Genomic DNA, 71,757 nt, shown 5'->3' with positions numbered 1-71,757 from the left:
GCAAGAGCGCGAGAGCTCGGGGATGCCGCTGAGGCGAGAGCATGACAGCTCGGCGGTGCCGCTGAGGCGAGAGCGTGAGAGCTCGTGGATGCCGCTGAGGCATGAGCGCAGAGCTCGGTGTTGCCATGAGGCATTAATGGGTAGCTCGAAGGTGATGCCCTGAGGCATGAGCGTGACCGTTGCTAATTATGCTGGGCTGTATGTACAAGTCCCCGAAGTCCCCAGTCAAGGAGGGTGTTCTTGCGGGTTGATACCAAAGCGTAGCTTTGTGCTGTATATCAAGCATAATTAGTGTTAATGTCTAAAAGTTCGGCGGTAGCTGAACCTTTGTTAACGCTGATCCGGTGGGCAGACCGATACTTGTGGTGCTCTCAAAGCCTCCGCTACTTGTCAAGTAAAATACAAAGGGCGTCAGAGGAAGACCGCGCTGGGCGGTCTTCAACTCTCCGATGCCTAAGTTAGTCAATGTATTTATGTTGACAAAGTAACAGTAGGTAAGTATTGAATGCGTAATTAATGAGGAGAGAGGAGAGAACCTTTTATAGGTGAGGAAGAGGAGGTTCTTCTCTTTGTTTTCAATGTGGGACTGAAGTGTTTCAGTTCCCAACTCTGGGAGCTACTGATGCCATTTTTGCACGGCGCGTGGCGGCGCGTCGGCGGTGATCTGGGGGTGATCCGACGCTGAGGTTGTAGCCCGCCTGGCGGTGTACCTGTATGTCATTCCTTTGGTTGGAATTAGTACCTTTAGCGGTACAATGAGCGTGGCCCATTATAGCTAATTATGCTTGCGAATGTACATGCATGTACAAGTCCCCCAAGTCCCTAGTCAAGGAGGGCAATCTTGGTTGGGGAGTTGTTCGGCGGTTTGAAGCGTTTTCTTCCGCTAGACTTGCAAGAGTATAATTAGCGTCAGTGCGTTGTCAACCATGGATTTTAGTGAGCAAATGCTTTATACCCTTTCGGGTGGGCCTCTGCTAGGCCCCCCAGGGAGTCCCCCACTCCCCGGCCAAGGTAGACCTCCGGATGGTCGGCGGATTGTTTGTTGAAGGGGAGCTGCGCGGAGCAGAGGGTGTTGGGTAGCGAGCCCAATCTTTAGTACCCAAGTGACGGGGGTCAACGTGCCTGATCAGGGCCGTCGTAGACTGTTGACAAGTCCTCGTGTAACGTCCCGAACCCAAATTCACCGGTTTACTAGTCATTTGGACAGTAAACGGTAATTTGTTTTACTTTTACTCTTTTTCAGCAACTTTAGTGGCCCTAAAAGTTGACTTTTTGTTCGGGTCAAAATTTGGGAAAATGTTCTTCATGGAAGTCGTAGAGGACGTTAAACCGAGCGCGTGCATATGTGGTACGTAAAAATCGGAGTTCGTATGCGAAAGTTACAAGTGAAATAGTAAAGTTACTGTTCATTGGTAGAAAGTATAAATTTGAAAATTTACTGTTGCTGGGTAATTTCTTTTCTCTCTCCCCTTCCCCGCGTTTTCTCTCTTCTCCCCGAACTGTCGCTCTTTCTCCCTCTCGCCTGCAACTCCGGCCTTCTTCCTCCTCCGGCCACCTGACGACGAAAAGCAAGTATCTTTGGACTCGTCTCCGCTCCCTCTAGGTGCCTGTGGTGGTGTTTTGCGGTGGCTCGGCCCAATGAGCTCGGATTTGAGCTGTGAAGTTCACTGTAGCAATCCGGAAGTTTCGTCGATCTCCGGCGATTTCGGCCACCTCCGGTCACCATCTTGCCGTCGAAGTTTGGGTTTTCCACGGAGATCATTTTGCCCCTAGCCTCGAACCACGATTTGAAGTGTAGAGGCCGAATCGACAACCTAGGGTTCTTGAGTTTTCTGGGCTATCTTCACCGGCCGAATTCGACCGTTTCCAGGTAAAATTGGGATGTGTTGTAGTTGAGAAAAGTGTTTGAAATGTTGAGATGATGGTGCTGCCAAAGTTTGGTGGCCATCAGAGCTGGTGGCGGTGGCGGCGGCGCCGCCACTGTGGGCGGCGGCTGCAGCATGTAGGGAAGTGTTTTGATTCTAGTTTTTAGTCCATTAAATTGTATATATGTTGTAGAGCTTGTATGGGAAGTTTGGTGAATTTTGGAGAAGCTTGGAATTAATTATGAATTTTTGAAGTTTAGGGTTTCGATTATCGAATTACGAGAATCCGACCGTCGGATATCTCTCGGTTCTGCTTTGGAACCTTTAAATTAACGAATTGGTATTAGTGGTATAATTTGGGCTGAATCCGAGGAGAATGGGAGATGTAATTTATGAGGAATTGAGTTTAGGAATTATATTAAATTGTTGAATAATTATTCACGGAATATAATCGTGTACAGGATGTCGTACCGAGCCCTGGCTCGATGAAGGAACTCGTATACGTGATCGTCGGAATAGTACTGTGAGTGGACTTTTGTTTTTAAGTAAATGATGCATGCATTTATTTTGAAATTATTGGTTTATTTAATTATCGTTTTATTTATCGAACATGATATTTTGTCTTGGATTATAATTTGACATTGATTTTTCATGAGTTTCGGATATGAACTTATTATGCTCGGATTTGGATTTATGAGTTGTTTTTTGAGAATATGAATTGATTTTCAGAAATTGATTATAATTATTATTTGAAATTCTGATATTGTGATTTTCAATGAATTCTTTTCCGAGGTGATTTCCGGAATTTCATATTTATTTTTTCATTCACCGATTTGAGATCTCTGAAAGATTTTCGAAATGAGATTTCGATGGAATTATTTCTTGTTTGTTTATCGACTTTCGGTTTTGGCATTGGGAATGCCTCGATGATGATTTTGGAATTGGTTTTGTTTCGAATCATGATGATACTCTTGGCGTGTGGGACACGTCGTTGGAAATTCATTTGCGAGAGTTGGGGAAGCCTTATGTATTTATGGATTTACTTGGTTTTCGGTTATGTTTCCCTGTGCCATACTGAGGGGTGATTTTATCATGCTAGCATTGATTTTCCGCCTTTGTGGCGCGGTGATGGGATCACCGTAGCCCTTCCGCCTTTGTGGCGCAGGTTACTGTCTCTGTGACAGTAATTCTGTAGCCCAGTATCTTATCGCTACACTTAGTGGCGTAAGGGTATATTACGGGAGTTATGGGAGTTCTTTAGCCTGGGAGGCTATCACCCAAGCCTGAGTGGCTTATTCGTATGGCTATCATCTTCCCCTACTCATTATATTATTGCTGGGCTAGCGGGGTCTAGTCCGATTCCCTTAACCAGCGGGGCTGGTCTTATTTTCTTGAGTATCAGAGTTCTTTCCTCTTTGCTTGGTTGTGGCTAGCGGGGCTAGTCGGTTTTCTTGAGCTGAACTAAAGTTGTGTTTCTTTAAATTGTTGCATGCATCGGGATTTTTAAAGAAATAAATGTGGGAAAGTATAAAATACATTTGGTTTTAAATTGTTTATTTTTGTCCACTCACGCTAACGTTTTTATGTACTTTCCCCTGGGCCCTTCGGTTTCAAATGCCCAGTGTGCAGGAGAAATTAGTTGAGGTCGGGCGTACATGGAGTCGAGGCATAGTCAACAGTATGGCTTCCGCGAGTGCCTTGAATTAGGTTTTCCTCATTTACCTTTCTATTAGAATTGCTCTGATTACCTGCGGAATTAAGGTTATTAAGTTGAGATTTGTGTGTTGTGAATTTGGTTGATGTTGTTTGGGGGAGCAGGGTGGCTCCAAGAGAATAAGGATGGGTGATTTAGAAGTGTAAATTCTCTTTCTACAGGTATTTGGGTTGTCCACTTTAGGGGAAGTTCTGCCTAATTTTTGGCAAAATTTCTTCTACGGTGGGCCCCGCAGGTCCACTTCGGATTTCAGGGTGAAATTCGGGGCGGGTCCTGTCACCCCGTGTCCCGTAGGGACGGTCTGACCGTAACGCCGCGTGGCGGTCGTTGTCAGAGTGAGGCGTGGCCTCGGGATCCGCCGCTGGCGGATATCCCCCCGCTGACTGCAGCAGGAAGCAGCGTCCAGTAGACGTGCCTGGCAGTATTTTATTGAGCGATATTGCGCTGAACAAAGCACGCAGCTGGCAAGATGACAAGGGGATTTCGCTAGAGGTGTGTAGCGGAAGACGCCCCGCTTGCAGGATGAACCAGCGGGGTTCCGCTCAGCGGAGACTTCGTCACTTGGAAGATGACAAGGGAGAAGTTCCGCTGGCGGGGTTCCGCTCAGCGGAGACTTCGGACGGTTGGTGAATTCATCCCTAGTGGTTACTTCCACCAGACGCTTCGTCTGGTGGTGGTTGACACGTGTCCAACCCGTAGAGGGTTAGCGTGCGGAGGCTTGTCTCCTAAGTCTGGTCGTCTTCTCGCCATTAATGCTAGTAATTATGGATTTCGTAACCGAGGCGACGTCTCGGTTAATCCGGAGAGTAAGTGGAGAACTATGACACGTGTACGACTGGTGTGTGATGTCGTTTTTGAGCGGACGACTTAGAACGCGTTGATGTTGACATAAAAGGGGGGGAACTTTAGCGAGATTTGACACTTTGTGAAAACTTCAAACCTGAGTCGTCGTCTTCAAGCTCTGCGATTTGCGAAGAGAGTTTCGGGGGACGAAATTTGTTGAGTCATCGGATCTTGGGGACAAGGCCTCTACCTGTGAAGACAAGCGCCTTCAATCACACCAAAGATTTCGCCTTTGAGGTTGGTGCTCTGAATCCCTGTTCCATTGAATTTCTGTGTTTGCTTCTGTCAGTTTCTGGGTTTGTTGATTTTGGGGTGTTCTGTTCTGGTTTGGCGTGTTCTGAGTGTGTAAAGTGGGTTTTGGGGATGGTTTTTGGTATTTTTGACACGGTTGGGATTTCGGGATTTACTAGATGGTTGAATCTGGGTTAAGTGTTTGGGATGACTAACGTCATAGAGATTTCGAGCAGTGAGGATTCCGAGTCTGACGTGTCGTTCAGCGCGGCGGACAAAATATTTATTGACTCGTTGCGTCTGTCTGCCCATGCAGGAACCTCACTGCCAGAACCGCTACAGACCATACCTTGGGAAGTAGTCATGGGTCGTGCTTCACGTCCAGAGAGCTCTAGGGCGGGTGAGGCCGATGCGGCCAAAGCTAGGCGCGATGAGCGGTTGGCAAGCAACAGCGCTGCCAGCGGCTCCGCTGGGGAAGAAGAAACAGCAGGGGAGGACGCTAAGTCAGCGTGGTTCCTCCAGGATGGCACCGCCGTTGACGAGGCAGGAGGGCGGATGAATGCCGCCGCCGTCACTCGGGTGAAGCGGATGTTCCAACTGCCGGGTTCGGTGAAGCTGCGCCCGCCGACAGCGGATGAGAAGGCGTCGATTCTCCCAGAGGGGTTTGCCGCCGTGCATGAGGCGATATTCCGCCAAGGAGTGACACTCCCGCTGGTGCCAAATCTTCAAATCCTGGTGTGCGAATTTGGCCTTGCCTTCGGTCAAATTTGCCCCAACATGTGGCGGTTGATACTTGCGCTAAACTCTCTGTGGCGGTTGTCCAAATGTGAGGGGCCTACTGTGGCGGAGGTGCTGCACTTCTACGAGCTGGTCTATGTGAAGCGCCAGGGTTGCAGAGGGCAAGTGAACTTGAGCCGCCGCCAGGGAGCGCCCAAGCTAATCGAGAATCTAAGGGATTCAATGTCCTACTGGCGGGGGACCTTCTGCGTCGCCACAGAGGGGTGGGAGTATCAGGCTGGGTCGAACGAGGAAGGGCCGACGTTTAGGATTAAGTCGGAGTTCCAACCCATCCGAGGTTGGTAACCGGTTTCCGCTGAACGTAGTTGGCGGGTTCTTGTAGATGCAGACTTGTATTTTTACTAACGACTATTGTGTTTGTGCAGCGGGACTGCGGTATAACCTAACGCTCGAAGAAGAGTGTCGCGTAGCACAGATCAGAGGTTGCTGGCGGAACCGTAACTTGCTGGACTTCCGACTTCTGACCGGTTGGGAGTTGCTGGTCTATCAGCGGCTAACTCGCTCCGTTGGTAAGAAATCTCCGCCATACTATTTTTTTTTGTAATAAGTAGCCCAGGCTGACTGGTTTTTTTTTTTATTTAGAACATCCGCCGAGTAACAAAGCGAGTCGCGACGCCTTCGAAAAAGCGATGGATCGTGCGGAGGTTGACAACTTCCTGGAGTCGATGTATGTCGAGGGTCTGGCGGCCCAGAAGACGCTGGTGAACCCCGAGACACTAACGCTGAGCCAGTTCGAGGTTCCTGTGGTGCTGCCAATGCCGCACCACTCCCATATTGGTGACGACGGCCTGCCTGTCGTCTAGGCGGGGGCCTCCGTGGGCGGCGGGAAAAAGGGGGCCGCAACAGCGGCTTCGCAAAAGGAGAGGGTACCCGCCAACAGGCGTGGTCCCCATAAAGAAATGACGGTGCAGCCGGCGGAGACTGTCAACGCACCCAGGGAGGAGCCGCCGGCGAGGGTGACGAGGGCCGCTGCCGGGAACCCAAGGGCGCTGGAGAGGAAGCGCCGGCAGATTGACTCTCCCGACGAGGAAGAGGGGGAGGATGTGGAGACAGTCGGGGTCCGTCAGCAGAAGAAGGCCCGTCAAGCTCCGTCGAAAACTGTCGTGGTGGAGGGGGAGGCGCCCGCCGCCAGTGACTTGGACTCATTTGCCGCGTATGCGGAGTTTTTGACGGATGGTGAGCGGGAGTTCCTCTTCCATCTCTGCGAACGGCTAGGGTTCGGCGGCCTAGCGGGGATCTCGCGCCCCACGGCGGTTGACCAGTCGCCCTACAGCTCAGCGTTTGGTCAAATATCAGCAGGGCTGCACGACATGTTCGAGGCGGCAAAGAAGCAGCCTCTGGTCGAAGGGGAGCTTAGGGAGGAAATCCAAAGTCTCCAGAGGGAGCTGGCGGAGGCGAGGGAGAAGCTGGCGGAGGTGGAGCGTCGTCTGGCAAAGGCGGAGTGTGACTTCGCGGACGCCCGCGGCAAGCTGACGGTGGCCATCGAGCGGGACTTGGAGAGGAATGAACGCGTCTCCAAGTTGGAGCAGGACATCGCCCTGCTGCAGGAGCGGATAGCCGCTAAGGATAAGAAGCTCATTATCGTGCAGTGGGAGTCCGCCGCCAGGATAACGGAGGTGAAACGGCTAGAGGGTCAGGTTGCCCGCCTGAGGGTTGAAGGGGATACTGCCGCGGCCGCCGCTGTTGAGGCATTCAAACAGTCCGCGGAGTATAGGAAAGCTCTGACCGAGTCGACGAAGGCTGGGGCCTTGGCGAACGTAGAGCTGCTGCAGCGGAAGGGCGTCATCGACTTCGCAAAAGCGTCCCAGCCCGATGTGCCACCGGCGAAGAGTGCCCCGCCGGAGAAGAATGTCGTGACTGCCCCAGCGGGAGGTGCTCGCTCAGGCAGTGGAAAAAGTGGCGCACGCCCAGCGGAAGGGTCCCAGCAGACTCCTCCTCCTACCCAGTCGGAGGTGTCACGTGCTGGCTTCCTGGCGGCACACACCCGGGCGGACGGCACGATAGAAACTCCAAGTCCCACAGCCCGAGGGTCTGATCAAACGAGCCGCGCCATTGCGTCGCCGCATGCTGAAGCAGAAGATGCCGAGGGCAACCCCTGAAGCTGGAACCTCTACTATGTTCTCTTTTTCTTTTTCTTTTGTAGCCGCTGAGGCATAACAATTTGTAACAAGTATTTTGCAATGGAATGAAGTTTTGAATTTGTGTTTGTTATGATGTGTTTGTACCGCTAGTACTTTGACTTAGAGTTTTCTTTGGTCAATTAATGAAACATTAAAGGAATTAAGATTGGTCCAAGTGCACCACGTAGCGGACGTGGTCCGCTGACGATTGCTGGCGTTGCCAGTTGCCCTCGGTGCTGGACTTGGGAACAATGGTTTGAATAATTCCTCGTTTCATTGATAGCTGATTGATCAGCGTGTACAAAAGTGGGGTAGTACCCGTTGGGTAGCTTCCCTTAGCTAAATATTGAACAAAAATTTAGCTAAGTCAAGATACTCCTGGGTAGCGGCATGGCTATTTGTAGTAATACCGAAGGTGTTCGGTATTCCAAGGGTGGGTCGACGTGACGCCATCCTTGCCCATTAAGTAGAAGGTGCCTGGGCTTACGACTTCCACAATTTTGTATGGACCTTCCCAAGTTGGGCGGAGTTTTGTTGGCGGTGGAATGACTTCCTTCATTACCCAGTCCCCCAGTTGGAGGTTCCGAGCCTTGACTCTGGCGTTGTAGAAACGCGATACCCGCTGCTTGTTTTGTAAGTTGTGCAAGTGGGCCTTTTGTCATTTTTCTTCTAGGAGGTCCCTGTCCAGGTTGATGTCGTCGCTGTTGGTCTCTGGGCAGTAGCCTTCGACCCTAGCGGTAGGCTGAGTGACCTCAATAGGTAGGACAGCCTCTGTTCCGAACATCATACAAAAGGGTGTTTCGCCGGTGGCGGCGGTTGGAGTTGTCCGGATGGCCCATAGAACTTCTGGAAGCTTCTCCGCCCACAAACCCTTGGCGTCGTCGAGTTTCTTTTTTAGCAACTTCTTGATTATCTTGTTTGCTGCTTCAACCTGGCCATTGGTTTGGGGATGGGTGACAGATGCAAAACTCAGCTTGGTGCCCAAGTTGGCAATAAAGGAGATGAGTTCCTTGTTGTTGAACTGCGTGCCGTTGTCTGTAATGATTGTATGTGGGACACCATAGCGGTAGTAGATGTTCTTCCAGAGGAAGTGAATTACCTTGGCGGTAGTTATTGCCGTCAGTGGCTCCGCCTCTATCCACTTGCTGTTGTAGTCGATGGCAACAATGATGTACTTGAACTGGCCCTTAGCGGTTTGGAACTTTCCCATCAAATCGAGGCCCCACGTGGAGTGAATCCATGGGCCGATGATGATTGACAGCGGTTCTGCCGGTGCATGTGGGAGATCTGCAAACTGTTGGCATTTGTGGCAAGACCTCGAAATCCGCCGGGCGTCATCACCAAGTGTGGGCTAGAAGTAGCCTTGTCGCATTGTGCGATTGGCCAAGGATCTGGCGCCCGAGTGGTTTCCACATTCTCCGCCATGGATCTCAGCTAGAACAACTCTTCCCTCCTCCGGGGTTAGACAACGGAGGTTGGGATAGGTGAATCCCTGGCGGTAAAGCTTGCCATTCTGGATGTTGTAGCGGGTTGCTCTCCGCTTGAGTTGTCGCGCTTGGACCTTGTCTTCTGGAAATGTCCCGCTGCGCTTGTATGCGATAATCTCATCCATCCAGCTGGGACTGACCTCAATGCTGAAGATCTCCGCCAGGGTTTTTGTGATACTTGGTCTGTCAAGGCTTTCCACCCTTGTGTCCGCTGGACTTTGATGTGGTTGGCCGGTTGCCAGTCTCGCCAGTAAATCAGCCTTGGCGTTCTTTTCCCTGAGGATTTGTGTGATGGTGTGAAATTTGAACTTTTTAAGCAGCGTTTTGACGTACCCCAAATATGCCGCTAACTGCTGGTCCTTGACTTGGAAGCTGTCGTTGACCTGGTTAACGACTAATTGAGAGTCGTTGAATATGTTGACGCTGTCAGCACCCGAGTCGATGGCAAGGAGTAGGCCGGCAATGAGTGCTTCGTACTCCGCCATATTGTTTGAAGCTTTGAAGTTGAATTTCAACGCGCATTCCGCGTTCAGTCCCCCGGGTCCTGTTAAGATGACTCCAGCGCCACTGGCCTTGGCGCTAGCGGAGCCGTCCACATGCAGGTTCCAATCCGAGTGTGGGGGAGTTGCCTCCTCAGCGGTTACCATTTCTGTTCCGGGCCCTGTCTCGGTACCGGGCTCTAGCTGACGCTCGGTGAGTTCAGCGATGAAGTCCGCCACTGCCTGGCCCTTCATGGCGGTTTTGGGCTTGTAATCAATATCGAACTCACTGAGCTCAATGGCCCACCTGCTGAGGCGCCTCGAGTGTTCAGGGTTCTGCATCACTTGCCTCAGCGATTGATTTGTTAACACATGGATTATGTGAGCCTGAAAGTATTGGCGGAGGCGCCTGGCGGCAACTATGAGTGCAAGGGCTAGTTGCTCCAAGGGAGGATACCTTGTTTCTGCTCCGTTCATGCCTCTGCCGGGGTAGAACACTGGGAGCTCGTCTTGGCCCTCCCGCCGGACAATGGCGCAGCTTACCGCCGATACCGAGACCGCTAGGTAGATGAACAGTGTCTCTCCTTGCACAGGGACAGAAAGGAGAGGGACTGCCGCTAGGTACTCCTTCAGGCCCTGGAACGGCGCCTGACACTCTGGGTTCCAGTTGATGACTTTCTTGTGAGTCGTTTTGAGGAGTTTGAAGAATGGTGCACACCTATCGGTAAGTCTGGAGATGAATCGAGAAAGGGCGGTTAACTTGCCCTGGAGGCATTGGACGTCCACCTTATACTCGGGGTCCGCCAGGTTAAGGATGGCATGTACCTTGTCCGGGTTAGCCTCGATGCCTCGCTCGCTGACGATGTAACCCAGAAATTTGCTGGCGGTGACTCCAAAGAAACATTTTTCTGGGTTGAGGCGCATACCATAGGCCAGGAGAATGGTTACTATGATCTTGAGGTTTGCCACATGTCTGCTGGCCTTTATGCTCTTAACTAGCATGTCGTCCACGTAGACCTCGATGATTTTTCCCAGATGCTCTGCGAACATGGCGTTCATCAACCGCTGATAAGTTGCACCGGCGTTCTTCAGACCGAAAGGCATGACATTGTAGCAGTAGAGGCCTTTGTCGGTGGTGAAGGTGGTGCACTCCTGGTCGCCGGGGTGCATCTTGATCTGATTATATCCGGAGAAAGCGTCCATCATGCTGAGGAGCTCGTGTCCGGCGGTTGCATCGACCAGTTGATCAATGCGGGGTAGTGGGAAGCTATCCTTTGGGCATGCCTTGTTGAGATTTTTGAAGTCGACACACATCCTCCACTTTCCGCTGGGCTTCTTGACCATGACCAAGTTAGAAATCCATTGGGGGTAGATGACTTGGCGGATGAATCCAATGCCCTGGAGCTTGGCAACTTCCTCTCCAATTGCCCAGTATTTTTCCTCATCAAAGGCCCTCCGCTTCTGTTTGATGGGATAAAAGGAGGGTTTGATGGTCAACTTGTGAGTGATAATTTCAGGAGAGATACCTGGCATGTCAGCGTAGGACCAGGCAAAGACGGCGGCGTTATCACGCAGGAATTGAGTGAGCTCCGCCGCTACTTCTGGGTCTAGCTGGGCGCCTATGCGGACCGTCCGCTCAGGGTGCTCGTCCGAGATGCAGACAACTTTCAACGACGTCTCCGGGTTGACCGGTTCCTTCTTTACATACTTCTTCTCCTCATCTCTAGGATCCTCAAAGATGCTTGGTGGCGGTGCCTGATTACCCACCGTCAGGATTTCATGGCGGCGTGCTGACCGCGCTATGGTCGTTGAATAACATTCTCGTGCTAACTGCTGGCTTCCCCGCACACAGCCCGTGCCGTTGGGCGTGGGGAACTTCATTAGAAGCATGTAGCCGGCGATGATGCACTTGAGCTTGTTGAGTGCCGGTCGTCCAATGATGGCGTTATAAGAACTGAAGCAATCGACAATTATGAATTCCGTATGTACCTCAGCCATACGTGGACTAGTGCCAATAACCAGCCGCATGTAGTCTGACCCCAGCGGTTGCGTGACGTCCCCGGAGAAGCTGAGCAGTGGCTCGTGATCCTGAAGTAGTTTTTTGTTCCGCTTGAGATGGTCGTAGCAACCGCTGAAGATGACGTTGACAGCGGACCAGCTATCCACCAAGATTCTCCCCACCGAAAATCTGCCAAGAATGGCGTCGACCAAGAATGGGTCGTCATGGGGTAAATGCACTCCGCGCTCCTCCTCCTCTGAGAAAGTAATAGGTTCCCATCCTGATTTTGGGAGCTTGGCGGACCTCTCGTAGCGGATGTTGCAGACCTCCTTTGGATGATTAGCGCGTGCATAGCGCTTCCTTGCCCTGTGGGACATGCTAGTGATTGGGGCACCGCCGTCGATGGTGTTGATACGGCCCAAAGTCTCAATATTGGCGATCACAGGTGGCGGTTGGCGCACCTTGAACTGCTCCAACTTGCCGTCACGGTATAAGGTCTCAATGGCCGTTTTGAGAGCATTGCAACTGTTGGTATTGTGGTCGCTGTCCTCGTGGTATTTGCACCACTTGCCGGTGTTCCTAGGTTTGCCCGTTTTTGGGTACTTTGGAGGGGTGGCGGTGGGATCTGATCCTTGCACTGATTGTAGATGTCTTCATACGAGGCCGTGAGGACCGTGAACACTGCATACCGCTGCGAGGACTCCGCCTGCTTGTTGCGGTTATCCCCATGGGTTGGGCGGTTGCCCTTGTTGTAATGCTGGTCCCTCTGCCGCTTGTTCTGGTGGTGGCCCTGCTGCCACTCCCTCTTCTTGTCAATTGGCGGTGCTGAAGGGGTCTTGTTAGCGGTTTCCTAATGACTGGAGGATGGCTGTGTTGACTTTGTTGGAGTTGCTGGTGGTGGCGGTGGGGTTTCTCCATATGTGAGGAATTCCGCCTGGGCGTGGATGACCGCCTCACTCATGACGTGGTCATATGCTGCATTAGGATGATTGTAGTTGAGGTGATAGAGGAATGGCCCTTTGAGGAGTCCCTGCTTGAAGGCCGCCAATGCCATTGTTTTGTCTAGGTCACAGCACTGAGATGCTGCCGCCCGCCACCTTGTGACGAAGGCCTTCAGTGATTCGTCCGCCCCTTGCTTGACGCCAAACAGCTGACTTGTGTTGTGATGCCCGGCGGACAATAGGATGAACCGAGAGAGGAAGGCGTGTGATAGTGCATGGAATGAGTCAATGGACCCTGGCGGACACTCGAAAAACCAGCTCATTGCTTCCCCGTCCAATGTTTCGCTGAACAAGTGGCACAGGGTGGCGTCGTCAAATCCCTTGTTGTTGGTAACTTTCTTAAAGGTGTCCATGTGGACGACGGGATCAGACATTCCGCCATAATGCGACATCTTTGGGGTTTTTGCATACGCTGGTCTGATAGCTTGCAGAATCGCAGCGGTGAAGGGCCCAGGTCTGGAAGCGAAAAGTGGATTCTGAGTTGGCGCTGGGGCGCCCGACTCCGCCCGGATCAACCTCTGCTCCAGTTGTTGCATCCTTTCCAATATCTGGGCGGTTGCATCGCCAGCGAAATCAGCCTGAATATTCCGCTGGACCTGGCGCAGGCGGATTGCCTTCAGTCCTCGCCCTAGCTTCCGAGCGGTTGGTGTGCGGCAGTGATTCCGCCTCCTGCTCTAACATTAGCTGGGGAATGGGCAGTGGTCCCATCCCCAAAAGTTCAGGTGGGTCCAGCGGTACCTGTATCTGTATGACCGGCCCCGGTACCAATGTGCCAGTGCCGGGTCGACTATGCCTGGTGCTACGTGACCGTTCGCTTTGCGCTGGATTGGCGGTAGCTTCCAGCGTCCTCTTCAGTTCATCAAAACGTGACATCAGCGTAGCCAACTGTCTTTGTGCCTCAGCCTTCTACTTGCGCTCCTCCTCACGTTCTCTGTTTGCCTTATGAAGATCCGCCAATGTCAGCTCCTACATAGTGATGAGATCTTGGCCCGGCGGGTGGCTGCTGCTTGGATTTGCCTCGACGCCGGGGTTGGCCGGGGTTGTGAATAGTGCGCGGTTAACGCCTACCGCTGGGTCGGAGGGTTGGGGGATGGCGGAATGGTCTGCCTGCTCTTCAGCGTTTCCCCCGCTACCGTTAGTCATGTGATTGTGGTGGGATGACTTTTTGTTCAAGGCTATTCCCACAGACGGCGCCAAGGTTAATGTCTAAAAGTTCGGCGGTAGCTGAACCTTTGTTAACGCTGATCTGGTGGGCGGACCGATACTTGTGGTGCTCTCAAAGCCTCCGCTACCTGTCAAGTAAAATACAAAGGGCGTCAGAGGGAGACCGCGCTGGGCGGTCTTCAACTCTCCGATGCCTAAGTTAGTCAATGTATTTATGTTGACAAAGTAACAGTAGGTAAGTATTGAATGCGTAATTAATGAGGAGAGAGGAGAGAACCTTTTATAGGTGAGGAATAGGAGGTTCTTCTCTTTGTTTTCGATGTGGGACTAAAGTGCTTCAGTTCCCAGCTCTGGGAGCTACTGATGCCATTTTGGCACGGCGCGTGGCGGCGCGTCGGCGGTGATCTGGGGGTGATCCGACGCTGAGGTTGTAGCCCGCCTGGCGGTGTACCTGTATGTCATTCCTTTGGTTGGAATTAGTACCTTTAGCGGTACAATGAGCGTGGCCCATTATAGCTAATTATGCTTGCGAATGTACATGCATGTACAATTAGTGCGAGTGCGTCGTCCATCTAGAATTGGTCGGAGCGAACGCTTTTGCCCTTTCGGGTGGGCCCTTGCTAGGCCCTCCGAGGAGTCCCCCACTCCTAGCTATAGACCTCCGGATGGTCGGAAAATTGTTTGATGAGGGGAGCTGCGTTTAAGCAGTGGGCATTTGGTAGCGAACCTAATCTTAGATACCCAAGCGTCGGGGTTAACTACCGGATCAATGGCTGCCGTGGGCTGTGTTAACTGGTCCCTTTACTTTTTTGTCGAAGGAGAAAAGCTTGACTGCAATGCCGCGTAGCGGTCATTGTCATTATGAGGCGTTGCCTTACCGCTTGGCGGTTGGTCGTAGACCATAGACTCGTAACGTTTGTATTTGTAATAATATTTTGTTTGACTGTCCCATGTTTATTTAATTGAGTTGCAATTAAAGTAGAAGCATGACATATGTGTATACCATGTACTTGTACTAAAGTTGCTAATAACACTTTTGCATTGTTGTAAACATGCTTAAGGATCATGTAGACATGTAAATGCATATCAAGTGTGACATATTGTAGGCATGCTAAGGATCATTGAGATATAAAGCATGGCATAGGATATCTTATGCCGATTTGGAGGCTAGCGGAGTTGGCCGAGCATGACGGTCCATTGCTTGTAGCGGATAAAGTACTCCGATAATGTCCGTCAACTCGTAGTTGCGGTTGAATGCTCAATAGAAATAGTTGAATTTCCTTGAAACAAAATAGATGATTAATATGTGGATTTGTAAAATCAACATCAATAATTTGCATATGTACTTTGATAAGAATGTAAGCAAAGTGGTTGTTGACAACAAACGGCATACTTGATTGTGTGCCACCAATGTGAAATTCAATATGGCAATGAAATGTTAAAGAAATATTTTCGATAGGCCCTGGAGCCTATATATGATACAATGTAATGCAAGCATTGAATGCGAATTCTGGGCTTTTGAGATAGTCATTAATCAAGACAAGCTCTGCACTGATGCTTAATTGTAATTATTATAGAATAGTTGGCACAAGCAAATAAGTGAAGTGCGAAGTAGCCTTATGTGTGAGTTGATCGATGAATATGCTCAATTAAGTAACATGGCAGAGAGACCATGCAAGTGGCATAGCAATTCAAATCAGTTACATGTGTGCTGTAGCTCTTGCATAAGTAAACAAGTACACGGTTTCGTGTCGTGAGTTTGGAGCATAGCAGATCACATGAATGATTAAACCCATGACAAGTGTATTTCATGTTTGCAGCAACATTTGAATATTTAAGGTAAGCAATTAAGCAATGTCATGTTGACAAGTTTATTTTGGCACACTTTGATGACCGTGCCCAGTACAACGTACATACCAAATAAGCTGAAGAAGCATTAAGCATGCCCTTATAATTGTCTTATGCAAGATTTAATTTGTAATGATAATTGGGACACCGCTAATCATGTTATATAGGTATGTACAATGCATTGACATGGATATACGTGGTACTTGCACATATAGACTAAAGTTGGCAATGTGTACTGTGCTATATATTTGAGATGACTTTTATCGTGGCATAGATGTATGCGGTATAGATGATTACAAGCATTGCAAGGCAACAAGTAATTAATTAATGTTCATGCATACGTCTGCCTTGAGTTTGAAATTGACAATGACATTTTGTAGTGCATATACTTTGCAATGAGATGATATGCACATGCACACAGAAGCTAAACATAATTTTGTGAGCTGCCACGCACAGTTACTTGAGACTGATGATGATGAATATTGACCGCATGCCTTAGTTATGCAGTGGGTCATGTGTGGAGAATATGTTTAAAGTAGCCAAGTAGTGTGTTGAAGGTGTGTACAAGCAGACAATACTTCATGTGTGTTGTTACTCTAGAGCATAGCAGATCACGTGTGAAGAAGCAAGTATAATGTGTGTCCTTGAATTGCTAATCATGCTTCGGTTGAATTGTGTGAAGGCATAGGCACGTGTGTACCAAATAAAGAGATAGAAAGCTTATCTTGAGAGCTGGCTTTGCTGCAAAAGTGCAAGTGAAAGTGCAGAGACCAGATGTTTGAATCGAAGAGATTCAAAAAAGGATGTCGATGCTGGGAGAGGAACACATGGATGAGCCACAGCTAAGCCTGGGTGTCCGAAGCGTCTTTGTGGGTGACCGGAAGATTAAAGTTCCTCCCTGAGAATTAAAGCTTCGCTTCAATCCTTGGCGGAGTATAGCCGGCGGAGGGCGTGAGCGGTGACTGGCTTTGCATCTAGTGGGGCATGCTCAACGGGTATGGCCAGTGGAGGATCCAGAGGAGGCTGCTGCCGGTTGGCGGAGCGGAGCTCGGTCAGCGGTGCCTGGTCCTCACTTGGAGGTCGATGGAGACAGCGGAGATTCGACACTTGAGCTCAGCTGAGGATCGAAGGTTGGCGGAACTCAGAGCTCAGCGGAGGTGGCAGACCTGGAGCTCGGCGGAGTTGGCTAGCGGGTTGTCCGGTGCAGCCGCTGTTGCTGGCGGTACTCTGCTAGCGGTAGAGCTTGCAGTGAGTTGACGCTAGCGTGCCGGTGTGTTGGCAGTGGGCGCTGGCATGCTGTCGCTGATGTGCTTGGCGGAATGGAGGAAACCCAGCGGGGGATGTCTGGCAGTGAAGCACAACGGGAAAGCTCGGCGGAGGTTTCCTAGCGGAGAAGCTCGGCGGAGGTTTGGGCCAGCGGAGCTTTGGTAGAGATGGGTTTGGTGGAGAACTCTTGGTGATAAGCGGAGGTGGCTAGCGGAAGATACTAGCGGAGCTTTTGGTCAGCGACAGGTAGTGGTGGCTTTTTGTCAGCGGAGCAGCTCGACGGTGAAGTTCGGCGGTGAACTTCCAGCGGTGCAGCTCGACAGTAAAGCTCGGCGGTGAAGCTTAGTGGAGCATGGCCAGCGGAGCTTTGTCTTTGGCCGGCGGAGGTGTGCCGCTGATGATCATTGTAGAATGGCCATGGGTGCCCAGAGAAGTCTTCTGGGTGTCCAGAGTGACTCATCACCAAACTTTTTTTTTTGTGCAGCCTTGACCAAAATACGGACGTTGACTTCTGTTTATCAGCGTTGACCAAGCTAGCTCGGCGTTGACCAACCTTGTCAGCGTTGACTAGCCTTGATCAGCGTTGACCAAGCCATGATGGACGTTGACCGGCCCCAATGGGCGTTGACCAGCCCCAATTTGATGTTGAACGAGCGTTGACTCGACACTTTCGGGTCAAAGTTCGTGGTAGGTGACGAAGCCTTTGTGTTGGCTTCCCACAGACGGCGCCAATGTTAACGTTAGAACCGAATGCTCCAGTTAGCTTTAGAGAGAGAGAGAGAACGACACAAGAAGTATAGTGGGCGGGAAACTACGTCCACTTGAATGTTTAACTAGTGTGTTTAGGCCTTGCGGCCGAAGGGGATTACATGAGATGTAATGGAGTGTTTTGAGTTGTGGGAGGAGGCATTCCTTTTATAGGTGAAGGAAGCCATCTCCTTTACATGGTTTTCGATGTGGAACAAGCAACCACCATTTCTAGTCTAAAAAGCCTAGTTGTGAGGGCATGTTGGCAAGGCCGGGAAGGTGGCTTCCCGGCGACGTATTTGCAGCTTCCGGATACTGTAGCGTAGCTTGAACATAGGGCTACAAGATGCAAGTAGCGGTTGGATCCCATGAGGGTGTTGTTTATGCTTGGTGAGGTAGCAAACTATCCATGCATAGTGAGAGGTATCTACACACTTCGTATCAAGTCTTTGATAGAATTCTGTGGGTAGAAAATCACTGATACGATGTTGATCAAGAAGACTCTCTCTACCTTCCCCGTCTTTGCATTGATGATAGCCAAGAATTATCGGATTGATGTCAATGTCAGACGCATCACAAGATTTTATGAGCTTATTGGAGCCATGAACGTAGATGAAAAGCACGACAACATACTTGTGAAGAAATATAACTCTAGACCCGTGGGAGCCAAGCCAATTCCGGAGTCTAATTATAGTCGCGCCCCTAAGGGAGGGCACAAGGAGCGAAACCCTAAGGAAATGGATAATTCTAGACGTTCTGGTCCATATTCTTGCCCCAAAAAGGAAGGAAACCGCCAAGATAGGCGTACACAGAACCGTGGAGGTCAACGTGTGAAAAGAGAGAGAGGCCAAGCCTCCGGCTATGGTGGTGACGCCACCAAGGATAGAAGCTGTCCTCAACACACTTCTAAAGCGTCTCGATCAAGGGAACCTGACCATAAAGATGCTTGTCTTAGGCGTACCCTGAATCTAGTACGGGACCTCGAACTGGAACCACTGCTCTTTCCACTACCAACTGAAGAACCAGAACCAGATGTGGAAGTAGCCCTCTTAGATGGACCCTGGCTAGGGCCACCAGGATCCCTAGGGTGAAATCCAGCAGGTGAGTCCGACTCAATGTCCATGGCATAAGATACTGCCTCACCAAAACTCTTGTACGGTGTGCCTAACATCTTATCCTTAAACTTTCCTCCAAGTCCCTGGACAAATCTACGAATCTTACTTTGCTCCGTACGAACCAAATCCGGCATATGGTGAGCCAAGGAGAGAAACTCCTGCTCAAACTCTAACACTGACTGATCCTCTCTCTTCTTCAAATTCAAAAACTGGTCCTGCATCCGATTAAGGTGGGCATCACTAAAGTACCGTCCATAGAAATGGGCCTTGAACATATCCCATGTCATCGGGCCAGCATTTGCAGGATCATTGACCACACCAGTCCACCAATGCCAGGCGGTATCCTCAAGGAACTGTACTGCCAAATTCACTTTCCTGTCCTCTGGAAGGTCCATCTGGGAGAAAACTCTCTCCATCCTGTCAAGCCACCACTGAGCCTCAACAGGTGAGGCGGCAGAAGCAAAAGTCTGGGCCCCATGCTTCCTAGCACGTTCCACAGAGTAGTCGGTACGTGACCCGGGGAGCGCTGCAGCAATCTGTCGAAAGAACTGCCCAAAAGTATCCGCAAACCTCCTAGGTATCTGTTCATCATCCTCAATAGGAGGAGTTTCCCTACGTGCTCGGCGATTACGAGCCATAGTACCTGAAGAAGAGTATTAAGAAGTTCAAGGATCAGTACAACAAAGTATCTACTTTACATACATAATAACACACTAGTACCGAAGAGCACACGATGGGGATCCGCCGCGGTCGGGCCATCACTCGGGAGGTACTAGGCGTCATTTGGCATATAAAGTAGCAAGGAAGTAAAGGAGTCTACAGAATCTAGAAACCTAGTGCTCTGATACCAACTGACAAGACCCGCCCCGGATTCCACCCTGGAATCCGAAGTGGCCCTGCGGGACCCACTTTTAAAGAAAATTTTACAGAAAATTTCGGCAGAACCTCCCCTAAAAGTAGGCAAACCCAAACCTGTAAGAAACCGAATACACTTCTAATAATCCAATTGTATCCTTCTGGAGCCACCCTGCTCCCATTTTCCAACCGACTCAAGCTCAAAGATAGAAATAATAATTTAAAAACTTAAAGTCCAATGAAACTCCACAAATTAAAATACAACAATTCACCAAAGTTAGGTTATGGACCTCAAATACAATTCATTACAAGTCCGGGTCCCGATTCCCATAGTAGTCAGAGCAAACTAAAACAGAAATTATATAAGGTTCAGTAGGTTAAACAGGTAACCTACATATGAGATGGCGGAAGCAGGTGCGGTCACTATGGCTCACTCTCGTACGCCGAGCAGCAATACTGCAATCTGAGCATTTGAAACCGAAGGGCCCAGGGGAAAAGTATATAAAAACGTTAGCGTGAGTGGACAAAAATAAACAATTTTTAAACAAAATGGATTTTTATACTTTCCCACAATTATTTCATTAAAAACTTTCGATGCATGCAGTAATTATGAAAACAAGCCACGAGAAGCTCCTCTCAAGAAATGGGGCTAGTCACAAATAACCACGAAGAAGAATATAAATTCCGATGCTCGAGAAATAGGACCAGCCCCGCTGGTTAAACGGAAATCGGACTAGCCCCGCTAGTCAAGAACAACAATAAAAGGATACGGGGAAGAGAGTTCACCATACGGGAATGGAGCCTCTCAGGCTCTACCTACCCTCGACTGCCACTCACACATAGATTGTGCGAGGAGGAGAACTAATAACCTCGACTGCCACCCACGTGAGGAGGAGAATAAGCTACCTCAACTGCCACTCACAAACACAAAGTAAGTGAGGAGGAGACCTAATCGAATGACCCGAGTATGGTGAGGAAAAACATTCAAAAACCAGTAAATCCATAAGGCTTCCCCATATTTCTCACGAGATAAAATGTAATCCAACGACGTGACCCCGCACGCCAAAACTTAAAATATATAAGTGAGAAAATAATAACGAAACGACGGCGTGTCCCACACGCCAAAAATATTCTCTAAAACATAATTGAAGAAGCAATGAATAATATATAATAATTCCCTCGAGAAATCTCAATTCCAATGATATTCCAGAAAAAATCTTAAAATCGACGAATAAAATTATACTTTTAAATTCCGGAAATACTTCGGAAGATAATTCGTCGAAAATCGCATGAATCATAAATTCAAATAATGATCATATATCGGATATAAACACCAAAAGCTTAGTATCCACGAAATATATCACAAATCCATTTCTTAAATCATAATTGAGAATAACTCATAATTAATCTCCAAAAATTTAATCGTATTCCCGAAAACAAGTAAATCCAACTCCGAGCATAATAAATTCGTATCCGAAATTTATATGGAAAAACAATCTCAAAATTATAATCCAAGACAAAATATTATGCTCGATAATAAAATGATAAATAAATTATTATTTCAGGAAAATAAATGCATGCATCATTCTTAAAAATAAAAGTCCACTCACAGTATGCGGTCAATCCTGACGTCGCTCATGATTTTCCTCGTATGGAGACTCCTCTCGTCCTGTACGAATAGCATTCATAAATATATATATTTCACAGGACGGAAATTAACTTTACGATACTTAGAAATGGAAATTCAAAACATCCCCCTTCCAAAAATCCAACTCCTCAACTCTCCACAATATCCATCCTTAATACTCCAACATTAATCATTCATCGATGTAAGTTCTAAAGTGAATTCGAAAGAAATTCGGCGATCGAATTCACGTAAATCAATAATAAACCATTTATACTCAATTCGTAATTCCTCCGATTTCCACCAAACTTCATGTATCAAATTCTACAATCAATATAGGATTTATGGAACTAAAACTATAATTAAAACGCAGCTCTACGCGCCACCACGCGCCACCTACAGTGGCGGCACGTGGGGTCCACGCGCCGGCGACCACTACCTCCGATGACCACCAAATTCCGGCAATAGCATCTACACAACAAGCCCAATCAACTTCCCAACTACAACATCAACCAATTTTACCTCGAAGTGGTCGAATCAAGCCGGTGAAGGAAAGCCCCGAAGCTTCAAGAACCCTAGAAATGAAAAATCATCAATTCAACCTCTACAATGCAAATTGGAACGAACTACCTTAGGGGAAATTATCACCATCAAAAACCAAACCTTCGATGTCAATATGGTGGCCGGAGGTGGCCGGAATGGCCGGAAATCGGCGAAATCCCAAAACTGCAGCCGGAGCAATCTTTGCTTCGATCCGGACTTTCACGGCCAAAACTCCACAATCCTAGGTCACTGGCGTCCAGAGCGGGTTGAGGCGCCCCTGTGGTGACCGGTTGCACGCCGGATGGTGGCCGGAAAGTGAGGAATCAGAGGGAGGAAGAAAATCCGAAGGGAAAGGGGGAAGAGTCGGGGGAGAGGAGAGAGAAAGAGGGGTGGGTTTCCGGTTTTGGAAACCTACCCGGGTAACTTTCCATATATATTAAAATTTTACCATGAACAGTAATTTTCGTAATTCACTCATAACTTTTGCATACGAACTCCAATTTTTACGTACCACATATGCACGTGCTCGGTTTAACGTCCTCTACAACTTTCATGAAGGAAATTTTCTCAAATTGTTAACCCATAAAAAGTCAACTTCTAGCCACCCCCCTAAAAGATAAAACTATAACCACGAATGGTAAAACATAAAGTGATTCGTGCAACTCAGTAAAAGGGGTAAATCGGATGTGGGGTGTAACAGGCCTCTCGAAGTTTTGGTAAACGAGTAGGAAATAATAAAAAAAAGTAAATAAACAAGCTACTTCAAAATCCGATAAAGGATCAAAACCTTCTTCTGATAAAATTAAAGAAGAATGCGCCAAGTCGGGCCATGTGCCTCCTCTGTACGCTCCCCGACCACATGCTCGAAACCTGCACACTGTTGTAGGGGTGAGCTTTCGTCCTCGCATGCCCAGTAGGGGCCGACCCAACCATGCTAGGTTTGAAAAATAATAATAATAATTGAAAATATTTACTACATAATATTGTGCACGTTTATCGAAAATACTTTAAAAAGAGGCAACCACAAACATTTATTTCTTTTAGAAAGCATATGCAGTATGCTTCACACAATTTGGAGCTCCGAGATACTTACCTGCCGGCTAAACTCAAACAAATCGGTGACCGACCTGGTTCGTCATCCTTCGAGAACCGGCCAACTACTCTGTAGTCTTTGTGACTACAAGTAGCGAAAGTGTCCATTTCCTAGCCCTGAGTCTCCTATGACTGGTTCACTGTCTGTACTCACTCTTCCTCGACAAACATAGGAGCACGGCCCCCTCCGGAGGTTCATGGTTATCGACACCGTGAGATCCCTAGGAATCTACGTGTCTAGGTCCCATTCACTTTCAAGTCACAAGTACAAACATACAATGGGGTACAGTATCTCAACATACAAGTCTAGCCTCGGTTTTCGTAATCAGTAAATATCAATTATGGAAACACAGATATCACGAGGCATCGACTAATGAACAACCAAAAACGTATTTACAGGCAACATACTATTTTACTAGTGCATTCCACACACAGAAAAACCTCTAACAAGGAAGGGACAGCTCACCTTACCTGGATATGGAGTGCTCGTCCACAATGAGATTCGTTCTCGACTTTCAATACTTCGTCCACTTCCAAAGGCACACGCACAAGTCCTTTATAATAAAATTAACCAATGAGTAACTTGACGTTATTATAACTCAACTAACCGAGCAACCAAAACATTTATTTAATTTTCCTTAAAGTCTAACGGATTATCCTTTAACACAAAAATCTACTATCCATTCCCAAATAATCTAAATGATATTACATTTGAACCATTTGGGATATGGTGATCATGCTTAGCACTTTTGCCTTTATTTCTTTACCCTTTTTACTTTAAGAAAACAAATGACAATTTCCATTCCCGAACAATCCACTTAACATAGTAAGCTCATTTGGAATATGGTGATCACACTTCTTCCCATATTAAAATTTCGGTCAACCGGTTTGACCTCATTTTATTTAGCCTTTAAACCTTAAGCAATTAAATAGCAACCACCATTCCCGAATAATTTCATTATACGATAATTCCAGGATATGGTAGGTTTGGAATATTTCTATTCACGGACCTTAAATTGAACATTCCACATATTTATTCACTTATCAAAACCGGTCCATTCTTATTCACTTTTCTCATGCATTTGACCAAACCATCAATTTCGTTCTTATTTTACATTTCTTCGTCAGTAACCAAATCATTGTTTTAATTCATAAAGCCACTTCTCCTCCTCCATACTTTCGACCAATTTCAATCCAAATAATCTTCAAAGCTGCAAATAATACATGGCAGTACAGATTCAAATATCCAGAACCTTACCATTCTTCTTAAAGAATTCTTTGACTTCTCGCAACGGTGGTCTCAGCCCAGTGTCCTTCACCTAGACCTTGAGTTCTCATTTCCTCCATAAAACAACATCCTTAACTAATCAATCTCAATGTCCAAACAACAATCAAATTCACAATTCAAAAGTTTGGTTTCTTACCCTCTATCAGTTCTGCCGAGACCACAATCTCCATAATGTGCTGCTTCTTGCAGCCTTTCTCGATTCTTCATCATCCCATCAAGAACTCAAATCGAAACCAACACCAGAAGCCTCCCCTTCTAATCTGTATTCCTCCGTCTCCTCCGAACCCAATATTCAAATATCCCAAATTGTAGAACAAAACATCAGATGTCCATTATTTCGAAACTGAAACTCAACCAGACAACGAAAGGGGGCTTCGAAAACGGCTTACCAGAACAATAGGACTACGCCGGCAGAGTTCACGGCGGCGTCAAGGTTTCTCACGCGCCAGCGGCGGCGGCGTGTGTGGCGGATATGGTCGGAATCGGAGGTCGAGTGTTTGGGCTATTGGAAAACGTGAGACGCTGATTCCAACCATGGAGGTGGTTTAGCTCGATTCGCGCTGGAGATTGGAGAATGAAGGCATGCAGAGCCTCGAGCTCCGACGATGCTCGTGCGGCGTCGTGCGTCATCGATTAGTGATGGGATGTTCATGGCTTGATGGTCGGCGCTCTCTAAGCATCGTTGGTGGGCTGAAATGACGGCCGGAAGTCGGTGAACACAAACGTCGTAGCGTCATCGTTTTCCAGTCGTGCATGCGGCGGTTTTGGGTTCTCGATCGGCGACGAAATGGCTGGGCTTTGATCGAATATGGGTGATGGTTCGAAGGGTGGAGGCAGTGTTGTAAGGTGGTGGCCGGAGACTGTGTTTTCTGGGGATGGCAGAGAGGAAGAGAAAGAACACGGGGAGAGGGGAAGAGAAGAGTACGGCCGAGAGTGAGGGAGAGAGTGTTTTGGGATTTTAGGGTTTTCTGTTCCTATTTATACTGGTACATGTGAAATGACAAGTCTACCCCTGCGACGAATTCGACCAGTCTTTATTCATTTTTCGTCACTAATGTTCTTAGTCGACTCCGTCGTATGCTCAAAACTCGAATTACTAAAAATTCAATTTGTATCTTTTCATAATAATCCCGACAATCTTTTGCTTCAATACACCTTAGTAATTCTTTAGGCCCAATTGGAAGGACATTGGCTCAAACTTTAATTTTCGGCCCAAACTTAATTTAAATAGCCCAATTGATAGACTCGATACCTAAAAATGTCCAAAATCGATTCCTTCACTAAAATCACCTTGTGTAAAAATCTTATTTTCGAAAAATTACATTCTAAAAATTAAACAAAATTTTCGGGGGCTCACATGGGCCATCAGGTTTAGTTCAAGGACATGGAATGACCAAATTCCGCTTGCCAAATTAATGCCACCTTGATTAATGTCGCGGAAGCTCTCTACGCTCCTAAGGCAAATCGAACCTTATTGAGCTTTAAAGATATCCGAGCCAACGGATTCCATGCGAAAATGCATACTAAGAACGAAAAAGAGTTCCTTTGCATTACCTCTAATGATTGCGGACGAAAGTGCATCTTAGAGAAGCTTATGTGTCAATCTAGTGGACTTTATGTCACTACCATTCGACCTATTGAATCCAATAACATAATAAGAGAAGATCTCTTGGATTCTGACTCATTTTGGCTTTGGCATGACTGAATAGGACATCTTAGATAAGCTTATGTGTCAATCTAGTGGACTTTATGTCACTACCATTCGACTTATTGAATCCAATAACATAATAAGAGAAGATTTCTTGGATTCTGACTCATTTTGGCTTTGGCATGACTGAATAGGACATCCTGGTCATGATATGATGATCTGTATACTAAAAACTTCACACGGACATCCATTCTTTCGAGCAAAACGAAGCAGGAATCAAAGATTGATTCTCGGACTTAGTATGACCGCCGCCGCAGCCACCTCTGGTGCCGCCACCGTCCACTGCCGGCCTAGGACCGCTCATGCCCTTGACAACACCATAGATGGCGTCACCCATGGCAATGGCGCCATGGGTGCCACTTCTCATGGTTCCAATGCCATGATGGGTGATGTAATCACAAATTTTGCTTCCAATAGCGCTTTAGACGCTCAAGCCCAACCAAAATCCTCATTGGTTGCTTCTAAGGCCCTCGCTCATTTTGCAAAGCCTGTTCCTTAGGGAAACTAGGACCGAGACCGTCCTACGCAAAGGATCCAAAAATACTCATTCCGTTCTTTGATACGTGCAAAAGCAATCGCCAATTTAAACCCTGAAAAATGTAGTTGTTAGTATAGAATAAGCAGGGATCGTTCAAGCCGGAGATTGAGGGTACTTACATGTGAAACGAAATTAAGGAGAAGAATTTACAAATTTACGAAAATATTAAAAATCATTTACAAGTTCACACAAAAGTTAGAAGAACAACAAAGAAAGAATTAGAGAGACATACATGTATCACACGAAATTAGAGATTATATTATGAGAGAAACGAAATATACATATATATATATATATCTATATATATATATATAGATATACATAGAATCCGAAAATTAGAGAGAAAACCAAGTTAGAAAAGGTTTTGGAAATCCTACTCCTAGTTAAATACATTTTACAAGTCATAGTTATATTAGAAATCCACATACAACAAGGATTACTAGTTATATACTAATTAGGAATACAAATATTAATAGAAAACAAAATCCCTAAAAATAAGGAACCAATCCCTAAAAAATAGGAGCACATTCCTAAAAATTAGTAAACACATAACAAACACATATACACAAAATACTATTCACGGAGACACTATTCACGAATTTTAAAAACATTTTTTATTTTATTTTATTTTATTATTTATATTAACATGCTACCTAAAATTCTAAGTTAATTTTAATTATTTACACATATACAAGAACACAAAACATAAAAGATCGATAGGGGGGTTTTGAAGATTGAAAACATAAATTTTAGAAAACATTAAAAGAATAAAAATCATTTCTATACAAAGGTGGGAAAAGAAGAATTTTTGGAAAACAATTCATCAAGAACTATTCAAGAACAACATATTCATGCATCCCTTAATCTTGTTTATTACCAAGAACGCCATCAACCAAGACAGAAAGATCAAAGCAACCAATATCCCTTTTAACTTTCTTTCTTAAGTCAAATCAAAATAGCAAAGCACCAAATCAATTTTATTTTGAAAAGTCGATATCACACATACGTTGAAAATCCGTTTTCAAATCATTAAGTTCAAGAAAGAATTGATAAACATGCAAATCCAAGCACGTCACAACTTATCATCACATGCATAATCTGATTTCGACTCAAAGCAAGCCTTTACTACTTTTTCGAATTAGAGTTTACAAAGCATAAACCTAATTACTAGCAAGTTACATGCAATTCATCCTATTATGTTTGTCAGACCAAGTGAATCGTTAACATGTAATGAAGCACAAAATTCAGATTATCATTCTATCAATTCGGCAATCAACAAAGATCAAGAACACATAAACACATCAAACATGAAAAGAACCATCTAAATTGAATCCAAAAATCAGTTTGTCACATCATAGTTTCGGTTTAAACAACAGAAATTCCAAAGCAGAAATTCTAACTACAAGAAAGCCACAACCGTGAAAATACATGAAAAGATGATGGTATGAACAACCCTTAGTCACGTACCAAGGTCCAAAGCAGCTCCAAGGTGGTTCACAAGTGTTGAACACGGCTAGGAAGGTGGATGGTCACGGCTATGCTCCTTGAAGATTGCGAAAACCTGAAAACTAGAGAGAACAAGTGAGAAATCAAAATTGTGGAGAAAATTGTTCCCCTTTGAGACATCATAAACACTAGGTATATATAGGAGAACGTCTCAAAGCTCTCCCAATTCGTTTCTACTTGACTTCTCCAAGTTCTTGTTGATTTAGGACTTTGTTGACACAAAATAGATTCCTGGCAGACTTGACATCAGTGCACTAAAACGGCCATAACTTCCTCTAGAAAATTGATATCGACAAACCGTAAAACTCTCTGGAAACTAGACATCTGTAGCTTTCCAACCATATAAAGATCATAATTTTCCAAGCTCTGAAATATTTTCGGCGCTCCGTTGAAGTTGACTGATCTGCACATGCAAATTTCCGAATCTGTAATGGATTTGACTTTAAAGCATAACTTGTGTCCAATTAGGATTTCTTTGCCGTCACATGCCTTTCACATGTCCTTCACGCCTTATTGAAGAATGAAAAGTCAAGAACTCCCTAGAACCTTCAAGAATCTCATGGCAATTCCAATCCATACTCAACTAGAAATCCAAACTCCACATTGCTTTGAAATCCGAATTCCTTGTTGCTTTCTCTTCCATGTGCACGGCACATGATCTTCTTGAGACTTCTAGATACTTCATGAACGTTCCAAGGCTCTCCTAGTACAAGTAGAACTCCATATGCAAGTAGGTTTCCTAGTTGAATACTGCTTCCTTTTCCGAGATGCTTCTACACTCTTCCGGAACCTTCTTGAGTAATCCTTATCCAACAGGGACTCCTTATCACACTAGTATTCCTTATCTGAGTAGAATTGAGTTTCCTTGTCCAAGTAGAACTCCTAGTCCAAGTCAGCTTCAGACTCCTACTCCAACTGGGATTCCTTCTCCTAGTCAAACTGGGAGAACTTCCATTTCTTCATTTCTTTCCATTTCTGCGCCACTTGTGCCTTCCTTAGCCATTTTTGGACTTTGAGACTCCATTTTACCTGTAAAACACTAACTAAGTTAAATTGATCAGGATAAAGGAAATAACTTAGCAAAATATAGGGAGTTAAACATTATAAACATGGCATTTATGCTCCTATCATTCTTACAGAAAATCCAAGGGGATATCTGTGGACCAATTCAACCATCTTGCGGACCTTTTAAATACTTTATGGTATTGGTTGATGCGTCGACACGCTGGTCACATGTCGCGCTGTTGTCCACGCGAAATGCTGCATATGCCAAACTCCTAGCCCAGATTATCCGTCTACGGGCTCACTATCCGGACCATCTGATTAAGTCAATTCGACTTGATAATGTTGGGGAGTTTACATCAAAAACGTTCGATGACTATTGCTTGTCACTGTGAATTGATGTAGAACATCCAGTTCCTCATATTCATACCCAAAATGGTCTCGCGGAAGCCGTTATTAAGCGTCTACAAATGATAGCACGGACATTGGTTATGCACACCAATCTTCCTGTTTCCGCTTGGGGATATGCAATATTGCACGCAGCAACGCTAATTCGTCTACGACCCACTGCCACCCAACCCTATTCTGCGTTACAGCTAGTGACTAGGTACGAGCCAAATATCTCGCACTTACGCATTTTTGGGTGTGCCATTTATGTGCCTATTACGCCGCTATAGCGTACTAAGATGGGTCCACAGAGACGAATTGGCATATATGTTGGATATGAATCTCCAACTATCGTCCACTACCTTGAACCCTTGACAGGTGATCTCTTTATCGCTAGATTTGCAGATTGTCACTTTGATGAGACAGTCTTCCCATCGTTAGGGGGAGATAAGAATATGAATGTTCAACAAGAATGACAGGAATTGTCATGGTCTGTCCCCACTATGTCTTATCTCGATCCCTGTACCGCACAGTTCGAACTTGAAGTGCTAAGAATAATCGAGCTCCAGAACATAACAGACACTCTGCCTGATGCGTTTTTTGATGTTACCAAAGTGAAGAGATCACATATACCTACTGCAAAATGTGCTTGCAAAGATTGACATCCCAAATACTGGACGTAACACCACTCCTAAGGTATCAGGAGATGGCGCCACTGCCCATATTGGCAGTGATGTGGCATCTATGGTTGCAGGTCCCGCAAGGAAGCGTGGTAGACCGGTTGGTTTGAAGGAAGCGTGGTCATCGTAATGTTCCTAGACCTTACTTTCTAGCTGATGATGTTGATTTGATTATGTTTTTGTCTCTTAGTCAGCGTAATGTTCCTAACCGTCTTGTCTGGCATTATGATAAGAGGGGGATATTCTTTACTAAAAGTGCTTTTTGTTAGCTTTCAGTGAGCTTCATATTAGTGTGGCAATTGCTTATAGTTATGTGGATCTTTCTTCATTTTGGAAACAAATTTGATTTGGTTAGATTCCTAGTAAGGTGAAGGTTCATTGGTGGAGAGTTTGCTCTTCTATTCTTCCCACAACTGCAAAGCTACGGATTAGACATGTATTCATTTAGGATGGGTGTTAGTTCTGCAATAATAATGATGAATCCATTAATCAACTAGAAATGAGATTGTTAGTTCGGACAAGATTTGCTTTCTTTCTTTCCTGAGCTACAAGTTGTCTTGTAGATCGATCGTAAGGTACGTCAATCACTATTTGGTTGGCTTCTTGTTTTGAAGTTCTCTCTGAGAAGAATGTGACCCTTCTACTCTTAGTGGGTTAGTTTGTTTGGAAGGAGAGTAACCTGAGGGTTTGGTTAAATAAGTTTGTTTCGTTGACCCACTTGCAGTTTTAAATTAGGTCTTTTTATATGTTATATCAGTATACTGTGATTTCTACTAGTAGTACTACCGTGAGAAGTAGGTTAGGGTCCCCGCTCTCTTCAGGCCCAGCCTACTTCAGGATGGCTTAAGGCCAATTGTGATTGTGCTTTTGATCTAACCTCCTAATTTGGTGAGATAGGGTACTTGTTCGAGATGCTTTGGATGATGGTGTTGGAGGAATGTGCATGAAATTTAGTTTTGTTGCATCTCCAGAATCTGTAGAGGCTATGCCTTGGATAGCTGCGTGTTCCTTGATAGAGGGTTTGCTTTGATGCAGCCTCCTCCGTTGAAGTCTTTAGAGACCAAAATTGGCCCAGCTGCATTGATTTGGACACCCAGATCAAGCTACGCACCACCATAGGCTCTGGCAGTATTCGCAGTTCCGGCCAAGACCAACCCGATGTCGATGAAGCATGGTGACGGTCCACAAACTCTGGACGGCCCTATCACGCAGCTATGCTTCTTGACGAAGTCAGCCTGACTGTAAAATCCTCGCCGCTATTATACAGACCATGCACCGCCATCATTCTTATGTGCAGGGATCTGAAAATCGAGCCTCCATCAATCAGGCTACCACCACGACTGTAGGCTGCTGTCCCACGAGGACAGTTTAATTCTTGACAAATCAAAAACATTCGATGGGAGAAAGAGGATCATACCCAAAAGTTTTGGACTTGAAGGCTGGCCGGGGCTGCCATAAGCGTCGTCGACATAAGAAGACGACAATAGGGCTAGCATGAAAACAATTGCCACTAGAGAAAATAGGGTTTTCATTTTCTAGTACATACTCAATTTAGTTTTCTTTATTATTAACTAGTCTGCAATCACATGCTCTGCATGTGTAAGAAAAATTTTAATTGTAAAAAAAAAAAAAAGTTATCTGCAAAAGAAAATAGATTCAATGGGTAGTTATTGCAGAGAGAAAATAGTGGGAGAGAAAAGTGGAGGTTGTGAGATAATTTCTTTTCAATTTTCTTAATAAAATCTATTTTATAATTGTCCTATTTACCCTTATGATTTAATTTATTGTCAAAGTTTTTTAATATTTCAGGGTTAAATCTGTCAAAATTTTCAGTTTTGGCTAACAAAGCCTCTTCTCTTAATAATAGTATAGATAGATAGATTTATTGATAAAATAACATTTTTAAAATAGTTTTTTTTATTAACGTTTTTTTTTTAAATCCATACTATTAATTTATATAGTGGGTGTGAAGATTTTGGGAAAGGGTGTGCAAAAGGGTCGGGTCGGGTTAGTTAAAATGAATAAATCGAAAGGGCTTTAAAATAGGGTTTGAAGTCGTCGGAAGCAGCAGGGTGTTTGTTCGAGTAGCTGCTACAGTGAGTGAGGGAGAGAGAGAGAGAGTCGAGACAGAATGAGTGTTTGGAAGAGTCTTCTTCTTCGAATCGGCGAAAATTGCCCAGACTATGGCACCTCCTCCGACTTCAAAGAACACATTGTTCGTCTCTCTCTCCCCTCCTCTTTTTTTTTACTCAAACTCTCACAACAACCCTAATTTTTGCTTTATTCTTCTCAATTCGCAGGAAACTTGCTTTGGCGTGCTTCGCCGAGAATTAGAACACTCCGCCCACGACGTTTTGCAAGTAATTCTTCTTCTTCTTCTTCGTTTTCCTTCAATTTTGTTTGTTATGAGCATAGCTTTTAGCTTTTTTTTTTATTTTTTTTTATTTTTTATTTATCCATACATCTGCTAATTATAGTTGATAGGAATAGTTGCTATGGTTTTTGTTACTGCATATTCATTTGTTTCACTGTGACAGTGAGATGAATCGCTATTTCAAAACGTTTTTATTCATTTTTTGAACTGTGTTTAATTTTCAAAGATGTCTGTGTGACAATACGGACTTTCACATATATTTGTCCGTGTTATGATAGAAGAGTTTACATTCTTATAACACATTAGAGGATATAGCCTCACACCATTTTTCATATATAAGTTTCTTTCATGTACAATTTGAGATACTAACCTTCCTTTTTCTTCTAACAGTTCCTTATCCAGTGTGCTGAACAGTTGCCTCACAAGATTCCTCTATACAGTACCGTGGTAGGTTTCATAAGCACTTATTTGTTTATTTTTAAAAATTTTGAGAAGAAAGGAACTTTATTAACTCAGAAGTTTACAAACCGTGGACAGGAAGTCCACACATGCTAAAGAAGTTAGAAATCTTATAGACAATACAAACCAGAAATTTGATAAAAAAAAACCTAGCTAATCACTGCCTTCCAATTTTGCAAAATGGAAGATAGAATTGCACACCTAAAGGAAATAGGGGTCAAAGAGTCAATGGACCACCTGCTCCTTTGAGTAGGGTTAGTAAGGCTGATTCAAGCTGCTGGTCAAGGTAATATTGCAAAGGAGGACCAAGCCAGAGAGATGACAAATAACTAATTTTTACCCACAAGTCTTTCCACCACCAGTAGGATTTAAGCTTTATTCCTCCAAAGCCCTAAACCTTGTCCTCAACACAGGTTGAGACCCCTATGGAGGATGACCATGTCAGTGTGCCTAAAAACCTTATATCAAAGCTGTTGAGCTACTAATTTTGGTGTAAGAAAATTAGCTGAGCTAGCATGCCTATCTTTCTACTCATAATACACCAATTTGGTGATAAGCAAGGATCTGGTCTTTTTCTCTGAACCACGTACTTCAATACTTTTGCACTTGATTTATTTAATTTTTCATATGCTGATTTTAATGTTTTTTTTTTATTTATTCCTAGAGATAGAGATAGCATGCGTATCTATGAATATAGATATTTACATATGCAATGAGCTTATCAGAATCCTTGAACATGAGCATTCAAAAAAAGGAATGTACAAGCTTTTTAGTTTTTAGACCACTGGTTCAACTAAAAAAGATATAAAAGAACCTTGAATGGACTATGATAAGCACAGAGGCTTTCCTGATTAAGGATCACATATTAAAGTCATTGAATTATTTATCTTGGGCACCACATAGAGGTTTTACATCAGACTGATTATATTGGCCCAATCACATGATTCGTATAAAGCACATGAATAGAAGGATGCTTTGTAATTTGGTGAAGAAAAAATGTAATTGGTCTTGAAGACATATACTATCAATAGTTGTTTCTTACATGTACCATTTTATTCATGTTTGACTCACTCACTCCCTCCCTCCCTCCCTCCCTCCCTCCCTCCCTCTCTCTCTCTCTATCTATCTATCTATCTATTTTTATATCTTCAGATTGGCTTGTTAAACTTGGAGAATGAGGATTTTATCAGGAAACTTGTGGAGAACACTCAAAGTAATTTTCAGGTGAGTGATCCATTGCTGAAGTTGCTTGTATATGTGCATCCCTTTTCTTTTATTGATACCCATAAATCAGGGCCTGCTTTGCGATCCTGGGTTTGAAACTAACAACATGGTGACATAAATCTGAATAGGGTGAATAAGATGATCACAGTTTTCAATTAAAACAAAAACCTTTTTGTCACTTATGGAAACAAGAGTAATATAACTTTCAGATTAGTTTTCCTCTGCTTAGTAATTGGTCTTTTCTTGGACTAATTGATGCCCGAGTTCTCAGGTACCTGCAAGTTGTAATGAATGGTCAAATTTTTTTATGGATTGATTATTTTTATTTTTTTATTTCTCTTATGATTCTATTTTTCAAATACAAAATTAGTGAAAAGACTTTACGTCTTCTTTTGATGGATCCTGCATTCCTTATATCAAACTTACTTGATATTTCTTTGTGGTTTATTTTCAGGATGCCTTAGATACTGGAAATTGCAACAAGATTCGTATTTTGATGAGGTTCCTGACTGCTATGGTATGTAATATGTTGCTAGCAGTTTCTGATATGAAATCAATTAAAATATGGAGAGCACATACTACACATTTATGTTATTGTTTGTAGAAGTTCATACTCTTAACAGATCTGATGGAATATGATGTTTGTCAAAACTTAAACTTTAGGCCCTTACTATTCATGTTTGATTCTTTTGGACGCTTTTGTACTTGTGCTGCAGTTTTTATTTCTTCATTAAATGAAATTTGGAAAGAAACATTCATAATTTGGTGTTTATTCTCTAGAAGATGCAAAATTTTAATTTTTCATCCCCTACTCTAGGAAGTCATGTAATTCTGTCTTTAATTTTATAATCACCAATGATAACATTGGATGCTGACCCGGGTAGAAATTGGAATGTACACAGGCATGTAAATGTCTGCCTGACTGCATGTTTGATTAAAACGTGAGGTTTTCTTTTCAGTAATTTTTTTTTTTTTTTTTTTATGTTCTGTAGATGTGCAGTAAAGTTCTCCATCCCAGTTCGCTTGTGATTGTCTTTGAAACATTATTATCATCTGCCGCAACAACAGTTGATGAGGAGAAAGGGAATCCATCCTGGCAATCACGAGCTGACTTTTACATAACATGCATTTTATCCTGTCTCCCTTGGGGAGGAGCAGAACTGATTGAGGTACTGTGCGCTTGTTTAGAAAACAAAAATTGCTCTTTTGGGTGTTATGCTTACATCACTACGGAGTTGATATCCTCTGCACTTTTTTATGTAGTTTCAACATTCTCTCAACATTTTTCATATTTTCCAGTGTATTCTATTATGTTCTGTTGCATCAGTTATTGATTGTTTTTTTTGAAATAACAAGAATCTGCTAGATAAAGAGTTGTAGTAAAGACATGTATTATATCAACAGATTGCAATTGTTACATTTTCATTACAAACATTTGTACGGTAGTCCTACAGAAAGACATTTATTTAAATCAAAAGTTATTAGTTTATATGCTCCAAGTTTTTTCTCTGTCTTCACTGAGCAAGAAGTTGTGCCTTGTCTTTGTGTCTTACTTACATTTTATTCACAAACTTCTATAAATTGCAAAATTTCTGCATGCCCTTTAACAAATGTTTTGTTCTATGGTTTGTTGTGTCTGTCACAGACACATTTGGTGGCCCTTTTAATCATGAACCATGGTCAAGCTTCATAAAGTGTGGCTGGCTATGTTTGAACCTTAGGCTTTGTTTGAATGCTTCAATTATGATTTGTTTTTTTTTTTTTTTTTGATTTGTAATTTTTATATTTCAATCTTGTTTGCAGCAAGTCCCTGAGGAAATTGAAAGAGTTATGGTTGGTGTAGAAGCTTATTTGAGCATAAGAAAGCATGTCAGTGACACTGGGTTGTCTTTTTTTGAGGCTGATGATGACAGTGCAAAAGTATCTACTGATAAGGTATTTGACCCTAACATTCGTCTTTCTCCTTAAAACTAAAATCTCATCTGTGCCCTTACTTTTTTAATGTTGTCTATTCTAGTTTTCTAGAAAGGGTTAGCCTTTTGGTTTTTTAACTTCCAGTCAGCATGAATGTGAAGTGACAATTCAAAAAAAAAAAAAAAAAATTGGATGTACAACTTTAGGTATCATGTTTCTCTCTTTGTTCTATTAATCTTTCCCATAATATCTTAATATGCTCCCATGAAAAGTAATTTCAGTGTGTGCGACTTGTCAATTTAATTCCTCTTTAGTTTCCAATATTTTCTTTCTCACATAAATAATCTGGGATTATATTGCTTTTCCTTCTGGTAATATATTTAGTAAGCTTGTTTGCTGCTCAAAGTTTACATTTCCAACAGTTGTCCACACCTCTATAGGTTTTTATGTGGTCCCACTTCTTTATTGTATCATTTGGAAAATGATAAAAAAAACACATTCAACCTGCTTCATATGATCATATCCCTACTTACTGTCTGTGTTTCATTGTTTTTCCCTATGTTGTAAATTTTATCCTAATTGCCCTTCATCTTCTTTCCTTGTAGGATTTTTTGGAAGATTTGTGGGACCGAATACAAGTTCTATCTAATAATGGATGGAAACTTGACAGTGGTATTGAACAAATATCCCACAACTTTCTTTAGAATGAAACATCATAATTGGCTGCAATTTCTTCTTTTGTCTTTGGTTTTCCCATGATTTTAATTTCACTGATTCTATTTTCGTACTTGCTAGTTCCAAGACCTCACTTATCATTTGAAGCACAGCTAGTCAATGGAAAGTCTCATGAGTTTGGCCCCATCAGCTGTCCTGACCAACCTGAACTGCCTTCAACGAGTTCCAATATTACTTATGGGAAACAAAAGCATGATGCGGAGTCAATTTATCCTCAGCGGATCCGAAGGCTGAATATATTTCCTGCAAATAAAACTGAGGTAGTTTGCAATCTAATAAATAAAGTCTCATTGTAAACCATCGCATTCTTGATGTTGATAAATCCTGTGCGGCTTTCTCACTCCTTTTTTTTTTCAATTGCAATGGTGCTTGTTGCATTTAGCTTAATATGACCCAAAATCCCTCTCCAATTATGCCTCGCAAACCCTGTTTCCCAATGCATATATTAACCTTCTAAAGGGCGATGGTCATGTTAATGTTCTCTTCACTTCGTATTGTATATTTGCTTCTGTTCATTCATTTGATTACAACATTTATCCCGATAAGGGTTCCTATTTATTTTAACTGCAAAAAAAAAAAAAGAACTAGTTCTCATATTCTCTCTAGGATTCGTATGTACTTACTATGTATAAAGAGAAGAGGGCTTGTTTCCCAACTTTGGCCAAGTTTTCATATAATACCCGTCCAACCTATATACATTTTAGAAAATGAGAGGCATTATGGGAATCAACAAATAAAAAAAATAAAAAAATTGAAAGATCGAAGAGTTAGTTTCTTTTTCTTAAATCTCTCAAACTTTTCTATATTCTCCTCTTCACACACATTGTGGGGCCTATGTAGTTGGTTATTATGAGAAAGAAGATAGTTTATTTTTATTTTTTTGTGCACAAGGCACCCAGAGTTAAAAAAAAAACTCAACTTTAATCGAGGTTTATCATAAAGTTGTACATGATCCCCTCTTCAATCTGGAGTGGTGTACCTATTTTACATATGCTCTAAAGTTGCGCTAGAGATTATTTACAGAGTTTGGGGAGAGTTGGGTGATTCCCAAGGACCGTTTGTGTTTAGCTTAAGGAACAGCATAGAGTTATGGGGGGAGAGGTAGGAAAGCAGTTGTGGTTTGGTAGGAAAGAATGTTTTTTCGGCATCAGAGAATGTTGTGAAGAATTTAAGGGGGCAGGAGTGGCTGGGAGAAACTCATGTTTTGGACTTCAGTTACATCAATATTTTAAGGACATTCCTTTTTCTCATATGTATTTAAACTGGAGGCAAGTTGCGTTTTGATTTATGTTAAGATTCTTTGTTCTTTTTCCATTGTTGCTTTTAGCTTAGTAGATATCTGTGGTAAACTATTTATTTATTTTATTTTATTTTTTGTTTAAGTAAATTCTATGTTTCTTCAAAAAAGATCTGAAATCTGCTGGGGCATTCATACGAAAGCATCTTGAGGAAACTGTTATATTAAATGAAACTATTAATCTTTTGGCATTGCAAAATTACTTGGAATGACTTACAGTTTGGTTGTATCTGGTACTGTTGCTGTCAGGTACAATTCAAATTTTAACAAAATGTTAAACTTTTTAAATGGAAAACTTTACAACATCAAATGCATTTTCTATCTCATTATTGATATTATCTGGAGTTACTAACTTTCATGATGTCCATTCACTCTTGAGTTTCTGCTTCTTCAAGTGCATTTCAGAAAGAAAAAAGAAAAGAAAAGGAAGTTCTCATTAATACTTGGCAGAGTTTTAATGTGGTGATGGATTTTATTTTTGGATGATGCCAGGATATGGAACCCATGGACCGCTTCATTGTGGAAGAGTATCTGCTAGATGTGCTTTTTTTCTTAAATGGCTGGTTTGTACCTCTCAATGACCTTTTAATAAAAAGTATAAATAAATATTTATCAGTTGTGAAGTTTGTGATGGGTTACATGGTAGTATCACTTTGTATTCTGCTTTTTTTATTTTATTTTCTTTTTCATTTTGAACCAATTGGCACCTATTACTGACTTGTGAATTTACAAAGGTGCTGTGGGTTGGCATGGCAGTTATATTAATTAGTCGTCTTATGCTTGCATATCTTTGAAAGAAATGTATATTGAAATTGTGTGATGGGTAAGTGTTAATTTATTCATTTGAAGGAAAGTTAAATGCTTGATGCTAGATAATACCCAAAAATAAATAAATAAAAAGCTGGTTGTACTCGAATAGTTTTCATGTTTCTTTCTTATCTGGGAATCATAATTGTACTTGCTTTCTGCATTACTTAGATAAACTGATATTAGAACATTTTAGTATTGCTTTTTGATTCCTTGAATCATTCCATCTCTAATATATTATTTGAGACTTGGGCTTATTGTTTATCGTGTTTCTTTCTTCCTTCATGCAAAGCTAGTCGAAAGGAATGTGCTTCATTCATGGCTGGCCTACCTGTGCCCTTTAGATATGAGTATCTTATGGCAGAGACAATTTTCTCTCAGGTAAGATTTTTCAGTTTTAAACTACTGATAGTCAGCACATGCATCTCCTTGTGTCTTTGTACCATCTCCCAGCTAATACCGATTGTCAGCACACCCTTCTCCTCGTGCCTTTGTGTCATCTCCCAGGTAACTAGAGTAGTCCTCTCAACCCTAGAGACACAAGTATTCTTCTAAGCATTTAGCCTCGTACTTGCATTTCCAAAATCAGCTCCCAGAAACTAAAAGACCACAGCTTACCTCCCAGTGGAAGGCCCTATCAAACCTTTTGATATACTACAATCCTCTCCCTTTGCGAGATTATTTAGAACTGATGCTGCTGGAAATTTGATTCTAAATTGTTTAAAATGGTTGGCATAGCTTTTGTAAATGTATATTAAAATCTGGATTATTCTTCGACATGTTCTTTTTTGAGTAAATATGCTTTATCAAACTAGCAATATCTGGAATGAATGAAATGGTTCGAGGTAATGTTCCAGTTTAATCTTTCCATCAAATGATGTATTTAATATCATTGCAGTTACTTCTGCTACCACAACCGCCTTTCAGGCCAACATATTACACACTGGTTATTATGGACCTTTGTAAGGTAAAATTGATTTATATTATATTGACTACGCATTGCTCCTTTGTTTGATTTACTGGCAGTACTTTATACAGTGGCAATGACGACAGGTTTGTTGCATTTTGTAAAGTAAACTGATTTGAATCTTAATTCTTAGGCTCTTCCTGGAGCCTTTCCAGGAGTGGTTGCTGGTGCTGTACGGGCTCTTTTCGAGAAAATAGCTGATTTGGATATGGAATGTCGAACACGGCTAATCCTTTGGTTTTCTCACCACTTGTAAGTTCCACCATGATAAAGTTCACCAGCTTTTCCATGTATTGAATACTTCTCATCTCTCTTATCACTCAGGGCGTTATCTTGTTTAACTGGTTTTGTGACTGGAGTATTTTAGTTGTCATTACCCTCTAGGTTGTGTTATTTTGTGTTTGGTCTTTCAAGGTGTTTTGTTTATGAGAAACAAGAAACTTATTAGAAAATGTTCAAGCACAAAGCAAGATGGACAAGCAGTCTATCAGGGAACAAAACCAAGGACACAAAAAAAGGCACTAGAACACATTAGAAAAACAGATCAAACCCAAAAGGATTTCTCATTTTGCATATTGAAGTGTGCTGGACCTATGCTATTACCTCACAGCACGGTAGTTGGCTTCATCCATAAATTCCTAAATTGGTATGAAAATTGCTAGCTGAAGCAGCTGATTCCTTTTGTTTGAATTTTCCGAAGAAATTACTACCAAGTATGTAGACATGTAATCATGGACAGAATCTGGAATTTTGGAAAACGGTGAAAATTGATATAATTGATGTACCTGAATGATTTTTTGTATAGAATTTGGTTGTATTTTGAAATTAATTGTAACATCTAGTATTGGCTTCCTGATTATGCAGATCCAACTTTCAGTTCATCTGGCCTTGGGAGGAGTGGGCTTATGTCTTAGAACTGCCAAAGTGGGCCCCGCAACGTGTATTTGTTCAGGAGGTCCTCGAGAGAGAAGTTCGTTTGTCCTACTGGGAAAAAGTGAAGCAGGTACCAAGTCATTCATAAGGATATTGATAATTTGGATCGAGGTTTGTATACAAAGGCTTGCCTCAATTGAGGAATTGTGCGGAGATTCTCCCAGTAGATATATATATATATATATATATATATATATATATATATATATATATATATATATTAACCAAGCATGTTCCAAGTGGATGTCCATGTTTTAGAAAAATATGGTTAGTCCTTCCATGATCTGAGTCCCAATGAATGGGAATGTTTGTTTCTGATGTCCGTCAAGGGATCAATCTTCTGAAAACTCATCCACATCAAAGACCATTTGGCCACTTGACATCATCAATTCTATTTTATGAGACCTACAATATTTGTGGTATGCTATAGTAGTTGGACAACCAAACTGGTTTCCAATCTGGCTTAGAAAGAGTAAATGTCTTGGAAGGGTGTTATGAAACAAACTCTTATTTTTCTTGTTTTTGATGTTATTTTACTTCCACGTGCTTTTCTAATATATATTAATTAATTTTTGTCTCTTAAGAGTATTGAGAGTGCTCCTGGTCTAGAAGAGTTGCTTCCTCCCAAGGGGACACCAAACTTCAAGTTCAGTGTTGAAGAAAGCATGGAAGGAAATGAACAACATGCACTTGCTGCTGAACTCAGAAACATGGTAAAAGGAAGGGCATCTGCCCGTGAAATAATCTTGTGGATAGAGGAAAGTCTGTTTCCTGTCCATGGTATGGAAGTGACTCTAACTGTGGTTGTGCAAACTCTCCTCGACATTGGATCTAAAAGTTTCACTCATTTGATTACTGTATTGGAGAGATATGGTCAAGTCATTGCAAAACTATGTGCTGACCAGGATAAGCAGGTCATGCTGATAACTGAGATTGATTCTTACTGGAAGAACAATGCTCAAATGACTGCTCTTGCAATAGATAGGATGATGGGGTACCGACTCTTATCTAATCTGGCCATTGTCAGATGGGTCTTTTCTCCAGAAAATGTTGAGCAATTTCATTTATCAGACCGCTCATGGGAGGTATGTCAATATTAAACACGCTCTCTTCGTTTTTTTTGGTCTGATCATATTTATATTTTTTTTTTATTGCTTAATGTTTGTCTGCCCTTCCTTCCACAGATCTTAAGAAATGCAGTTGGCAAGACATATAACCGTGTATGTGACCTGAGGAAAGAGATTTTGTCCCTGAAAAAGAATATTGTATCAGCTGAAGATGCTGCAGCAACTGCAAAAGCAGAGTTAGTGGCCGCTGAATCAAAGCTCTCACTTATGGATGGAGAACCTGTTCTTGGTGAAAATCCTATGAGGTTGAAGCGTTTGAAATCCTATGCCGAGAAGGCAAAGGAGGAGGAGGTGTCTGCACGTGAATCTTTAGAGGCTAAGGAGGCTCTGCTTGCCCGAGACCTTGATGAATTTGAGGTACTCCTTATCAAATATAGTAACACCTCTTTCTCTCATTATTTTCTTCTAACCCTTTTCCCACTTTAGAAAGAAAATGAAGCAAATGTTTTGTAGTAAGTTCTAGGTGCATTTTATAATTACTGAATGAAGATAAATTATACAGTTAACTGATGGAGAGTTAGCAGCACCCACAAATGATATAAACACAACCATTGCTTTACTCATGTCAGTAGCATATTTTTATGCGGGCCTTACAAAAAAGGGCTTGGGTTATTTCGGTAAATATATTCAACCAACCCCAATCCTTTTTACATCTTAGAAGATTTCACAAAACCGTTATCGCCTAGTTTTCCACTTTTCGGAAAATTTTAGCTGATGAATTAGTAGTTTTTGTTTCTTTGGTACCTTTTGTAGTTCCTATGCCTGTCATGCTGCTTGGATTATTTACAAGCGGTATTCAAGCTCGTATTTTTGCAACCCTAGCTTGGGCTTATAAGCCAATCCATGGAAGGTCATCATTGACTAATTTTTGACAGTCTTTTTTAGCTTAGCCTGACGCAATGTATGCGCTGTTTAAGGTAATCCACTTAGGCATTGTTTGGTTCGCGGAAAGGAAAGTAATTCGTTTGTCTTCCCATGGGAAGGGAAATTTCATTTCCGAAGAACTTTCTATTCCGATGTTAGGTAACATAAGGAAAGTTATCCGGAAAGTTGTTAAAAAGTTTGTAATTAATGTAATAAAATAATATGTTGTGAGTAATAAATGCAAGGAAAGAAGGGGGAAAGTGATTCCTTTGGAGTATGGAAGGAACCATTTTCTCCCATATTTTCTTTTGCTTCAGGAAAGTATTTCCTTTCCTTTTGCATCCCAAATGCAAGAAATGAACAACTTTCCTTTCCCTATGCTTACTTTCCTCAAACCAAACGAGGCCTTAGGGTATATAAATATATAAATAATGTATAATTAAAGATATAGACGATCTAGAGTAATTGTAAAAAAACGTTTACAATATTTTTGAGTTGTAAAGATAGAGACGTCCCAAATCTGTCTTGCAGGCGATGCTTAGAAAATTTGAATAGTTGTTCATGTATCAAATGTGCAGTACATGTTTAGTGACAAAGCTGCATTGCCTCCCCTTCCATCACAGTCTCCCATCCTTCTCACACACCCTGACAAGGGTTTGATTTTTTCTATCTGCTGCATCGATCAGAAATAGTGAGCATATCTTCCGAATTCAACAGTGTGTAATATGAAGATATATTCATATCCCTCTGCATTTTTTTTCAAGGGTGTACCCATAGTGGTTGTATGGTTAATAATATTATTTAAGAAGAAATTAGTCTTGCTGACTTCTTTTCTATCTAGTGTCTAACTCCCATTTCTTCATCTCTAACCAAACAACTTTTTGGAATGGTTTGAACTACAAGATAATGTCTGGAAGACTATTTATTTATTTATTATTTTTTTTTCCTGGCTTCTTATCTTTGATTGAAAGTAACTGCTGCTTCTCTTTTCCCTTGCACTAATCTTGATTGGCATGTGCAGGCATTGTTTTTCTTTTTGTACAAAAGCTTCGTGAATGTCTTGATGGAACGGCTGCCAGAGGCTTCCAAAGTTGTTACATTGCAGGGATTAAAGTCGATTCATGCAGATTCTGTGTCAGTCGACCTTGAAGAATCATCTGCAATGGAGGTGGACGATGAGAATGGAAAATCTAAAAGGTTTCTTGTTGACCTTTACTAAAGATAATCTTCTATGGTACATTACACACACACACATAATCATTCTGTTGACTAGAAGGTCGATGATGTATCGATTATTCGGTTGGGATATTGTCGACTTGTCATCTCTAATGTCATGAAGTCTTTTTTCTGTCTCTTTTTATTTTTATTTTTTATTTATTTTTTTCAATACATTAAAGTTGGCATTACCTGATTGATACATTAGTACAGTAAAGCTAACTTGTTTCCTTCACTTGGCAGTCAATTGAATGGTGCCAGGACAGGTAACACATATAATGTTGGAGAAAAAGAGCAGTGGTGTCTGTCGACATTAGGCTACCTCAAAGCGTTCTCAAGGCAATATGCGTCTGAGGTAAATAAGCTTCTTTTGTGGCTCTTTATACATTCCTGATAATTTTTTTCCCCTTTCTGAAAGTAAATTCTAGGCTCTCTCTTTAACGCTTATTTTGTATGTTTATCATTATTTGTGTTTTCTTCATCTTCCCACTACTACCTTTTTAGATACTGTTTTGTTTTGTTTGGAGTGTGCCTCCTTACAATCCCCCTGAACATTTAGCCTTTTTTTGATATCAGTGATTCCCCCTGTATTTTTTAAATAACAGGAAACCTAAGATTTAAATGGGTTGGAATATTATGGTAACTTTAGTATATAATTTTTCTTGTGCTTATAATCTGTGGAAACCCTCCATATATTGCCCAAAATTTGCTCATTGAATTTGCCAGGTAATGGATTCCTGTTTGGTAGCCCCCAGGTGGAATATTTTCTTAAATGGCTCCTATTATCATTTGAACTTGGATATACCGAAATTATATCTTCCAAAAGGAAAAAAATACATATATGAATATATATTGTGAAGATATAGAGATTTTATATCTATAGCCTCTTTTTTTCTTTGGTCAAGTTATGGTTTTGTTTTTCTTAAATTTTCTTTTTTGCACGTAGTTTCATTAGTTGACCTGGGGAAGAGTTTATGTCTAGGCGGTTGTATGAAGTTGTGTAGATGTCAAATCATTCATGCATCTTTCGTTTTTGCAACTGTATCTCTGACCTTCTGTATTGACTTGCGGCAGATATGGCCTCATATGGAGAGGTTGGATGCTGAGGTCATAACGGAGAATGTTCATCCCCTTATACGAAAAGCAATCTACTGTGGTCTACGTCGATCAACTGATGGGTTGTAATGTAGTTGGGAATTTCGGACTTAAACTTCTGTTTTTCACATACTTTCCTTACCCCCATATTAATGTAGATGAGGGAACCTGATGGATTGGAAGCATGAGGTTGAGGCGGCCTGTAGGTTCTTTGCTTAGTTAGTTGCAGATACATTTACAATGTCGTGGATATGTAACCAAAGCAACTAATTAGAGTTAAGTATTATAAATATTCTTTAATCAGCGGCCATTTTGTGTTAATTCAGCTATTCACCGTCTCTCATGTCTATAGCATAGGCTCAAGAGTCTTGTTCCTAATCATACACAAGAATCTTTTCGAAAAGAAAAACAAAAGCAAGGGCTAATGTAATTTTACCTTTACATCTAAAATTATGATTGCGTCTTCAATTTGATTATATGTGGTTACCAATTTTTGCTAATTATTTTATTTATTATTGACTACCCTCTGCGCGTACGCCACGCTCATACTAGTGTAAATTTGCATTTTTTACTTGTATGTTTATAAACTAATTTTAGAGTTTTTCTCATGTAGATAGCTTTTTTGCTTATTCAATGTGGCAAGAAAAAAAATGCAATTAAAAAAAAAAAAGGGGCTGTGACCAGTTACCCATTTTTAGCCCAAAAAATGCCCACTTACTCCACAAAGAGTTTTTTAACCCTATTTACCCAATCTTACATCTATTGACATTTTAGCCCCTGTTAATTAAATTAAAACTCATCCATCTCTTATCAGTCTCTCTCTCCTTCCCAAACTCTCTCTCTCTCCCCCCGATCTCCACCTCCACTCTCTCTCTCTCTCTCTCTCTCTCTCTCTCTCTCTCCTCCCCATGATCTCCACCTCCGGTCTGTCTCTCTCTCTCTGATCGCCGCGCCGGAGATGCAGTCCAAATCTGAACACGACGATGAAGCTCCAGTCGGCGATCCAACGTTCTCGTCGCCGTTCGATTGATCGGCGATCCAGCCACTCCAACGTCCTCGTCGCAGTTCATCGGCAATGTGTCTACTGCCCCTAACGCTGCCCCTAAACCCTAAACTTAACACGAAGACATTATTTGGGGGCAGTAATGTGTCTACTGCCCCCCACTAAACCATTATTACTGCCCCCCACTAAACCATTAAAACTTGCCCCAGTTTTGTGAAGGGTTCTGACTTCGTATGAAGACATTATTTGGGGGCAGTAATGTGTCTACTGCCCCCCAGTAAACCATTAAAACTTGCACCAGTTAAGTGAAGGGTTCTGACTTCGTATGAAGACATTATTTGGGGGCAGTAATGTGTCTACTGCCCCCCACTAAACCATTAAAACTTGCACCAGTTTCAAGGATTCACAGTGTATTGCACTTTATCACAAACAAATCAACAAGAGATGATTACTGTCTCCTAAGAAAGACATTATTGGGTGGCACTAATGTGTCTACTGCCCCCCAATAGACCATCAAACATTACACCGCTTCCTATGTTTCGCAGATTATACAAGTTATTCACACTCAAAACAACAGATAATGTCTAAAAACCCACATTATGAGGGTCAATATTCTGTCTACTGCCCCCCACTAGACTGACACAAACAACACAATTTTTTTCATTTATCAACTACTGCAATTTAACACTACATTTACTTTGGAATAGCAGTTTTCAGTCCGTCTATAAATAAAGCAGTCATCATTGGCCCCCAATACAAAGTCTACTGGGGGGCACTAATGTTACAACTTTTATGGTTATGACTGCACAATAGCAGATAGCCATTTTCAGTCCGTCGTCGATTCCTTCAGAAGGTCAACCCCGGCCTCGCCGAGCTTCTCAGCGACGAGGACCGTCAGCTTGGCGTCGAGCCTGGCAGCGGAGAGCACGACGACGAGTTTCGGCGCGGCGATGGCTAGAGCAGGCGTCGTGGGCGACCTGCCGGAGGGATGGAGGGAGGGAGAGAGAGATCCGACGTCTTCTGGAGAGAGAGAGAGAGAGAGAGAGAGAGAGAGAGAGAGAGAGAGAGAGAGAGAGAGAGAGAGAGAGAGAGAGAGAGAGAGAGAGAGAGAGAGAGAGAGAGAGAGAGAGAGAGAGAGAGAGAGAGAGAGATAGAGAAATCGGTGAGGGGGGAGGAGAGAGAAATCGGTGAGGGGGAGAGAGAGAGAGAGAGAGAAACTGAGAGTAGAGAGATTGAAGGAGAGGGCAAAAAAGTCCCAAAAATTAATAAAAAGAATTAATTGGGTAAAGGGGAAATAATCCCTTAGAGTGTTTTGGGTAAATGGGGTTTAAAAACTCTTAGTCGGGCAAGTGGGCACATTTTAAGCTAAAATTGGGTAAATGAGCATTTTCCCAAAAAAAAATTCGAATGCAGCTGCACAAGTTCAACTATTTTTTTTTTCGAGAATAACTAAAAATTTTCTTGCTTTTGTTTTTTTTTTTTTTCAATATTTTCTGAGTTATCATATTGTTCTACATATATTAGATTCTTTATTTTAAATAAGTTAAAGGGTGCGGCTATTGCCACCTTATAATTTTCTTAGTTCACTCTATAAACATTTGAATTATTTAAAGTGTAAAATGACTAATAGGTACACTAATTTTCTAAAATCTAAATTTGTAAAGAAAACTAAATACATAACCAGATAATTAAATACAAATACTATTTAATTTTTTATTGGATAACATTTTTTTAAATCGAATGAGGTCAGTCAAATTTATAATTCAGCAAGCAGTACAAAAACGACACACCCCTGAGGGGCCGACAGAAAGAGCCGTCATTTAGGACATACAAAAGACCTATTCTAAGAAAAATAGAACCTCGCACTCCCGGGTACACCCACATTTTAAGGACAATTAAGCACATTTATTCTAACAAAACCTAGAAACTTAGAAGCAGAGTAAAAAAATGTAACAACCGAGCAACTAGATCTTGCGATCCAAATGAAATTTAAACAATAAATAAAGAAGCCCTAAGGGCCTTTTGCACCCAAAGCAGCTCAGTCCAATCCAAGCCAAGACAGAGCCCAACAGTCCAATGTTGCAGAAACCCTAGCACTCGACTGCTCCACCCCGCCGCCACCACTGACGACTCCACTGGCCATGCCGGCGACCACCTTAGAAAGTTGAGACTAGCCCACAACATCATTCCTGGAAGGCCAAATCAGAGCTTCACTGCCACCACCTATGCGCAAGAGCAGGACGCAGTCATGAATTCGACTTCGACAAGCGGAACCAATCCCGACTGATCCCGATCCCGATCCCAACACCAACATACCAACCTTCAAGTACAGAAACCACTCCCGAGCCTGAGGCCGAAAGCCGGAGCCTATCCCGATCCTGTGCTCAAGAGACGAGCCCAATCCCAAGCCCGACGCCAAGGATACAGACTTTGCCGCTGAAGTCTTTTGACCCGACTCATAATCAAAATCACACCAATCTATCATCACACTAGCCTCCAGAGAAGACCCCGCCTGGAACGGCATCGGAGGCAAAACATCCCAGCCAGAGATCAGATCAACACTGAAACCGAGTAACAAACAGAACCCAAAATTCAGGACAACACGATGAAGGAAACCTCTGCTATCGCGGTCCTCAGGCCAGCCAGAAAAGATAAAGGAGAAAATCCCCGCTCTCCTAGCCGCAGATGCATCACCAAGAGCCATGATGAATAAATTTTTCGAGGTCGAAAGTCGTCGAGTAAACCCTAGCAGAGCTAGGTCAGAATTTAGAAGCGTTTCAAAATTAGACGATATTGTATCTTATTGGATAACATTAATCTTCTTCTTCTAGCTCCACCAAAATTTGAATTTATTACTTTTTTTTTTGTCCTTTTGTTCTCTCATGGTTAATTTGTTATTCAATTCACAAAACCATTAGTGTTAACTTCATCAAAATCTTTGCAATATTCTTTATGAACAATGAAAGTAAAAAATTAAAACACGAAAAAAAAAAAAATTTTCTTCATTGCTCATAGTTGTTAACCTACTAATTTTTTGATATAGATTGAAATAGACGAACATTGAAACTGAAAGAAAAAAAAAATGGAAGTAAATCAGATTATGATAATAAAAACTTTAATATATTTTAGTTTTGTTATTGGTATAATTAAATCAGAGATTTTCGTTAAACAAATTATTTTTTAATTAGATAATGTCATATAAGAATATTTTTGGAAAGAGAAATTGGTTAGATAAGTAAATTTAATAATTGAAATTAAAATGTAGGGTGTAATGAGCAAGTAGGGTGAACAAAGTAAATGATAGGGTGGCAATAGCCGCACCCTAAGTTAAATAAGGGTCACTCAACTATTGTTCTACATATATTAGATTCTTTATTTTAAATAATATTGTTCTAGGAGAAAATTAGGGAGAATTACACAAATGGTCATTCAACTATTACTCTGTCAATCACTTAAGTCACCGAAGGGGCATTTTGTCTCACTTTAATCACTTCTCCCATTCATTCCAATTCAGATTTCTTAATTTTTCACAAAATTCGTTGGTAAAAAATATCCTTGATATTGTGGTAAATAATTTTTTTTCAATGAAAAAAATTAATGAAGTGACTAAAGTGATTAACATAGTTAAAGTTGAGTGACCAAAGTGATATATTTAAAAAGTGAGTGACCAAAGTGTCGAACATGTAAAAGTTGAGTAACTATTTGTGATATTCTCCCAGAAAATTATTTAGATCTCGAGAGGGAGAGCGAGAGCAACCCTAGCTTTGCCAACGCCGAGTTCAGCGTCGACGCACGGAGTTAGACAGGTTGTGCCTTTCGTTTTGTGGAGGCGCGTTGGTGGTGTTTTCCAGGGGAGGTGAAAAGTTTGTGTTGGGTTCGTGGTTGGTGGATCTCGCTCAATTGTTGATCGGAGGTCGGCCATCTGGTTTTGAAGTCGCAGATCTGATTGTTTTTTTTTTTTTTTTTTATCAGAGGTCGTTGTAGTGTTCAGCAATGGCAGCGGCAAGCAGCGGTTTTGATTGCAGGGACGGTGTGGGATCTTGGTTGGAGCGCAGTGGTGCTCGTCATGGTCTGGCGGCGGGTCCGGCGACTACAGCGTGGAAGCAAATGGTGACCCCTGGTGGTGACGAGGAGGTGGGGGGCAGTGGGCTAGGCTTATGGGCTTGGTCCAACTCAACCCTAGTCTCTTTTGTCTGGCCCAATTTGAATAGGAAGGGGAGGGTTTGGGCTGTGGGCTTTTGGGACTACAGCTTAATTATCTTCTTTTGCTATTTTTATTGGGTTTTTTCTTAGTGGTTGCCTAGTTTTGTTTATTTAGAATAATCTCTATGCTAGTATAAGTGTCTCTATGAGCTTTTGTAGAAGTAGGGCTGGGATTTTAGCCCGGAACCCGACCCGGAACCGGCCCGGGACCGGCCCGAACTGTCCGGGCTTTAATATTTATTGTACATGTTTTTCAAGGCTCGGCCCGAAATAAATAAAATACGGTCCGGGCCCGGGCCCAAGAAATCAAAAAAAAAAAAAGCCCGAAGGCCCGAAAATTGGTGCAATTGACACATATTTGCATATTATTGGTAGGAGTATTCAGGCTTACAATATGTGTGCACAGGCGATTCCTAACCCAACTAAAACCTAAATCACTCAACCCTAACCGAGTCAGCCTCACTCTCTCAGTCTCACTGTCTCAGCCTCTTTTCGTTTTCGACTCACTCTCTCTCTCTCTCGGCCACCATCCGCAGACCCACCCCGTCGCCGCTTCTACCGCCGACACACCCTCGCCGGTTCGATCTCTCCTACCCACTGTAAGTAAAACCTTCTCTTTGAACTTCATTGTTGGGATTGAATTCGAAACCACCTCTTCCAATAACCAAAATTGATGCGATTTCCTTTCAATCTTTCATGGCCGTGTGAAGAATCTTCGAGGAAGGTCTGCGAGGAAATGAAGGTCAAGATTTGCGAGGAAGCTCTTTGAGTTGCGGGGATTCTGGGAAGGTCAAGATCTGCACCGTCTGATATCACCTGGAAGGTCTATGACGCCGTTATCCGACGTGGAGGACAACACCACCACCGTGGTACGCATAGCTCCAATCTCTCCCTCTTTCTATAAATCTTGCTCCTTTTTTTTTTTTTTTTTTTTTTTTGTAATGTTTTTAGGGTTTTTAACTGATCTTGGTGATGTGGGTCTCTGCTGATCTTTCTTGTTGTTGGAAATCAAGCTTCGTGAAGCGAGGGAGAAGCTTCGGCTGCAGGAAGTGAATGCAGATAGTCCATTGAGGGGGTCAAAAAATGAGAACTCTGAGGAATTTCGGATTGTAAAATTGCAAGAGCTGACGATTGCAAGTGAAAAATTACAGGCCTCATTCCTCAAAGGAACAGATTTGCAGGTTAATTTTGTATAATTTACCCAAAATTTTGGTGTTTTGTTTTTATTTTTTGTTGTTTCCAAGTTGTTGAATTTATGCTTTAGCTTTCAGTGTTGATATTGTTTTCTGTTTTGATTCTTCTTTTTTTTTCCCTCCTCAGTTTCAGTGTTGAATATGGCCACTGATGATTCGACGATGGCGAAAGAAATTGTTCCAGCTTCTGAAGAAGAACGAAAAGAAGAAAAGCAGCCTCCAACATCACAGAAGATCAAGAGAAAGAGGATAGAGAAGAAAAAAGTGAAGCCGTTGAAGCCAAGTTCAAGGAGTTGGGAACACTTTAGCATTCTACAATGTTTGGAACTTGTTTTTTACTTTATTTGGAAGTTGGGACTATTTGATTATGAAGTTGTTTATTTGAAACTTGGAAGATTTTAATCTGCAATTTGTTATGTTGGAGTGTGGATCTTGTTCAGTTGGACTTTGAATTGTTGGAATGTGGAAAACTGGAAGTTTGGAACTTGTTCTTTTTCATTTTGTTTCACTGTATCAGTTAGCTATTATTTTTTTTTTCTCTTCCTCCTAATCAGGTTATTGGGCCCGAAAACCCGGAAAACCCGGCCCGTAAAAATCTGTCCGGGCCCGACTCGGTCCTAAAAATAAAAAATCATTATTTGGGCCCGCCCCGAAAAAAATTGTCATAACCCGGGCCCATCAAATTTTACCCGGGCTCGGCCCGATCCCAGCCCTATGTAGAAGTGTTTAACTTCAACGTACCACAATTGCGTGCTCGGCGTTTAAGGTTAAATAAAATATAGTTCCTACAAGGTGATGTGTTTTTGTTAGCATAGACTACTCTGCCCTATCATTGTCTAAACAGAGTAGTCCATTCTTTTGTACTATTCTTATCTATGAACCAAGGTCATACAACTGGTATGAATTCTTTATTTCAAAAAAAAAAAAAAAAGGGTATTCTAGGTAGTTTATAAAATTTAATCATCTCTTTTTGGGAATATGATGTAGTCTAAGATGTAGGGAAGATTTTCTAATGAGGACCATTAAAATGAGGACTAGTTGAAGACTTTTGTATTAGACTCACTTTTCAATCAAATTTCCGCAAAACACTCGTTAGAGTTTAGATATTTATGTGTAGATCATTTATGCAATTTTTCAACCAAATTGAAAATCGTTAAGACATTCATAATCTTGATATATTAGTTATGAACATGAACTGTCAAACCGATTTGGTTCGTCCATTGATTTGATCTAGTTTGATACCTTAACGATTAGCAATTTAAAAGAAAACTTTCAGAAGTGATCTACTCATGCATACATAAATATCTAACGGTTGATTTGCCGTATCGTAATCAAAAAGTGGGTCTCCCAAACCTCCTCAAGTAGCCCTATTTTAGTGATCCTCATTAGAAGGGCTCCCTAAGATGTAGTATGTTGTTTAGGTGGTCCACATCAATGCCACTTCAGCAATTAATAAGAAAATGAATGAACAAATCAATGGTTGGTTATGATCGATTAAATAGTAGAGTATAAGGGCACATTTGACTAAATGTGGGGCACAACAAATCTTTTCAGAGCAAATTTAGTAGTTCGACCAAAATTTATACAAATTGTACAAGGATAGAATAAACAGAAATCCTACAATTAAAAGAGCAAGTAACAAAGATGGCTATGCCTCAACCCTGATACGCAGGAGGAAGAATAATTTGGGTTGCTCTGTTTGGACCCACGACAAGAAAGGCTTCAATTTCTTCTTCCACAATTGCAATTAATACAAACCAGGGACAAGGGTCTCCAAAGCGTGAAGAGACGATACCGCACAGGTGACGCGACATCAGGTGGCCAGACAGCGGAGAACGACTTGGGTCGGTTCAGACTAGTATCAGGTCGAGGGATATGTTTTTTGGAAACTTTAGGACAAAACTGGAAGGTTTCCATTTGGGGAAACTTCCTTATTTAGGTGTTTCCTGAAACAATAACCTAGCTTCTATAGACCATAAAATCGTCATATGAACTCCAATATTGATGTTCTTCATGTCGATGGATTCGGTTTAATGTAATCTACAACTTTCATGAAGAAAGTTTTCTCAAAAATCGAATCAAAGAAAAAGCTCATTTCTAAGACTTCAAAAGTTAAAAGTGAAAATTTTTACGTTTACCATCTAAATGACTAGTAAACGAGTAAAACTAGGTACATAGCATAACATTACATGCACAAATCAGTTAGGTCTAGGATTATGGCCTTTGGCTTAGATCTAGGTTATAGTGGATCACTCTAGATTCCGGCTGTGCAATTTGATGAAAATATTTAGAATCCCGATATTCCAAACATACCAAAAATTTTGAAGACTAAAAACCTCGGATCGGTAATCAGTTAATACTTGGAAACCGAAAAAATATCGGTTTTGAAGGCCCAAAACTGAGCCTATCCAACTCAACGAGTCATCGACAGCCCTAGTCCCACTCTTTAAAATTGCAATAAAAAATTTTATTTTCCAAAGAGACTTTAATTAGATTCGAACACCGTCGGCACATACAACTTACAAGTGAAGCGCTCAACCAGCACGCTAGGCTTGTATGACAATTATATTTCTTCCGCTTTTATATTTGTAGTATAAATAAAACTTTTGAAATCTTAATAAATAAATAAAAAACATTATTCAAAAAAAACAAAACATTTATAAGATTTGAACCAACAACCAACCCACCACACCAATCACGTGCACGCATTACTCACTAACTATTGGCGCAATAACTCTTTATCATTATTTTCTTAATGACTCTGCAGCGTTATATAACATTTTACATTAATTAGTTATTGCATAGACATGAGGAGATCACTCGTTACCCAAAAAGCAAATCACTGCTTTATTTTAAGTGCATTCTTTAATCACTCCTCAAATCAATCACATGAGGAGGCCTAGTTCTTTTTCATCTACAAAAAGTTACTCCTCCTTCAACTAAAATCTACAAGGTCAGAGTAAAAAAAAAATACTGAGTAGGAAATTTTTTCCAAAAGAACTTAAGAAGAGTCAATTTTTTCTTGTTGACAATATCACAGTAATTTATTATTTGTTTTACTGGAAATCATTGAATTTTTTTTTTTTTTTTGAGAAACTGTCAACGTAAATAAATTAGGAGGTAAACTCCTTGGATAGTACATCAACAATACAAGCTGGAGGCTCTAGGCCCCAAAATAAAGAACTAGAAGAAGAACAAGCAAAACGAGCTAAAGTGTGAGCCACAACATTGGCTTGACGATAAGCATGAGTAAAATAAGAACCCGGCATCTGCTGCAGATGAAAGGTAATGTCATCATACACACGACCAATGAAGGAAGTATGGGGAATGACTCTCTGCTTAGTAGCATGAAAAAGAGTAAGAGAATCGGTCTCAAAAATAACTGGAGAGAGGCCACGCTGAATAGCAAGTGAGACTGCCTCCCTCCCTGCCAATGCTTCTACCTGTTCTGAAGAGGAAACATGAGATACTGAGGCATAATAACCACCTAAACATCTCCCCATATCATCACGAATAATGACTCCAATCCCCCCAGTACATGTTTCTTTGTAGAATGCACCATTAATCTTCACCCACCCTGCACTTGGAGGTTTCCATGGAACTACGCGCCGACTTCCTCCACCCTGGCCCTTACCATGGTGTCTCTGGTACTCCTGGAGACGAGCCGACAAAAGCAAAACCACTTGGTTCACATCCATGTTCTTCTTATCCCACACCCTATTATTTCTATCCGTCCAAATACCCCACAAATTATAAACAAAAGTTGTCCATAAATTAGGGGGCAAGTTAGACGCACAACTCCAAAACCACTCCATAAACTGCAACTGCCTAGCACTAGAAGAATAGGCAATGTGTTCTATCCCAGGCACGGCCTCCAACACTCCCTTCACAAACGGACATAGCCTACAAAGATGTTCAATTGTCTCATCCCCCACTCCACAAAGAACACAAGGCCGAATCTCCAAAGGAACCCGTTTCTCTAACAATCTAACTATAGTAGGTAAACAATTGTTCAACACCTTCCATAGAAAAATTTTAGCTGTACCTGGAACATTGGTTGACCATAGCTTCGTCCATAGATCTTGTGTTTGCAAGGAAACCTCTTGCACCATCTCTTCCTCCATTAAGAGTTTATAAGCACTCTTAACTGAAAACCGCCCATTAGAATCAAAATGCCACACCCAACGATCCTTGACCCTTCGGCTACTCAGAGGAATAGACAAAATGAAGGGGATATCATCAACATGACAAACCTGTTGTACTAAAGTTTCATTCCAGCTGCCATCATTATTCAACAAGTTACGAACCTTCCAAGCAGCATCCCGACCTCTCTGAACAGGTAATAACCGAAATGGAGCATCTCTAGGTATCCATGGATCACCAATCCATATATCATTCCCATCTCCCACTTGCCAACGTGCCCCTTGGACTAAAACGCTTCTAGCCTCAGAAATACTCCGCTAAGAAAAGGAAGGTGATGGATGAGATTCTGCCTCCCAAAAAGAAGTTTCGGGAAAGTACTTAGCCTTATACATCTTGGCAATCAATGAATTCGGAAATTGAACAATTCTCCAGCCCTGTTTAGCTAGCATAGCCCTATTAAAAGCATGTAGATCTCGGAATCCTAAACCTCCTTCTTTCCTTGGCCTACAAAGGAATTGCCAGGATTTCCAATGAATTTTTCTTTGTTCATTAGTACTCCCCCACCAAAATCTTGCGCATTTCTGCTGAAGATCATCACAAAAATTCTTTGTTAATTGAAAAGAACTCATAGCATATGTAGGTAAAGATTGAGCCACCACCCTGATCAAAATATCTTTGCCAGCACCACTAAGAAGCCGACCCTGCCAAGCTTGAAGTTTCTGATCCAAACGCTCTTGAATATATTGAAAAGTACTAGTTTTATTCCTTCCAACATATGTAGGCAAACCAAGGTACTTCTCATGAGACTCTACTACAGTAACACCCAGAAAACTGGCTAGCCAATTCTGAGTTTCACGGTCCACATTTTTACTAAACGTAACAGAGCTCTTACGAAAATTTACTTGCTGCCCAGATGCTTTCCCATACACCGTCAATACATTACTAATTTCCTGACAAGCCTGTAAGTTAGCATTCGCATACAACATACTATCATCTGCAAAGAGAAGATGGTTAACCATGGGAGCTCCATCACAAATAGAAATGCCAGGTAACACACCTAAATCAGCCTTCTTTGTTAGCAAAGCAGAAAGACCCTCTGCTCCAAGGAGAAACAAATACGGTGATAAAGGATCCCCTTGCCGCAATCCTCGAGAAGGCACCACATAACCCCGGGGCTTGCCTCGAACCAGAAATGAATAACGAACAGAAGAAACACACTGCATAATCATCTTCACCCAACTATGAGCAAAACCCATACGCTCCATTACTTTCTGTAAAAACCCCCATTCCAATCTATCATAGGCTTTACTCAAATCCAATTTCAAGGCCATATATTCCTCACCTGCTCTTTTGTTATGAATAAAATGAGCTAACTCATTAGCTGCCCAGGTATTGTCAGTTATCAGTCTACCTGGAATGAAGGCACTATGGAAAGGCGATATAATCTGAGGCAAGATTAATTTCAACCTGTTGGCAATAACTTTCGAACACAACTTGTAGATTACATTACACAATGCAATTGGTCTCAAATCTGCCATAGACTCAGGAGTAGCAACTTTAGGAATCAAACAAATATGCGTGTAATTAATCTGTTGAGTTGACCAGTTTGTAGAAAATTGTGCACCGCACCAGTAATATCATCCCTTATACTCTCCCAATAATGTTGGAAAAATAAAGGCGGCATTCCATCCGGTCCAGGAGACTTTGTAGGATACATTTGAAACAAAGCCTCCTTCACCTCCTCACAAGTATATTGAGAACAAAGAGAAGTATTCATCTCTTCCGTAACAGAAGGAGAAATAGCCTGTAGAGTTTCCTCCAAAGCTCCAGCATCAATAGTTCCTGCTTTATACATCTTCTCAAAGTACCTCACAACCACTGTTTCTACACCATCATCATCTTCTTGCCAAACCCCTGCCTCATCGTAAAGACCCCTAATGAAATTTTTTCTTTTTCTATTAGAGGCTTTCCGATGAAAGAAGCCTGTATTACGATCTCCCTCCTTAAGCCATGAGACTTTAGCTCGCTGACTCTAATATAATTCTTCCTCCGAGAGTAAGCTCTCCAAGCGGGCCAGTAAACTACCCTTTTCTACCAACAAAGCCGGAGTCGATGACAAACTAAGAAGCTCCTCCAGTCTTGATCGAATCTCCATCAATGCTTTCTGCCTATCCCCAAACACACTTCGTTGCCAGGCATCGAGTGCAATACATGTCCTTTCAATCTTCTTCGAGACCATAAACATAGGCTGCCCCAGAACCGGTCGCTGCCATTGCTGCTGGACCGTCACATGACAACCCTCATGCTTCAACCAGAGTGATTCAAACCGAAACCTGTGGTATTTCTGCTTCTGGATAATAGGAACTGAACTAACACAGAGCAGGAGTGGAATATGGTCCGACTTGCTCGGAGGTAAATGAATGACCCGAGAGTGTACGAAGTTGTCCAACCATGCCGCCGTAGCAACCACCCTGTCCAACCGAACCTTCGTCTCAGAGTCACTCCATGTATACGAACACCCATGGAACCCTAGGTCCACCAATTCCGCATATCCCAACGCATCCCGGAAACCGCGCATTTGGTTCTCCGATCGCCGTCTGCCATCCAGTTTCTCCGATGCCAACAGAATTTCGTTAAAGTCGCCGAGTACAACCCACGGTAGGCTATCGTCATCACTCAAAGCCTTGAGGATATCCCAAGATTCGTGTCTATCAGCAGCTCCCGGATTACCGTAAAACCCCGTGAATCGCCACCGCGTAAGACCATCACCTTCCTCTACCACTGCGTCGATAAAACGAGCCGTAGAAGGCTGCCGGATTTGGACCTTCATATCGTCATACCAGAATAAGCCTAGACCGCCAGCCAACCCCGCGCTCATCACACCCTCTGCATGATCAAACCCTAGGTTGCATCGCAGTCGCTCGAACTCATCCTCATCTCTGATTTTAGTTTCAATCAGGAACACCAGTTTCGGTTTGTGCTGTGAGATTAAGATCTTCAGAGCACGTCGTGTGGAAGGATTGCAAATCCCCCGACAATTCCAGAACAACACGTTCATGGCCGCAAGAAACAATGCAGATCAAAGAAAACCCTAGGTTTCCGATCTCACCCTAGCTCCGGGAAACTAGGTCACTAAAAACATACCCAAGGCATATTCGAAATCATTGAATTTATTAAGAAGGATAAAATTATACATAATGAATTTAGAAGTGGTAAATTAATTTTCCAAAAAACAAAGATTCGGGGTGACAAATGGGCTAATCCGGCCCCATTCGTGCCCATTCGTGCTTTGCGCCGTGCTTGAACAAGCCCGTTTAATTTTTTGTCCACAGTTATTACCTAAACATATTTTGATTGTGGAATTGTCTAGAATTTTGAGAATTTAAATGATCTGATACATAAATAGTGTAATATATAAGAGTAAGTTCACCCGTTGGGTCACCAGGTCACCCACTATTCACTGCTTTTTAGTGTTAATTTCACCCTCTGGGTCACGAGCACATTGTATTTCGTGCCCTGGGTCACCCTGTACAGTGTTCTGGGTCACCATTGTGACCTGCACAATGTATTTCGTGCCCTGGGTCACGGGCACAGTGTATTTCGTGACCCAGAGAATGAAAATATATATACACTAAAAAGCAGTGAATAGTAGGTGACCCAACGGGTGAACTTTCTCTAATGACCACTTGTTGAATACTTATCTGCATTTAAAACTTGATAATTTAGCGGTAAATCATTGAAACATAATCGAGCTATCGAAACACGTACGCACTGTTTAAATGTAACTCTCTTATTTAAAGCCGATAGACAATTAAACACGTTACTTCTTTTAAAGAGCGCATAAGCGTTTACACAGTTAGTTCATTTGAGTCTTAAATGCGGTTATGTTTTCTCCCTTATAAATATATTATCACATGAAACTAAACTCCAACAAAGCGATCATTACCAGAAAACACATTCGTGAGTAATCACATAACATTGCAAAGGGAGTTATGCCCGGACCAAGCAGGTACCATCTTTTGGTGATTTTTCTCTTGCAGGTGACATCAAATGCTTTTGCAACCCCAACACTAGAGGGGCCAGCAAATGTTAAAGAGTGTGAAAGACAGTTCACCGAAAAGTGTGGGATCGAAGTAGGAAACAGCATTTTCAATAATGGATTTTTGAGTGATGATTGTTGTCGAGATCTTGTAAAGTTGGGTAAACCATGCCACGATACCTTCCTCAACACGTCCTTTGCGGGACGTCATTCTAGTGCAAACAAAGCTCAAACTTTGGCAAAGGGCGAAAAAATTTGGACGGAGTGCGTTGCCATCGACAGTTCAGACAAACACGAGACCAAGCCCGTAAAGGAATGCTTGGAAAAGTTCCCCCCTAAGTGCGGAGAGGAAATAGAGAAAAGCGTTTATCAAGGTACGGTTGTGACTGATGCTTGTTGTCGTGATCTTGTCTCATGGGGAAAATCATGCCACGATATCATCGCAGAGCGAAATCACGATGTACGTCATCCCATTGTCAACAAAGCACAGGCTTTGGCAAGTAGCGAACAAGTTTGGAATCTATGTGCTGTGATCTCACGTTCACCTGCTTTTTCTCCATCGAATTAGAAAAATTAAATTGGTACTATACATGATATGATATGAAATGCGCGATATTTTTTTATTATATGATAAATTTTATTCTTCATTTTAGAAAATGGCTCTACTGTTTGTGTTTAAATTATTACATTTTGCATTTTCACAATACATGCACATCGAAGAACATAATACACCTATAATTAAGCGCCCAATTTGCACATCGGTCTCGAATGCCTATTTTCTAGTAATGTTTCTTAAAAGGCCCGTAAGCTGTCCGACGGATGTTAGATTTGGAGATATTGTAATACAACTTGTGTAAACTTCAGTGCTCAATTTTATTAGTCGGCGTGTACGTGAATAAGCGGCAAGTCTTATTCCTCAAAATGTTTTACAACTTTAAAGTTTATTGGTTGCATTCGCAAATGGACGATGTTTGTTGACAATAACATCTAAAGCTTCACTTCTAAAATAAAATGATAATGATAACAATAATTGCTAAGATTAAAGTGAGTGCATGCCGAAATTAAAGATTTTTTAATAATTACGTACACTCTTGACAAATTGTTTTCCGAATTAATAAACACCATAAAGAATGCGTCAATCTGAAATATTTATAACTGTTCATACCACCTGCATGATATTCAAATAATACCATGCAAGAAAACAAGACTTATTTCCAAATAATCACTAGCGGGACCCACTGGAACCACCACGACGTGACCGGTCAAGCTGGCCCAGCCCCGGCGTGGACATATTCACAGAGGAGCATGCCTCTCCTGCATCTGAATTGAATAGGACTCAACGACCTCTAGCGCTTATATAAAGCCAAAAATCTTCTACAACAGGTAAGATCTCTTATCTAATTCTTCTCTCGACATTATCAACCATTACTGACTTAAACGTCGAAGAGTTTTAGGCCGGCAAACCCGGTTTCTCTCTGACTTTTGTTGTGTTGGATAGATTGCGAGAAGAGAAGGAAAGGGGACAAGACTGATTCGTGATTCCAGACCCCGACAATAGTTTTACTCGTCGTAAGCCCCGGAAACAATAACTGTTCTAAATTTTTTATAGCAATCGTCAATTTCAAACATCGTGGCTGATGCAATTAAGACATTCGATAGAACATTAAAGTTAAGTTAGACATGTAACTCTCGCCTCATGTTTTGCAAAGTTTCATTAAAGTCGTACTTACAAGCAATACACCGAACCACCACCCTCAACTAGCTACACTACAGGATACTAATTATGGAGCTGAGCTGTGAAAGAAAATGACGTATCCGGTGATTTAAATCCGGGAAAAAACAAAAATAAAGTGGGTGGAGAAACATTATGGGTTATGAGTAACAAATAGATAGCTTATATTGTTAAGAAGCTTTAATAATGGAGGCTCCTAATATCAAACGACCACATTGTCACATCCTCAATAGGATTTTAGACACCAAATTGATCAGTCATAACGTATATCAGATGGCAAGAATAAAGACACACGTACTTGATCTCCTATGGTTGTCTCATAAATCTACTAGTGCCCAGCTTTAAAAACCAACACTTCCATGTATGACATGAATGAAACAAATTATTGTTCAATTGTACAGTACAAGAAAAGCCAATTATGCGGCACTCTACAAACAATAACCATAGATGAAACAGACCAATGATCATCAACCAAGCATTTCAAGTCTTAACTATCCAACAAATGATTCATAAGAATCATATACCATAAGTACTACTAAAACATATGTAGTATATACAAGAACTTTCTGATATATTTTTCCCATCAAATTAAAAAGTCCTTTATGAGATACGAAAATGCCAGAAACTCATCTTCCTAGTCTAGAAGACCTCAGTCTAGCTATCTGCCTTGATTTCACCTCTTACGAATAAACCATTCATGGGTTCAAATGTGAGAAAGCTCAGGGACATGTTCATTCATGTTACAATTTATTAACCGTTCCTTAAAGATACATTGATCCTAATTAAGAAATTAAAAACTAGGCATTAACACTTAAGACACTAACTTTTAAGTTGAATGTTACGAGCTTTTGATCTAATACTTATGGTTAACCAAAACTTTTAACATAGGATCGCTGAAGACAATACAGAATGCTACAACCACTGATTAACCTAGACCAAAATAACTGAAGATCTTTTAAGTTTAATTCGAGTTTTATGACGGTTTTATCCTAACGTCTGTTTACTCTGAGAAAGCCCATACTGAATGGAGAATATTAAAACTAAGTCATTACCACAGCAAAGAAGTATATATTAGGCATACGGAACTATTGAAGATCCCAGACTCAAAGGAAACACAAAAGACTTGACCAACACTTATAGCAGTCACATATGTGCCTCAACCAGGCTATTGAATTTAACCAATGCAGAAAATTAAAGCCTCTAGTATGTAAAACGTATACATGCAACAGATATGATGATCAAAGTCATATGAAGAATCAATATTTAGGTAGTTCCCAGTTTCAATAAGAGAACATACATGATCACAAAAAAATTTCCTCTGCAAATTTGGTTGATAGCGAAAATTGAAAACAAGAACCATGTAGAGATGCACATTTTGATCATGATTGAAATGAAAATTTGGAAATTCATGCGGAAACAAAATATCATATTTATCAATCTCGGCATGAAAACCCAAAATTGGAAGTGACCACTATGCAAATGATGGTGATATTCTTTTATTAAAACAAAACAGGTCAGCAAGTGGGGTCAACCTTTCTTAAACACGATGCAGATTTTCAGGTTGTCTCGTGAGTTCTGGGTTTCTAAAAGGTAAAACCAATTCAAACACAGTCTGCTCATTTATATACATGTATATCATTCAATTATATACATGTATCCCACAATATTAGATCAGTCACAGTCACACACACACAGATACCCAAACAGATAGTTTCACGTATATGGATAAATAAATATACATGTATATCATGGTTAGTATGGCACTATACAACCTAAAGACTGAATTTGTGCTTTTGTTACAGATTTCATAGACATTGCGTATATGCTTCATCTGTAATCAACATGTATCAAACAAAAGACAGATCAAACAAATGCCTTTTCCTAATACGCCATTTCACTTTATGCTTTATGTATTTGCTTGACACAATAAGGATAATATTATGAGGCCCAGCATACCATATGATTATATATGTTTATCGATTGGTTCAGATAATAACTTTGAATGAATTTAGGGGAGAACGATCAAAGCTCAAGAAATGCACAGAACATACATCAATCACAGAATGCAAGAGAGAACCATCACAATCCCAGAAAACATTAAATCTCGAGGCAAAGACATAACAACAATCACATGCTGAATCTAACTGAATATCCATAGAAAAAATCACATGCCAAACCTAACTCGAAGCATCCAGTCTTTCCATTCTAATTAAGAGGGTCATACACATTCCAACAACATAAACCTAACCTAGAGTAGGAACATACACACCACAAGCACATTCCATAAGTATCTCCATCAATCCGAAATATCCTATTAGACCTAATCCGAGCATGGAACTACAGAAGAATACATCTCCAGTCCAAACAAAACGAAGCATATACTCACACTCGGACACTTGACAAGAAAGTAAAATAAACAACTTCCAGCAGCTTGTTTGTTACAGCATAAGCTAAGCTTTCCTCAACTGTTATCCGACTTCTCCAGAGCTGTAAGAAAGGTGCCGTGTCAGTTCCAATAAACTCATCAGCGAGGCTCCCGGTATCCATGTACACATATGAGATAGAAAGACAGCAAGAGAAAGAGAGAGGACTCACTATTGTAGTTGAGAAGCTTCTCAATGAGATCGACGTGAGTCATAAGCATGCGCCTGCAGCAATAACGAACCAACCCCAATGCATCAAGTGCATCACTGCATTCCAAGAAATTTGAATCAGTAACCTAAAAGCCTCCTTGATGACCAAGTCCAGAACTTTATTCGAAAACAAGAGCCTAGTGAAAGATTGAGTGTCTACTACTAGCGTAAAGACGTAAAGTGATACTAAAACATGGTTGTGTGTGCTGCAGGCATGTGTAGACACACACATTACAATGGAAACGAACAAATTGGTTTCTCTGTCAAAATTGAAAACCAAAAATCTTACATTGAAGGGAAAAGGATTCTTACCCTTCGGGGTAATCTGCTTGCAGAAGGTCAAGATAAGTGTCCCATTTGTTTCCAATCACCTAAAAGAGTAACAATTTACCAAAGCTCCTATCTTTTCCCAAGTTAATTAACAAGCTATAGGCTTCCGAATCAGCCCAAATGTAAACAGATTCTATTCTGAGAAATCGAACTAGGGTTAGGTGAAAGAGGATTGGTACCTTTCCACAGGTGAAACAACGCACTGGAATGATCATCTTCTTCTTTCGTTGCCGCTGTGGAGTCTCTCGTTCTTCCAGTCGGGCTACTGGGGAGGTTTAGGGGAGGCTGTTCCTTTATAATATATATATAGCCAATTGGGTCTCTTTTTTTTTTTTTTTTTCCTTTTTCTTTTTCTTTTGGCTATTTCGGTCACAGTAGCAAAATATTATTGGGTTGTACTGCATCAATCGATCGAAATTGGTATATAGACGATAATGTAACTCCCCACCTCACTCTATCCCTGATGTCAGGGAGATTTGAACTCATGACATTCACGGTGTTAGTTGCTAGTTAACCAACATGTCACGGCTCACCAACAAAATATGTTAGATATGAACATGTGATGTTGTATTTTTTCAAGTATCGTTATGGTAGTTTTTAGGGTTGGGTTAGTTCAAGTTTATCAATGGATTTAACCACCACAGGTGGTCGAGTTGGTAAGAGCCTCCAGGTGTGGAACCCCCACACCCGGGTTTGAATCCTGCCAACGCTTATTGGAGTTAAATCCCAATATATTCTTTGGTGGCCAGGGGGGAGGAAGCGTTCTGACAAGATCCCCCGAGTACGGATTAGTCTCTGGGCCTAGGAAGCATTTGAGGATACCATGTGATTGCCAAATCAAAAAAAAGAAAAAAGTTTATCAATGGATTTAAAACGAATAGAGACTAACTCTAGAATAAATAATTATCTTCTGCACAACTTCTGCTAACTCTAGAATTTGTTAATTAACCATATAATTACGCCGATGAAAAAATGCATATTGTTGCCGTAACACCTCTGCTTTTTCTTTATCTTCTGCTACTTATTAAATGCTTCCATGAATTTTGTAATCACTTCTATCTTGACTATGGCTTTTTCAAGGTAAATCCTCCTGGTGCCGATTTATTGAGATAGTCTCTATAACAAAATCTTGGCGTTAGGGCACTAATTCAGGTTTTGAGCACAATCTTTTTGAATCATATGTCAAACCTCTCATATTCCTCACGATTGGTAAACATTACTTCACATCGGCGGATCTCTGAATTTTTTTTCTTCCAGCAAGAACACCAAAAAAGTGATAGTTAGTGCATATGAACTGGTAAAATTACTATTACAATATTTGCATGTCCAAGACTTTGCTCCACCTGAATATTTCCTTTGCATTGCACATGTGATAAAAACATCATTGAATAATGGCTGTATGTTAGAATTCATTGGAACTTCTTGCCAAAATTCATCATCTTCCATAGTTGCCAAAATTCAACTTTTTGAGTTTTTTTTTTTAGTAGAAATGTGTATTTACAATTAAGAATAACTAGTCCATACTTTGCTTTGAAGTTTTGACGAGTCTAATAAACTGAAATCAGGCTCCATCTTTAAGAAGAATTCAGGGCAATCAGTTACAATAAATCAAAATCACAATAAGGTGTGCTTATAATAATGCTACTTAGAAAGTTTCACTAGAGACCTCGAATTCTTGAGGATAATATCTTGTTGCCGAATTTTAGGGAACTAATAAAAGCAGCACCAATCGACCGTACTAGTGCTTTTACAGGTTTTGGTGAGATTTAAGAATATGACTTCTTGAAAGATCTGTTCAATTTGTTCCCTTCCTTGCAGTCTGTTTTGGCAACACCAATGAGTTCTATGCTTGATTGGTTAAGCTTATGTTTCTCTTGTTTGTCGAATGAGGATTTTGATCTACTGTTGATGCTTATTTGGGGAGTTTGGAAGGAGAGAAACCAAAGGGTTTGGTCTGGTAAATTCCATTCTGTTGCTTAGGTTCCAGGTGATGTCTTTGTTCCATACTTCAAGTCAGTTAATGTGAAAAATAAGATTACATTGGGTAGGCACTAGGCAGGTTAAACCTTGGTGTCCTCCTCCAGCTGGTTGGCTAAAAGCTAATGTTGATGGGGCGTATAATATGCATTTGCGCCGTGGAGGACTTGGTGTAGTTTCAGGGACTCTTTGGGTGATATAGTGGCTGGGGCTTGCTGCAGGTGTGATGATGTGACTTCTCCATATATGATGGAGGCGTTGGCTGGTCGTTTGGCATGCAAGATTGCTTTACAGTTTCATCCAACTCCTATTGCTGTGGAGTCTGATTGTCTACAGTTGGTTCAGGCAGATGGTGAGGATACTTCTGAGATTGGGAGGATTATAGACGACAAATTCTTTGGCATTGACTTCTATGGCTGGATCATTCTTTTGCCATGTTTTCAGAGAATCTAATAAAGATTGCTCACAAGTTAGCTAATTGTGCCCTTGTTTCAGGGTTGCAAGTGTCTTGGAGTGGGATTGTCCCTCCTGCATTTGATGAGATCCTTTGTAACAATTAGTTCTCTGTTGTAATATAAATGTCTATATCATGTGGAGTTGCAGCTATGATCATTGAAGCCACTACAAGCATGGCAGCTCTCATAATTGCAGCAACCATGTGGAGTTGCAGCTATGATCATTGAAGCCACTACAAGCATGGCAGCTCTCATAATTGCAGCAACCATGTGGAGTTGCAGCTATGATCATTGAAGGCACTATAATGGACTTCTTACCATAGCATTCACACTAGCTTTGTATTCCTATATAAACCCTCCATTGTGAGATGAATAAACACTTGAATCTCCATCCTTCTCTGCATCTAAACTCTCTCTCTCTCAAGTTCTTCCCAACAAAGCTCTCTCCATTTTCTGAAACAGTTTTATGTTCGTTTTACAACACGTTATCAGCACGACTAGCTCTACGATTCGGATTGCAGATTGACAAGAGGAGAGGTGAATAACTCTTGGGTTGCAGAGAAGAGGCAGTTCATCATTCAATCAACTTCACTTTACCAGCTCTACAACCAAGTAGGTTTTTCCAAACAAAAACCGATTTTGCTGTTTCATTTTACCTACTGTTCTCTGTGTTCCAGTATTTATTTGAAATAGTAAATCAACTCCAAAACTCACCAAATTTTGTATGCTGGAGCCCCTGTGTGTTTACTGCATCTCTGTAAATTTTCATATTTTTCTGGGTAGTTTTGCTTAGTGTTTCAGTTCGTCTTTCGACTGTTGTTCAGTAGGAACTGCAGTCATGATTATGACTTTTGTTGAAGCATCTAGTTTAACCTAATCCTCTATGAGAGATACTTATTTCTCTTGCACTAATTGGCATAATTGAATGAGAAAAAGGAAAATCAGTAGCTTTTAATTTAGCTATCAATTCATGTATATTGTGACAAATATCTATATATACTTGTTTGGACTTTGTGATAATGATACATCTTTCCTTCATTATTTATTATGATAATGTTTTGTGGTATTACCTGCTCATATTAAAATTAAATATTTTACCCGCTTAAATTCTTTGCATTAGAATATATATGTGCGGAATGCAGGTACTTAATGAACCAGAAGTTCACACATAAATATTGAACCAGAAGTTCATACATAAATATTGAACCAGAAGTTCACACGTATCGAACCCGTAGTTTCGATAACATTGAAAGGTTATGAATCTTTCCAAGTAGGCGCACCCAATTCGATGCGATGTCTAGGCAAGATACAATGAGGCTGTGTACTTAAGAGAGCCTCGCTCCACCCAAACCTCATACTCTTACCTGGTCGTATTTAATTGGAGTTACCAAAAGGGTTGAGTAATAACTTTTCATTCATTGGCAGACCAGCTTGAGCCCAGCAGGCCCACTCTCCCTCTGCGGGACCTAGCAGCCCAGCAGGCCTCATACACCATTTGAATTACGCATGAAAGGCCGGGTCACAAGCCCGCAGACTAAGCCCGATAGGCTTCACTATCAAGCCCACTCCTTTGGTCCAACAGAATCAAATAAAAAGGAAAAATGATTTGATATTGTAAATAGATTCACCATATTTAATGTGTAATTAATTGCCAGAAGCATTTATTCACATAATTGTGTGATAATTAATATGTTATTTTACTAGCATGCAATTAATATCTCAATTGATTTGTGATTTTTATTTATCCAATTTGTGAGATTATTTCAATTTGCTCAATTCAATATTATTGTGTTACTTGTCTAAATTTTCGCACTAGAATATATGTGTAGAAAATGCAGGTACCCAATGAACTAGAAGTTCTAAATGAACCAGTAGTTCATACATATATCGAACTTGTAGTTTCGATAAGTTTCGATAATGCCGTTTAAGAAACTTGAAGTTTCATTCATAAATTCACTACACACGATAAAACCAGTAGATTTTACATGTCTAATCCAATTTTTCATACCATGTTATAGAACCTGAAGTTCTCATTACTTGCTTATGGATGATATTACCCAAAGCACTAATATTATTTGTTCCTTTCCTGTAAGAAAGGTCAAATCTCAACATGTTTGACTTTGTTGCTTTGGAAGTCTCCAGAAGAAACTATCTAAAGTGAACTCAAGATGTGAAAATTCATCTGATTGCAAAGAAGATGAGATCAACAATCAATGCTAACAATGTCGTCATTGAGGCTTTTAATATGAGTGCCATAATTTTCAAAGGAAACATAGGGAGAAAACACTCCAAGTTGAGTATCCGATGAAGAGGATACACAGACTCTTTGGGTCGCTCTGGAAGAGCACTTTCACCATCAAATGACCATTTTCTTGCTTGAAGCAAGACATGATTGGCAGAACGAAATTAGCCCATATGACCGTCTGCCACTTGGCCAAAGCCCAAGAGGCCATGTAATCAGGCTCCACGTGGCCAAGGCCCACGTGGTAGGAACCATGATGCCATAACTCAGCAAGCCCGAGTTGAAAGGAACACTGGTTCGGCCCGCTACCACCAGAATCAGCATGATCTTTGTTATCAATGTGGAGGAATTGATTGCTGGTCCCGCACCTGTTGTGCGATAGCCTAAGCAGTAGATGAGTATTACGCCGGTCGCGGAACTCGAAATACCAACTTTATTAAAAGGTCATTTCCTATCGATTCCACACTAGAGATCACAGATTTTCAGGCAGTTACTGAACATACCGAGGATTAGAACTCGAAGACATGGGTATAATTGGCCCCTTGTGCCATATCTATTTCATCTTAATGAATGAAACATTTTTGGATTTTGGTGATTTATGTTTTCAATTATTTTGGATTATAGAAATGTGGTTATGTTCGAATATATTTAATTCAATAAACTTATTCATACATGTGATCCATTGAATTAAATAAATGAATAGGCATATTCTGTGGGGAAGTTTGTTGTCTGGTTAAAAATGCTATTACGCACACCATACTCCCAGATCGGAGATGTTTTTCAAACTTATTGTCTATTCATACCTCTGTGACAACCGTATCAGGCCAATCCAACCTGATACAGGGTTATGGCAAAAACCCACTATATGTTGTCCAATGGTACTGAACCTACCATTAATGAGGCCTTATAATCTCCACGTTCCAGAAGAACGTTATTGAGTATTAAGGATATTCGAACCAACGGTTATCACGCTGAAACCACTGAGAAAAATGAGTGTAATATCTTTGCATAACCTCCAAAGTGTGTGGCCAGAAGCGTACATTGGAGAAATTGGAATCTGTTAGCTAGAAGCTAACTAATTCAAGCAACTACTTGCTATGGCATGACCGTTTGGGACACCCAGGTCAAAGTATGATGCACCGTATCCTCAATTCATCGCAGGTGCATCCCCTTCTGAATAAGGGTCTTGTATATAATGACACGCTATGCCATACTAGACCATCATATGCAAAGACTAGTACATACACCACCATTTTTCTGCACAGAATGCAAGGGAAATTTGTGGACATATATATCCAACCACCATGTGGACCAGTTAAATATTAATGGTTTTGGTTGATGCATGTATCGACAAAGTGATCACATGTTACACTATTGTCCACAAGAAAACGCTGCTTTTTGCTAAACTCTCACCCAGATCATGAAATTGAGGGTTCACCACTCGGATTATCCCATAAAGTCTATAAGACTTGATAATACCGGAGAGTTTACATCGAAGTCTTTCGATAATTATTGCATATCCCTTGGGATTGATGCTGAACATATAGTTCCCTATGTTCACACCCAAGATGGTCTCGCAAATAGAATCTTGGTAATGCGCACCAAGCTTCTAGTTTTTGCGTGGGGCTATGCAATCTTGCATGCAGCTATGTTGGTCCCGTTGAGGCCCACTGCTACCTAACCTTACTCCGCGTTACAGTTGGCGACTGGGTACGAACCTGATGTTTCGCACTTACGCGTGTTTGAGTATGCAGTCCGCGTGCCAATTGTGCCGTCACAACGTACAAAATTGGGTTCTCAACAAAGGATGGGCATGTATGTCGATTATGAATCCCATCCATTATGTGCTCTTTAGAGCCCTTGACAGGCGATCTCTTTACCGCTAGATTTGCGGATTGTCACTTTGATGAGACAGTCTTCCCGCCGTTAGGAGGAGATATAAGAACGTCACCGTTCCTGATGAACGGCGTGAATTAACATGGAATGTCCCCACAATGTCTCATCTTGATCCCCAAACCGCATGAAAATACTGAAGTGCGGACAATTCTAGATCTATAGAGACACTTTCTCTGATCTAGCTAAAGTGACGAGATCACATATACCTGCTGCAAATGTGCCTGCAAGGATAGATGTCCATGTAGGACGCGTCGCCCCAGATGGACGAGGTACGACCATGGCGGCTAACCAGTCACATGTCCCTGCCCAGAAGCGAGGTAGACCACTAGGTTCGAAGGATTCTTATCCCCGGAAGAGGGTAAAACTGGCACCAACGAATCCACTAGACATCGCGATCTCAACTGATCCATCTCACGAGACAATACCGGATTATGGGTCTGTCCTAGAAGAGACGACGTTGGGGGACGCTCCAACGTCTGAACCCACTCCCGAGAATAGAGAAATCTCGGTAAATTATGCATGCTTAAGTGAGATCTGGAATCGGAATGAGATCATCATTGATGATATATTTGTATTCGCAGTAGCTACCGAAATTATAAATAGCGATGACATCGAACCTCGCTCCGTTGATGAATGTCAACGTAGAGACGACTAGCCAAAATGGAAAAAAGCAATCCAGGTCGAATTAGATTCCTTGACAAAGAGAAAGGTGTTTGGGCCTGTCGTTCCCACACCTCCCCATGTTAAACCTGTAGAATTTAAATGGGTATTTGTAAGGAAGCGTAATGAGAAAAACGAGATTGTGATATACAAGGCTCGTCTAGTGGCGCAAGAATTTTCTCAACTCCCTGTGATTGATTACGAGGAGGCGTATTCTCCCGTAATGGACGTCATAACGTTCCGCTACCTTATCAGTTTGGTAGTTTCCGAAAAACTGAATATGCAGCTTATGAATGTGGTCACAGCTTATCTCTATGGGGATCACGATACAGAGATATAC

At 41.8% G+C, this 71,757-nt stretch overlaps 3 protein-coding genes and 1 long non-coding RNA gene across 4 annotated transcripts; 1 reads left to right on the top strand and 3 right to left on the bottom strand.

The window, feature by feature from the left end:
* Positions 1 to 21,153: 21,153 nt before the first annotated feature.
* On the bottom strand, positions 21,154 to 22,087 carry LOC133729187 (uncharacterized). The gene is made up of 3 exons (XR_009856290.1): positions 21,820 to 22,087; positions 21,679 to 21,731; positions 21,154 to 21,201 (listed from the first exon to the last, which is right to left on the bottom strand). It is a non-coding gene; the product is annotated as an uncharacterized LOC133729187 (long non-coding RNA).
* A 9,865-nt stretch (positions 22,088 to 31,952) lies between these two features.
* Positions 31,953 to 45,387, top strand: LOC133731637 (nuclear cap-binding protein subunit 1). Its single transcript, XM_062159019.1, has 19 exons — positions 31,953 to 32,115; positions 32,201 to 32,260; positions 32,665 to 32,721; positions 33,886 to 33,957; positions 34,412 to 34,474; positions 34,950 to 35,126; positions 35,761 to 35,892; positions 36,477 to 36,543; positions 36,667 to 36,866; positions 38,396 to 38,466; positions 39,007 to 39,091; positions 39,609 to 39,677; positions 39,811 to 39,929; positions 40,542 to 40,680; positions 41,195 to 41,695; positions 41,795 to 42,094; positions 43,623 to 43,798; positions 44,060 to 44,171; positions 44,891 to 45,387. The coding sequence occupies exons 1-19, from the start codon at positions 32,032 to 32,034 to the stop codon at positions 44,999 to 45,001; spliced, it is 2,595 nt and encodes an 864-aa protein (XP_062015003.1). The 5' UTR covers positions 31,953 to 32,031; the 3' UTR covers positions 45,002 to 45,387.
* Positions 45,388 to 54,423: 9,036 nt separating this feature from the next.
* LOC133730612 (uncharacterized) lies at positions 54,424 to 57,308 on the bottom strand. The gene is made up of 3 exons (XM_062158170.1): positions 57,083 to 57,308; positions 56,113 to 56,984; positions 54,424 to 55,770 (listed from the first exon to the last, which is right to left on the bottom strand). Exons 1-3 carry the CDS (start codon positions 57,306 to 57,308, stop codon positions 54,424 to 54,426), a joined length of 2,445 nt encoding a protein of 814 aa, XP_062014154.1.
* A 6,094-nt stretch (positions 57,309 to 63,402) lies between these two features.
* LOC133732559 (DNA-directed RNA polymerases I, II, and III subunit RPABC5) lies at positions 63,403 to 64,498 on the bottom strand. The gene is made up of 4 exons (XM_062160137.1): positions 64,367 to 64,498; positions 64,170 to 64,228; positions 63,820 to 63,914; positions 63,403 to 63,711 (listed from the first exon to the last, which is right to left on the bottom strand). The coding sequence occupies exons 1-4, from the start codon at positions 64,400 to 64,402 to the stop codon at positions 63,686 to 63,688; spliced, it is 216 nt and encodes a 71-aa protein (XP_062016121.1). The 5' UTR covers positions 64,403 to 64,498; the 3' UTR covers positions 63,403 to 63,685.
* Positions 64,499 to 71,757: the final 7,259 nt, after the last annotated feature.

This window comes from Rosa rugosa, chromosome 2 (genome assembly GCF_958449725.1).
Source record: "Rosa rugosa chromosome 2, drRosRugo1.1, whole genome shotgun sequence".
Taxonomy (NCBI): domain Eukaryota; kingdom Viridiplantae; phylum Streptophyta; class Magnoliopsida; order Rosales; family Rosaceae; genus Rosa; species Rosa rugosa.
The sequence above is the reverse complement of the archived record's forward strand: the minus strand, read 5'-3'. Positions and strand labels throughout refer to the sequence as shown.

Excerpts from the sequence above, each read along its gene's own strand:
- LOC133731637 (XM_062159019.1), top strand. The coding sequence starts at position 32,032 with ATGAGTGTTTGGAAGAGTCTTCTTCTTCGAATCGGCGAAAATTGCCCA. Across the intron at positions 39,092-39,608 it reads CAGAGACAATTTTCTCTCAG|TTACTTCTGCTACCACAACC; the intron begins GTAAGATTTTTC and ends ATATCATTGCAG. Across the intron at positions 39,930-40,541 it reads CTTTGGTTTTCTCACCACTT|ATCCAACTTTCAGTTCATCT; the intron begins GTAAGTTCCACC and ends CTGATTATGCAG.
- LOC133730612 (XM_062158170.1), bottom strand. The coding sequence starts at position 57,308 with ATGTATAAAGCAGGAACTATTGATGCTGGAGCTTTGGAGGAAACTCTA. Across the intron at positions 56,985-57,082 it reads TATAAGGGATGATATTACTG|ATTTGAGACCAATTGCATTG; the intron begins GTGCGGTGCACA and ends AGTCTATGGCAG. Across the intron at positions 55,771-56,112 it reads GCAAAGATATTTTGATCAGG|CGGAGTATTTCTGAGGCTAG; the intron begins GTGGTGGCTCAA and ends TCCTTTTCTTAG.
- LOC133732559 (XM_062160137.1), bottom strand. The coding sequence starts at position 64,402 with ATGATCATTCCAGTGCGTTGTTTCACCTGTGGAAAG. Across the intron at positions 63,915-64,169 it reads CAAGCAGATTACCCCGAAGG|TGATGCACTTGATGCATTGG; the intron begins GTAAGAATCCTT and ends CTTGGAATGCAG. Across the intron at positions 63,712-63,819 it reads GAAGCTTCTCAACTACAATA|CTCTGGAGAAGTCGGATAAC; the intron begins GTGAGTCCTCTC and ends CCTTTCTTACAG.